Here is a 72089-nt window from a genome sequence, read left to right as displayed (position 1 = left end):
GAAAATTTAGAAAATAAACATAAATCTTTTAAAATAATGAACACATATATTGTCATGGATGTCAATGGAAGTCAATAATTAGAAATAAAATAATATGTTGTGGGGGACTGAGTGCTAGATAACTATACATACATCACTATAGTGTAAAGTTCTACCATTATACACATACAGACAGGTGACAAATTAAAGGAAAACCCAACATAAAGTAACTTAGTAAGGTGTTGGGCCACCACAAGCCACCAGAACAGCTTCAGCCTTATAGATTCTACAACGTGTTTGAAAGTAGTTGTGTGTATCTCATTCTGGAGAAGAGTGTCTGCTAAATGCCAGTAATGTAATGTAATGCAAAGTAATTGAAATGCATATTTGACCAAAGTTGGATTGACCAGTGATCTTTTTAATCAACAGTGGAAGGAATAAAACGTCTTCCTTCTTCTTGTAGTTTGATACCTTGAGCTTCAAAACAGGAAAAAATATCTGCAAAAATCTAAATTCTTTTTAATTTAGATTTTTGCAGGTATTTTGTCCTGTTAATGTGTCAGTGTCAATGACTGAAACGTTGCGTTGTTGATTCAGTAAATTCTTGGGAGCTTTTCATTTCGGTGTGCAAATATTTTTTCTCCTTTTTGAAGATTACCTTTTTGATCACGCACCTGAACCCAGCTTGGTCTGGACGTGCACACTATCTTTCCCCTGAGAGCCGGAGCTTCTCTTTCATGGAGATCATTCCCCAGGCCTCTGCAGCAGGAAACCTGATCTGCCCAGCTCACCTGCTGCCTGTGTAACTGGAGCTGGGCCTCACTCAATATTTCAGATGGACGGGCAGCTGTGAGGCCTGTGATTGGCTGTGGACGTGGAGCAGCAGGCTGGCTGGGCAATGAGGACCAGGCCCAGTCCAATGGCTAGCTAGCGTTAGCCGACTCAGCTCCTAGTACTGCGTGCCGCCTACCTCTGCTCACAATTCAGTTCCCTTCACCCACACACTGAGGCGCGCACACACACACTCACACACACACACATACACCCCTCAGAATATGGCCTCTCCTTGTCTCCTGGTCTCCAGCCCCAGAGGAAGATGCCCGTACCATTGTGTGAGATAACTACTAGCCCAGCGTGTGCGTGGAAGCGCACAGAATGCCCCTCACTGCTGGATGAGAGAGAGGGACAGACCCAACCCAATCAGGGGTTAACCCCAGTAATAATGACAATTACAGGTGCCTTATTTGAACTTGCCACAACACTGATAATCCCTTTAGTTAGAATTTAATGGAATTCATGAAGTTTACATTTCAAACATTCAATGTACATTTTATGTTTTGGATATACAATGTACAATATACAGTATTGACTATTGACAAGAGCCGACCAAGAAGAAACAGGAAAGACATAACAGGATACATACATATAGGGAGTGTCTGGATATCAGCCACTAACCAATGCATGTTATCCCTTAGCATGTCATTAGCTATGAGATTCTGGCTAACCAGCCAGATATGCCTACTTTAACATTTGCTAGTTAGAAGGGAAACATCCTTCACAGATTAAATATTTCTTGCTCACTATTTCAGCTGTGATTAAAACAGAATATGAAGCTCCGTATGGTGAACCCCAAAGCCCAGGATAGGGAATACCAGCTGGCACGCTCTCTTCTTTAGAAACGGAGTGCAGGAAGGAAGGGAGATGGAGTTGGGTCATTAATCAGAATAAACAATGCTCTCCTGACCTTTAACCCCCATGACCCCATTATTGCTCAGACGGGACTGCTTGAGTCCCTTCTGCGCACAGCTCGGGTTCGGCAGAGAGGAGAGGAAAGAGTTAAGCGAGGAGAAGAGAGGAGAGACCGTGATGGATGTTGTTTGAGAGGGAGTGGACACCGGGCGCATACCCCTGATGATATGCTTGTCCAGACCCTGTTCTGCAAAATCCATCATATGTGCATTTTCGGATGCTATTTTTTCCAGAAGAATGTTTCTCGTGAGGACTGGAAGGACCCTTTGGCACTGAGCGGATCGATATGTACTGAAAAGCTTATTGCATTCAGATAAACATTAGTGCACTGAAAAAATATGATGCTGCATCTGACTAAACGTTTTACAGTACGACACAGGCCACTTAGCTGAAACATTATTTGAAATGAATGCATTTTTTACCACAATTGTTTTTAAGAATGAAAGTTATGTCGTTGGATTGCCAACTTGTTCTAATAATAATAATAATCATAATAATCATAATAATCATAATAATCATAATAATCATAATAATAAAAATAATAATAATAATAATAATAATAATAATAATAGCTGGACAATTCCAGCAGAAATTATGAAGTGTGGTTTATACATTATGCAAACATTATTCTTACATAAGTATTCAGTATTACTATTTTGGAAGAAGACAACGTATTTCAGGTTTCGTATGCTAGGTAGTTGATATGGTGTTCTAGGCAGTTGCTAGGGTGTTGTAGGTGGTTGCTATGGAGTTCTAGACAGTTGCTAGGGTGTTAATAGGTGGTTGCTACAGCAGTTGCTACAAATTAATTTGAATCAACTGTAGTAAATTAAGTTGAACCAACCCCAATAAAATAAATTGAACCAACCCCAGTAAATTGATTTGAATCAACTCTAGTAAATTAAGTTGAACCAACCCCAATAAAATAAATTGAACAAACTCTAGTAAATTACATAGAAAATGAAGTTAATGGTTCAACTAAAATTTCTTTGAGTTGGTTCAACTTAATCTTTTGAGTTGGTTCAACTAAATTTTTAGAGTTGGTTCTACTTAATTTTTTGTTTTATTTTGAGTTGGCTCAACTAAATTTTTTTGAGTTGGTTCAACTTAATTTTTTGAGTTGGCTCAACTTAATTTTTTGAGTTGGCTCAACTTAATTTTTTGTTTTATTTTGTGTTGGCTCAACTTAATTTTTTTTGTGTTGGTTCAACTTAATTTTTTGAGTTGGTTCAACTTAATTTTTTTTGTGTTGGTTCAACTTAATTTTTTGAGTTGGTTCAACTTAATTTTTTGTTTTATTTTGAGTTGGTTCAACTTAATTTTTTTGAGTTGGCTCAACTTAATTTTTTGTTTCATTTTGAGTTGGCTCAATTTAACTTTTTGTTTTATTTTGAGTTGGCTCAACTTAATTTTTTTGAGTTGGTTCAACTTAATTTTTTGAGTTGGTTCAACTTAATTTTTTGTTTCATTTTGAGTTGGCTCAACTAAATTTTTTTGAGTTGGCTCAACTTAATTTTTTTGAGTTGGTTCAACTTAATTTTTTGAGTTGGCTCAACTTAATTTTTTGAGTTGGCTCAACTTAATTTTTTGTTTTATTTTGTGTTGGCTCAACTTAATTTTTTTTTGTGTTGGTTCAACTTAATTTTTTGAGTTGGTTCAACTTAATTTTTTTTGTGTTGGTTCAACTTAATTTTTTGAGTTGGTTCAACTTAATTTTTTGTTTTATTTTGAGTTGGTTCAACTTAATTTTTTTGAGTTGGCTCAACTTAATTTTTTGTTTCATTTTGAGTTGGCTCAATTTAACTTTTTGTTTTATTTTGAGTTGGCTCAACTTAATTTTTTTGAGTTGGTTCAACTTAATTTTTTTGAGTTGGTTCAACTTAATTTTTTGAGTTGGCTCAACTTAATTTTTTGAGTTGGTTCAACTTAATTTTTTGTTTCATTTTGAGTTGGCTCAACTTAATTTTTTTGAGTTGGTTCAACTTAATTTTTTGAGTTGGCTCAACTTAATTTTTTGAGTTGGTTCAACTTAATTTTTTGAGTTGGTTCAACTTAATTTTTTGTTTCATTTTGAGTTGGCTCAACTAAATTTTTTTGAGTTGGCTCAACTTAATTTTTTGAGTTGGTTCAACTTAATTTTTTGAGTTGGTTCAACTTAATTTTTTGTTTCATTTTGAGTTGGCTCAACTAAATTTTTTTGAGTTGGCTCAACTTAATTTTTTGAGTTGGTTCAACTTGATTTTTTGAGTTGGTTCTACTTAATTTTTTGTTTTATTTTGAGTTGGCTCAACTTAATTTTTTGGAGTTGGTTCAACTTAATTTTTTTGAGTTGGTTCAGCTTAATTTTTTGAGTTGGCTCAACTTAATTTTTTGTTTTATTTTGAGTTGGCTTAACTTAATTGTTTATGTGGTGGTTCAACTTAATTTTTTTGAGTTGGTTCAACTTAATTTTTTTTGTGTTGGTTCAACTTAATTTTTTGAGTTGGTTCAACTTAATTTTTTTGGAGTTGGCTCAACTAAATTTTTTGTTTTATTCTGAGTTGTTTCAACTTAATTTTTTTGAGTTGGTTCAACTTAATTTTTTGAGTTGGTTCAACTTAATTTTTTTTTTGTTGAGTTGGCTCAACCTAATTTTTTTGAGTTGCTTCGGCTTAATTTATTTGAGTTGGTTCAAATTAATTTATTTGAGTTGTTTCAACTTAATTTATTTGAGTGGGTTCAACTTAATTTTCTTGGGTTAGTTAAACTTAATTTACTTGGGTTGGTTCAACTTATTTTCAACCATTTCTGTAGACATGGCTTTACATGGCGACACAAACACCAATTTATCTTCGCTGTTTGCAGCTAATGTCATCACCAGCTGAAGCAGCTGTGTTCTATCACAAGATGAACAGTCATATAGGCAAGTTTTTTTGCTTTCACTTAGAGAACAGCAACCAAATTGATTCCCGGTATGAAAGATAACAGCTATGAGGAAAGACTTAAGAGGCTTAATTTCTTCAAGTTTAGCAGAAGGAGACTTAGGGGTGATTTAATTGTTGATCCCCTTCATGAATTTAAAAGCCTCAAAGTGAACTACAAGAGATTCTTCAGGTTGAGTTCTGTTGGGAGAACGAGGGGACATAAATGGAAATGAGCAAAAGGTAAATTCCATACAGACACTAGGAAAAAAAATTCCACGCAGAGAGCAATCAATGTGTGGAATAGCCTGCCAGGACACGTAGTAGAGGCAGAAACTCTGGGGATTTTCAAGACTAGGCTTGATATGGTGTTACATGCTATCTAGTCAGTTGGTCATCAGAGCACTAGGTACAAGTTAGTCAGGAAATTGGTGAGCATTGTTGAGCTGAATGGCCTGTTCTTGTCATTATGTTATGTTATGTCAAAGGCGCATTTTAGAAGCATTAAAAATGCATTTCCACCCAGACAGAAATACCTATCTTCTGTAAACATTGATAAGCTGGAAAACCTATAAGTTCAGATTTGATACAATATCATAATTGGATTGCATTTCTTCCATAGTAGACTTGAATTTTCCCTTTATTTTCCATTGAAACGGAGTAAGTTTGTGACAGTGACAGTTATTTTCGATGGTATTTTTTTTAAATAGGGGTTATTTTCAATGAGAACATTTTTAATAGGAGTCATGTATTTTGAATAAATAACAATCTACTTATCCAGTTCAAGCTGTCAAAATTTCCTTCTGAACCACAAGAATATGAGAACTGCCCGACTATTAAGAGGAGGAGCTCTCGGCCTTTCAAACTGTCAGAGTCTGTTATTTCTGAAATGTCCCCTCGATTGCTCTGAGTGAAGGGTAATGTAAATTGCACTGTCAGTGGAGAAGGAAGAAGTCACAGGGTCAAGAAGGTTTCATTTTTCTTGCTTCTCCGGGAGCAGTGTCCATGGCAGAGTTCCTCACGGGACAACGGTGGCATTTGGAGGGGTGGGATGCGGCTGATTCAGTCACCGGTGGCTCCTCGACTATTTTCTGACCTTGATGGAGGGAGCATTCAGCTGAAGAAAAACCAAAAACTGTCCACACTGGTTGGGGCTCCCCCAGAGTATCCACCAGCAACTTTGCTGGTACCTACCCACCTATCGTACTATTTTGGAAGTTGTACATCATTGTCTATAACTCTACAGTTTTTCAGGGCATCTTGAGGTTTGAGTAAAAAGAATTGCCTTTGCCAATCGCAAAACCAAAGAGTGTCTTATTGCTTCATTTATCATAGTGCTTCATGTTAGTTTTGTTTAAACCCTTCAGCACATGCAGAAATTCCTAATTTAGCACTGTTTGTATAAACATTGCCAAGCTGTAATAAAGTATATGTGTGACTAGATCTACACTTCAGATACATGTTTCAAATAATATATTTTCAGGTTTTCATCATAACTTTCATGTTAAAGTACAGAAGCAGAACTACAAAATGAGGTATCTCTTCATGACACTTAGTAGATATTTCTGGAGATATGACTGTTTGAATGTTGTGTACTACATCAATGATGAATGTGTTTGAACATACAAAGGTTTTATTGGAGTCTCCATTTATGGTGAATCAAAGATATTTCTTACTGTCGGACTCTGGAGCACTAACTAGTCCCAATATTTAATAAAATTCACATAGTTATGCAACAATTTAAATTTAGAAATTTAGGTGAATGGTATATTTGATCAGGAGTGCAATTCTGGTATTAACTCAATTTTACCTGGATAGTGATTTTGTTCCTTTTTTCGCCTCACCTGTGAAATGGTCAAATGCGAGACATGTATCTCAAGCTCGTGTTGGGTCACATTTATTTTTCAACATTTAGACTGATTACATCCATGTGACCATCCTGAACCTTAGCATATGTTAGCAAGGGCATACCTCCCATCTTAATCGTGGGGGGACACTGATGCACCTACCCCCATTCCCAGTCAAAGCCAATGTTACATTATAGGGTTGAAATTAAGTGTTCAGACTGCTCTGTTTCAAATTCACTTGCACAAGAAGGGAGATCAAGGCCACAGAAAGCCCAGGAGAGCAAAACAAGGTTAGAGCAGGTTGCATTCAGTAGAGTTCCAGAGAAAATTTGTTAAGACATTTCCAGCTAGGTAGCAAAATAAAAAAATAAATAAAAAAAACCTATCAAGTTATATGAATAAAAGCCTTCCAAAAACCTGGGTAGTAAAAATATAAAATATTTGTATATGATATAACATAACTCCCATTACAATACCCCAAGAAATATGATTCAAGACTGAGGAGAGTATCCATTAAACAATAATTTCTTAGCGGAAAGATAATAATGTATGATTTGCAATGCACCAGCAGTGGGTGGAAAACACTGTATGGGTTAACAGAGAGAATCTATTACTGTTCAATACTAGAATTGCATGATGATAAAGTTAGGGTTAGGTTTAGGGTTAGGCTTACAGATAGGGTTAGGGTTAGGGTTACAGTTAGGGATAGGGTTAACGTTAGAGTGACAGTTAGGGTTAGGGTTTGGGTTACATCTAGGGTTTGAGCTAGGGTTATGGTTATAGTTACAGCTAGCTTAAGGGTTAGGGTTACAGCTAGGGTTAGGGTTATCATTAGTTTTACAGCTAGGGTTAGGATTAGGGATACAGCTTGGGTTAGGGTTAGGGTAACAGCTAGGCTTAGGGTTAGAGTTAGGGTTACAGCTAGGATTAGGGTTAGGGTTACAGGAAGGGTTAGTGTTAGGGTTAGGGTTAGAGCTAGGGTTAGGGTTACAGGAAGGGTTAGGGTTAGAGTAAGGGCTAAGGGTAGGGTTACAGTCAGGGTTAGTGTTTGGTTAGGGTTACAGCTAGGGTTAGGGTTAGGATTTCAGGAAGGGTTAGGGTTTCAGCTAGGGTTAGGGTTACTGTTAGGTTTAGGGTTACAGCGAAGGTTAGGGTTAGGGTTACAGCTAGGGTTAGGGTTAGGGTTACAGATAGTGTTATAAATTACAGGTTTTTTCATAATTGTATCCTTCAGTCTACAACAGGCATAAGCAATTCCATTCCTGGGGAGTGAGTGTGTATGCACATTTTAGTCTTCATCAGTTACCCTAGCTCAATTAGCTAATTAACCCATTGTACCAACGGCATATATAGGGACACAAAAGCCATTTTCTCTTCTCATTCATAAGCTTGTTAAGAAGGTAGCACGGTGACATCAAAAATGCTAATTTTGTTCCTGAATACAGCAGTAATAACCAGTTAAACATAGTTATGCAAATAAATATGATTCTACTTCATATGTTTCCAGTAGAAAGTATGGCTATTATCCCTTTTGGTCCATGCAGGTTGAATAATCATCACCTCAAAGTCACATCAGTGATGTCACTGTGTTGGTTTTAGTGCCCCCCGCAATACAAAATCGTCCAATCAGCTTGCCCTCTGTCTCTTTTTGTCTTATCGCACATTTCTGCTCCGCTGCATCTGAATGTCAGCCTGCCCGGTCACTGACAGGACTTTGGGAGCGCTTGACCCGCATGGAGAGCAAGGGATAATATCCACACTTTAAAATGTACTGACAGACTTCTACACGCAGAACCATAATTACGTTCATGGCTTCCGAATCACCTTCATCTACTGTTTTTTCAAAATTAAAATGTACTAATTCTTTAAACACTCGAGAATCTCAACTTCTAGAGGGAATGTATTAATCAGACTTTACACAACTGTAAGAAACATATTGATTCTACCTGTCAAGCAGATAAATCAAAAAGGAATTTGCTAGCTTCTCAACTTTGGTTTTATTTTTCTTGCAACAATCTGCTGAAAGTACATTTTTAAAATGAAGAAAGTGCAGATTCACAAGCTTGTTTAAAAACACTGTTCTCTAAAGTATTATAAAATATTATTAGCCTGCCTTTGTCCTATGTTTAGATGATTTTGAAACATAGGCAAATTTAATGACAGAAAACCAATTTCCCCATGTCTCAACTTATATTTTCAGAATACTGGAATTACAAAAAGGAAATTCATTTATTGTACATAGTATACTGATGAAACGTCTTGCTTGTTTCTTTTTTTCAAATTTTAAGATTTCTTAAGGGTGAAGTTGACTTAGCAATTCACTTTACTGCTCCTGTTGTACTAAGAAAGATGAACAATACTACACTTTGTAAAGTCAGTGTAGGTGATCTCACAAGCGTGCATTATAAAGTATATTCAGTATTTCTAAATGTCTGTACACCCGCATGTGTTTACTGTGAATCAGAGAACGGCGCCCCATCAGAGGGCTGGTTTTAACTGATGTTTTCTGCATAGAATATGAGGACAGAAAATCTGAAGGATAAATAGGTTCCCTCTGAGCCCCTCTTTACAGCTTTGACCCCAGTAGCACCATCCAGCCTAGCCCTTTTTACAAGGCATCCATTACCATTCCTGAACAATGCCACTTTCGCCTCTCAGTTTTGAACTGCAGCTGTACCGAAGGCTAAAAGAAGCACTATAATAATCCCTTTAGGGGCAGAAGACAGAAGCACCTCATTCTTTGCCATTCAAGTTGAAAAGATTTTTTTCCCCAAACACCTACAATCACTTAGTGCCCTCACCAATTTGAGTGTCATACCACTGCCTGGAAAACCTGTTCTGCAATCCTCCTTCTCCCACAAGCAGAACTATTTCATTTCTTTAGTTTTTCTGAAATTGTCTTGTTGTGTTCTCCAACGTCATCTCATTCTGGCACTTCCACGTACAAGCAGGCACTCGTGCGCTAAGGGCTTCTAGCCAATCCGCAGAGAGCATCATCTTTCCAAACGAGCCACGTACGCTAGCGATTGGACACTACTCTCCTCTTTCATCTGAGCAAGTCATTAATTTCCTCTGTATCTCACTCTCCTCCGCTCCCCTTTCCCCTCCCTTTAACCTGCTCTCTGTCACTTTCCATTGCCTTGGCTACCCCTTTATTGCCAGCAGGATAACATGATCCACCCCAAGGAAGCACCAAAGGACACATCCAGCTTTCATGCTTTTTCATATTTCATATTTTATGCTTTTCCAGATTTCCCCCGTTTCCAATATCTTCTGAAAATTTCCCACATGGGACCTGGTGAGCAATGCCCTTTCTCTGACACACTTTGTGATGTCTGTCTATAAATAGTCAAATGAACAGGGAAGCAGAGCCTCTCCTAGGATCTAGAGCCTGGTTAACTGGAAGGATCAGAATGCCCAAGTTGACTGAGGTGTCATGGTTCAGTCTGTGGATTCATACGAATGTGGTAACGACTTCCTTACACATGGTGCTATTGGGGCAGGAAAAAACGAGTGTGAGGATTCAAAATATTTCTTGCTGTCCTACAGTGGTCTTTACAATGCATGTGTGTGTGTGTGCATGTATGTGTGTGTGTAACAATGATAATCACATATTCAATGGAAGTGTGTGTGTGTGTGTGTGTGTGTAGCAATGATAATGAAGTATTCAGTGGAAGACAAAGGGGGAAGGATGCAATGACCATCCCAGCCCTGGCCTCCTGTCCACGTTTCTTTTTTTTATCTTTTTTTTAACTTCCCTCCATCTGTCCTGGGTGAAACTGACGTCTGCCAGATGAGCTACCCACTCCGTACCCCTCACCCTCTCCTCCCTGACCCCGCCTCCCTCCCTCCTCCACTCCTCCCCCCCGTGGCCTCCCAGGTGCCTGTGACAATGAGTGGGGGTGGGGGGAGGCTTTGTCTGCCACACGTGTCGCCTGCAGGAGGTGTCCGTCTTCGCCCTTCTTTTGTCGACGTGCCTTTGTGAGGGTAGCCCCCCAGATGGCATACCATTCTCTGGGGGTGGGAGGGGCCCTCTTTTGTCCCAAACAGATTAGAGGGAACCCCCCACCCCCCCCATACTCTCTCTGCACAGGCTGCTCAATTGCAGAAAAAGAGTTAGAGATCCCTCAAATAGAAAACCAGCAGGCAAGTTGGGCCAAAACATATATGCGTAGATGGATAATAGCTGGAGGATGTTGCTGACAGCCATTTGAAGCCAAGGGTGTTGTATGAGTCACATTGTACGTGTACATTCTCTAATATTATCTGTTTTTCTTTTCTTTCATTTTCTCAGTTTGCTTTAGTTTTTCTTTGTAAGCAAACATGGCTTATATTTCTGCTATTTAAAGGGCCGGTGCTGAAGCATAACCGAAAGTTGACAAAGTAAAACACTGTTTGAATCGCTGTTTTTTTTTAATCCCCTGGCTTATTTTGTATGTAAAGACTCAGTCTCTTTACTTCCATGTTATATAACGCATCGCAAAGGGACCAAATAAGGATATAGAACACCTTAAACCCTTTTGAAAAGATGTGTATGTGTCATGAATATATGGGCAACCATCAAAAAATGTGCTGTTATTTGTGAGATTGTAACTGTAGAATTCATAGTGCTGTCAGTGGCAGCAATGATTGTTCAATAAACATGTCACCAATTTACAATTAGCTTATTTAAATATCGTAGCTAGCCAACAAGTCTTAGTGCCACTGGTGCTCTAGAGAAACATTGCTGCTTTTACAACCTTGTGTTGCCGATCAATTAAATCAAGCATTTTTGAGCCGGTTTCTCAAAAGCTGTTATTTTGTCCTGACAAAGACCCAGTCCAGGTGGAAATGTTGATCTTTGTGTGGTGAATAACCTATTTTTTGCGGGAGCAGTAATTATTGTATGTGGATTTTATTCCCCATTTTTATGTGTTACCTCTGTCTTGTACCAGCATTATTTGGATGTGCTTGTATTTTCTTTTTCTTTTTAAATACTCCACTAAAGCCCCAGACTACTCCTGTCTGCCTTTCATTGTGGTGGATTTACTGTAATTGCAATAATTAATAGTAGTGATGTAGTTCTCATTAACTGACCAGTTGCCTATATGGAAATGGTATACTGAATTAGCATTTTAGCATGCTTTATACTGTGTTCTTATTGAAAAGAGGAAATAACATTACTTATACTACATCTAGAGGAACTATATTCCAGGTAGGTTTGTCATATATAACGTGATGCATCAATACTTGAAATCAACACAAAATATGATAATATATTATTAATACAATATAAAACAAATGTCACAGAAAAAAAATCTACCCTTAAGCTATCTACCATTAAGCTAGACTTAATAAGACTACTGACAAAGATATGAATGCGTTTCTGAGCCTTTGAAATGTTTCATGCCAGATGTGATGGGAATGTTTTGTAACATTTTGAAGGCATATTAATTTCACTATTACTTAATTAGGTGGAGGGTAGAAAAATGGTTAGAGAACTGGTCTTGTAATTATAAGCTATAGGCTTAATTCCCACATGGGGCAGTCCTGTAGTCCCCTTGAGCAAGGAACTTAACCTACATTGCCACAGTAAAATATGCATCTGTATAAAGGAACTGTGTGTAAAGAAACTTGCTCTGGATAAAAGTGTCTGCTAAATGTAAAATATAGCTTTCTGTTTGGTTGGGTATAGATGTTTCTGTAATCTCCTACGTTTAATTAATTCATGCTCAGTGTTAGGGATGGTCAGGAATTTAGTGAATAAAATATTCAGATATGAGCTTAAATCCCCAGTCCAAAACCAAGATGTTAATTAATAAGGGGGAAAAAGCACCCCCCCCCCCCCAAAAAACAAAAACAAAAAAGACTGAACTGCCAAATGGCTTCACACAACAAATGAATCACCGAGGAAACACAAATATGACTGGTTCCACAAATACTGTGTGCCAACTTTCTATAATTAAAGAACAAATCTGTATTCCCACAAGTCAGTAAGTAATCTCAGACAATTCAGTCAATTTTCTTCTCATAAAGCAAAAGACTGCTTTAGGCAGTCACATATAAGATGCATGATGATATAAGCCAGGAGATTACTAATATGTAGCAGTATTTATATCTCTCTGCTGCATGCATGTCATATTTATGATACTCTGATGAAGCGTTCTTCCTGAATAACAAAGACACTGGACATGATTCATTCCACATTTTGACTGTGAAATAAAAGCAAGTGGTTGTTTTTTTGACTTTTGAAGCAAATTGAGCTCATTTTGGTGGTCGCTGAATTTGGCAACCTTTGATAAAGAAGAAAAAAAGTCAAGCATTTGCATTTAATTGTGATCTAGATAATGGACAATGGATTTATGGATTCTAGACAATGGACAATAGACAATAACACTAGATGACACCCGATGTCTAATGTATTATTTTAAATGGTATTAGCATTTGAATCTGAAAGTTGGTCAAGTCATACCTGTCAAAATATTACACTTTCATGTTACATAAATGAGTAGAATTGAACTTCGCAGAATTCAAATTCTGCATTTTTGATTAAAAAAAATTAGTTGATCCGTTTTTGACACCTATTCAATTCATTAATTGAATTGCACACAATTCCAAAATGTAAAAAAACTGACCCCAGCCCCGATGTAAAGCTGGCCTCCCCTCCTCCCCTCCCTCGGAGGTAAATACCAAGCCGCAGCACCCTGAGGACCTCTGGGTGTAGTCACTGGTGCAGGCAGTTACCCAAGCTGAGCCTGCTCAGCCTTTGTTCAGCTTTGTGTGTGTGTGTGTGCATGCGTGCCTGTGTGTGTCTGTATATGTGTATATATGTGTGTGTCTCTGTGTGTGCGTGTGTGTGTACGTGTATGTGCGTGTGTACGTGTGTGTATGTGTGTGTGTCTGTATGTGTGTGTATATGTGTGTGTGTCTGTGTGTGCGTGTGTGTGCGTGCGTGTGCGTGTATGTGTGTGTATGTGTGTGTGTCTGTGTGTGTGTACGTGTCTGTATATGTGTGTATATGTGTGTGTGCGTGCGTGTGTACGTGTATGTGCCTGTGTGTCTGTATATGTGTATATATGTGTGTGTGTCTGTGTGTATGTGCGTGTGTACGTGTCTGTATATGTGTGTGTCTGTGTGTGCGTGCGTGTGTACGTGTATGTGCCTGTGTGTCTGTATATGTGTATACATGTGTGTGTGTCTGTGTGTATGTGCGTGTGTACATGTCTGTATATGTGTGTATATGTGTGTGTGTCTGTGTGTATGTGCGTGTGTACGTGTCTGTATATGTGTGTATATGTGTGTGTCTGTGTGTGCGTGCGTGTGTGTGTATGCGTGTAAGTGTCTGTATATGTGTGTGTATGTGTGTGTGTCTGTGTGTATGTGCGTGTGTGCGTGTCTGTATGTGTGTGTATGTGTGTGTGTCTGTGTGTATGTGCGTGTGTACGTGTATGTGCCTGTGTGTATATGTGTGTGTGTATGCGTGTAAGTGTGTGTACGTGTCTGTATGTGTGTGTATATGTGTGTGTGGTAGCATTCGCATTACAACAAAAACTGCCCTCTGTATCATTGTGGCCCATTCCTGTTTTCTTCTACAGAAAGACTTGGCTTAAGCTGCTCACAGCCACACCAGAACTGTTGTTTTCGCGGTGTTTATGAAACCATTGTGCCTGCAGTGGCAGTTCTATTTGAGGCACATGCTGTTTTGTTATTTTATTTGGCTCTATTTAAGTCATGAATCATGATTCACACGCAGATGGAAGAACATGAAAATGGGAAATGTTTTTTAAAATTTTTTTTATGTACTGTCCAGTGTACAAAGAGTGTTTGTCAAGAGATATTTTGGCAAATCTGGATCATTCCCAATAACTGTATGTGTGTGTGTAAATAACACAGGAAAGTGAGTTATAATTCTTCCCTGTTTTGCTTTTAATTCATTTTATTTCAGAATGCTTTTTTATGGTTTCCAGTTGTAAATTATAAGAATAAGTGCCATTATTTATCTCTGCTCCATTCTACTTTGAATGTTTGGCTTGCATGTGAATGAAGCAGAATGGACTGAGGAAGGAGAGAGAGATAGTGAAGGAACACAGGAGAGAGGGAAGTGGGCTAGCAGGGGGGGCGGGGAGCAGGGGGAGGGGGAGGGGGGGGGGGTGTGGAGAGAGAGCGAGCAGGGGGGAGGAAAGGGGCGTTGCCTCGCTCTCCTAATTCCCCGTTGGCTGCGTTACGGGCTCCGGGTGATGAGATCAGCGGGATGGGCTTTCAGCGCGGGGAAGCTCTCGGGTTGCTCCCGCCCGCCGACAGACCCGCGATCTCAGTCCCCTCTCAGCGCGCACGGCGACCGCTCGTCCTCCCGCGCACGCCTGCCCTCGGACCGAAACTAACTTCGGAACCCCCCCTCACCCACCCCCCCCCCACCGCGTAACTGACGTCGCGGCTGAGGCAGCGGGAACGCAGAGAGAAGGGGGAGTGCTGGGAGTTCCGGAATCCTCCAGGTAGTTCACTTAGGATCCTCTGGTCTTCCGCAGAAGGGGAAGTTCTATTTTTTTCCTCCTCAGTGACACCACTGCTATTTTTGTGTTTTGATTTTTTTTGTATTATTTCTTTTTCTTCTTCTGCCTAACTGCACAAGCGAGGCGCTCAAGGAAACTGGGTAACCGTGTGAGAGTCATTTGCCGGGGTGCTGCCGGACACCGCTCTCCTGACTGGAAGCGCTACACGTCCCCCGGAGACAGAGAGGGAGAGAGAGAGACGGAGTGAGAGAGGAAGAGTTGGTGTATGTGTGTGTGTGTGTGTGTGTGTGCTACGTGTGTGAGTATTCCTCTCGCCCTTTGTGCTCTGGCTGTTCAGGAGAGCCCTCTCTTCTAATCTGACCACCGTAGCGGCAGGGCACATTACCCACGGACACCTCCAGACTTCTCCTCACTCGCCCCCCTCTCTCTTTAACCCCCCTTTTCCTCAGACCCTGGGACCCACACTCTGGGATCATCTGGGTGCCCAGTAAAAGGATACTCTACTTTTCAAGAAAAAAACAAACATTTCTTTTTTCTCCCACATTAGACTCCTCTCCCTGCTTTTGAAGGATGCACTTTTTTCTTCCCCCCCCAGTCTTTTGGAAAGTAATGGCGACGCGAACTTGACCTGGGCTTTGATGGTAAGACATCCTTTCTTTTCTTTGTCACTCCAGAGCGTGTCTCTGTCAGTGGGTGGGATGTGGGTAAGCATGTTTACGGGCATCGGTAGCGAGCGCCCTGCTCACGCCGCGCGCTAGGGCTCCGCGCCGGGTGATTCCGGTCATTCGCCGACCCCGCAGTTACTCACAGGCAATTACCGGCAATGACAGCTTTGTTCAGAAGGTCAGTGAAGTCCGCTGGGGCAGCATGAGCACTGTTTGGCCGCGGCTCTCGTCCAAGACCGCTCTGTCCCTGCCAAGCGGCCAAGGAAGTGCACTTGGAAGAGCCCTATCGATCGAACTTAAGAGCAAAGTCACCGTCGGCCCCCTGGTGTTATTCTACTCAGGTTAACTTCCCCTTTGAAAGTAGTCTTCTTCTGGCTGTGTTGTTTTCAGGTGACTAACCAGGTTGTGAAATCTTAAGTCATTGAAGGAATGTGTGTGTGTGTGTGTCCGTGCGTACGCACGTGTGTGTGTATGTGTGTGTGTGTCTATGCGCGTGTACGTGTGTGTGCGTGTGCGTATGCGTGTTAGCTTTAGCATGAGTTGTCTGTTCTGTCCTCAGCAAGCTGCATGTCTGCTTGCCTGAGTGTTCATAAGCTCCCACAACATGGACAGTCAACGGTTAAATCTTGTATCCGCAAATCCTCTTGTGTTAATTAGCATAAGTATAAACAATAAAGTAATGATGGGAATTAAAAGGTACTGAGGGATAGAGTGCTAATCAGCATGTCAAAAAGGCTGTCCATTGGCATTCGCTCCCTTTGTCTTTGAGGAAAGCATGAATGGACTCTATCAATCACAAAGCTTAAAATGCTCTGTGGCACAGACACGGAAAGTTAAACGTCAAATGATACGTCTTATGCTGATGATGAGAAATAGAGAGAGAGAGAGAGAGGGGGGAGAGGGAGAGAGAGAGGGAAAGGGAAACTCCCCTGTCAGGTTCTCCCGTAAGATTTATTTAGGGAGAAAGCAGCAAATGAAGCTTTTTACTAATAGCAGACTGGAGAGTAAATGTTCTTCCTGATTCCTGACACTCACAAAAATGTAACAGGACCTTAGAATCCATTTAGAATGACTATGCGATGAGTTAACATGGTTTCTGGGGGCAACAGATGATTAGCAGTTGTCTCTGCCTTTGTTGTTCTCATTGGTGCACAGTGTCACATCCAAGCATATTTTACTAGTTCAAACTTGCCTGAAATAAAAGCTTTTGAAATATTTAATAGGTTATACATACAATGCTCTCAGCGTACAAAATGTGTTTTAGCAGTAGCCGCTGCAAAAAGCCAGTAAGCTGCTTTGAAACGTTTACTCAAAAATCAATGCAACTTGTGCAGACTGTGTTGTTTGTGGATCCCATTTAATAGCAGAGGCTTTGGCCAGGATAGTGCCGAGTCATGATGGAGACCCTGCCATTGTCTCTGTTCGTAAGGGCTGGACGCTACAGTGAAATGGTGGAAATAGCAGTGGGGCACAGTGCTATACGGCTCGAGTCTGGTCTCTGCCATGATAGGCTAGACTAGTGGTTGAGACTAGGGCACTTAAACAGCTTTTACTTGTCGAAAAGTGGCCGTCTTCCTTATTAAAACGGGCTCTCAGCCAGCTCTCTACCTGTAGCGAGTGCGGAGATATAGCCCTGAACTACTGAGCATGCTCCAGGTACCAGCTTTACTAAAGACTACAATGGGCGGGTGCTTACAGTCAATGGGCGGGTGTTAGACAATGCCGGTCACAGGTCGCACTCCTACTGAATACAAACAGAGGGGCTGGGCCTTGCTACTTGGCCTGAGGAGAGGGTCACACTACGGACAAAAAGCAGTTTGTCAAGTCTCTGTGTTATTCTTTTTAAAACACATGCTTCCAGTGCCTGGGTAGCCAGCACACCAAAGCCTATAGCTAAATAGCCCAACGTTTACTATAGCCACAAGTGCTTATGTATGAATGGGAATTTAATTTACTGAAATCACCATACCATGCTGTTCTTTATAGAACTAAATTTCCCTTGCATGTAGACTTTCAGTTTCTGGGGGAGATTATGAAGTATTTATCAAATGTAATTAATAATAGAACATGACTTTAGCTAGATCGATTTGTACAATCAACCCACAGCAAAAGATGCAAGTATGCACTTTAAATATAGCTTATTACTGCCAGTAATAAATATATAGTTTATTACTGTCAGCAATATGTCAATGTTAGCCTACATGTGGCTATTTAATATGTGTATTGTTGTTGGTATAATGGTAATAATATGATGCTGGAACATAGCAATAGCATGCTATTGTCATATGTTGCCGTTGCCTAGCATATTGCAGCAGTAGTAAAACGCAACTAGCAGTATGCTAACATTAGCTACCTTGAGCCTGTCTGAAAAAACATGGAAAGGAAACATGGTGTAGCTCTCTAGCGAGCAATATAGTTTAACAATAGTACACATTTTAGTTATTGTTCTTTTAAGCAGTGTCAATTTGTCTGATGTTTGGTTTGGCTGACATTTTTTTGGTGACCAGCGGTTTCACCACGGTCTCTGGTCTACCCCGCTAACGTGCTCCTGTATCTGTACTATGGATACCACCCATGTTCCCCACCTCATCCAAGGACAGTGGAGCCTCATCAAAAAAGGGCTACAGAGAGCATAGAAAAGCAAGTAATTCCACTATACTAGCAGGCTTGCAAGCTAATACCGTTTAGAGCTGGAACAGCAACCACCCCAAATCTCTCTTTAACGCAAGTTATTTGGTCAATGCCCCTGTTGCCTACGTCGCCTTCAAATGACCCACCCATTGTAGCTCTTCAAAAATGAGGAAGGGTAAATATGTACGTCATTATGACGTATACCACTACTAAAGTTTTCACCTTTCCCTGCAGATATCTCTGTACAGAGGTTGCTTTGGGCACCCACACAGAGAATGAATCAGCTACACTTTGATCTGTTTAAGAGCTAAATGTTGTTGTGGTGGGATTTCCCTTTAATCTAAATGGATTATATAAATATCTGAGTTTTATAATTCAGTAAATACATAATTGCCAACATACAGTATAATTAAGAAATAAGCTACTTAAATCATCTTCAGCAATTATGTCTACAAATCAGATAAATTAGTATTAGATTAACTTAAATGGAATTCATGTTGTTTTCCAGTTATGTCCATGAGCTGTATTTTCACAAAAACATTTTTCAGTATGAAAGATAAGAATCATCTTTATATTAATGGCTTTGCATAATGATATTTGCACGTATTAGTATGCCTATTCTGCAGGAAGACCTTCAAATTACCTCATTGTCAAGGGGTTCATTTGTTTTAGAGTAGCTGTCGCTCTATGCAGGCAAATGAGCTTCACACAGTGCATCCCGCCTGTGACTGTGACACACACACCATCTGGAGGCACTGGCGAATGTCTGTAGGACAGAATCACTCCTATTTAAATTCTTCGTAAATACTCTGCATTCGATAATAAAGTACTCCATTTCTAAGAATGTTTCGCAGATCAGTGAAAACACAATATCTATGGACTGCACAGTATTGCAGCCGCATAATTCTTTTCAGCAAATAAATGAGCTAATGCAATATTGTGTGACCAACGCAATATCTTGGAGTATCGCTTTTAATGCTGAGGTAAAGGACGCGTGAAACGGGTGTTCATCAGCACGGCAAATAAAAGAAAGGGTGTTTGGCTGAGGAAAAACATTGCCCGCTCGAGTCTTAGCTAAGGCACATTTGAACACCTCATAGAACCCAACAGAATCGTCTCCAACAGTTTCAGTGTCAGCAGCAGGACTTCAAACGATATAGAAACAATCATACAGTTGGTGTCATACAGGAAATAAAAATGTCGGTTGAGCTGCAGCCAGAACCTGTTTGTTAAATCCATCTAAAGACACTCCAAGAAACAATGCAAAGATGAGTATGACGGGGAGCTGCTTGGATTGATCTGCGTTTTGTGGCCTTCACACCTGAATAGGTGGAGGTGCTTTGCTCTGTCACGGTTCACAGGAGCCATTATGACCCAGGTGATGAGACAAACACGAAGGCAGAGATCAGGGGGAAAACTATAAGTCTTTACAGGGACTTAAAGTAAGCGCTACAAAAACAATAAACCAGGCTACACAAGGGGATATAAGGTGAGCCTGAACTAGAGAGGGTGGCCTAGCCACTAGGAACACCATACCAGAAACACAATGAGAAAAACTGAGGCAAATCAGGCACTTAAATACACAGTGGAACACCTGAAGACAATGACCTAAATAAGCAGACGTGTGTGGAATGTGGGGAACCCAATTATCTAATTACAACAACAATTAGTAGATACAGGACACGATACACAGGGGGAATCGAAGGGAGAAAGGGTAAGAACAAAAACAGGGAATTCAGAGGGCTGGAGCCAGAGCTGAGGCAAACTCGGAGTATAAAACTACAGGCTCTGATGGCCTGCCATGCTTAAGTATAGCAGACATGCTTCTTAGAGCCAAGTTTGAGATTGGCATATCGGTTGATAAAGGTCACTGTTTCTGTCATGATTCATAATGAAAACCAAATACATTCAGTTTTTAGCTGCCAAGAATCTAACACACATCCTTAGCGTTACAACCCCTATTTCCTACTACTGTAAACTACTGCATTGCGTCTTTTTAGTTTAAAAAAAAAGTTTTTACCTCAATCTTGGGGTAACATTTAACTCTCTATACTTTTGGTTAGATTGCTAGTGAATGGTATGTCCCAGAAATTCAACTGTGATGTGCAACCATGGCCAAGGGATGTAGGTTCTTTGAATTTACAAAATAATTAATCTAGTAATATGTTCAGAATTGAGCCAAATACGAAAACCGTCAGTTATTTCCCCGCTATCCAGTTTTACTGTCCCATGTTTACATGTCATCATTCTATCCATTTGAATTATTACACTTATTTTTCATAATGAGCCATTCAAATATTGATTCTGAGGAGGCGGTGCCTTTTGGCATTTGTCTACTTGGACCAGCCTCTATTGACAGTCAGAAAAAGGCCACATGCTTATTTAGAGATGCAAGGAGCTGTAAACATCTGTGTAAGCACACATATGAACCGAGCAAATTAGCTTCATTATACTTTATGCGCGTTACAATTTAGCCATTTGGCAGAAGCGTTAATCCGAAGTGCGTTTAACACGGTAAGCAATCACCAGTGGAGCTCGAGAGAGGGATACAGTCAAAAGAGTGTGACCTTCGTCTACCTACCTATTAAAGATGCTATACAGGATGCTAACATAATGTTCTATCTAGATTGCAGTAACATTTACATAGGAACAAATACATAGACCAAAAAGCAGCAAACTGACCTTGACTATACAGTATTTATAGTAGCTATATACCCAGTGCAGTGAAATTTACCGCTTGATATGAAAAGTCTTGCAATTGTAATGAAATCTGCCACAAGCTGTAATATGGTGTTATCGCTGGGTGATATAGGTTTTATGGTGTACGGTTCAAGGAACGGGTCACCAGAAATATTCAAGAAGCAGTTACCAGTGCTGTACATAGGGACGTGACATAAAAAAGTTCATTAAAATGTGTGATGTCTTCACATCTTCACATCGCTGATGACCGTAAAATCTTGCGATATTGCCTTTTCGCCTTGAGTCGGCTGCGTGGGGACAGCGACGGCATTATAGAATACACGCTGCGACTGTTTGTTTTTTGTAAAAACCCAGTAAACTACCCACTGGAGTGGAAGCGTGTAAGGACCTGCGATTCTGAAGTGGCTTCTGAAGGAATGACTCAGCAAATGGACCAGGCTCTCGAATGTTCTTCCCCCTGCTTAGTAAAAAAAGAACAGAACCAGCTGGGACAGAGGACACAAAGCCTATGGCTAACGCTAATGTGTCCGCTGGGCTGGCTCTTGAATACCTCTTTTCCTCTGTGAAGCTGGAACCAGGCTGGCTCAGTTGATTAGAGTTCTGAGTGGTCCTCCATTCTGTTTCCGATTAAGCCATATCCTCCATGACCCAGCAATATATTTTTGTCCCCTCTGAGGGACGATGAGTTTCTGGTCTCAAGAACCATATAATCTACTATACCGAAACCTAAACTACAAGGGACGTTCAATAAAAAACAAAACAAATAATGATATTTTGGAAAATATTTTCGCAGGAACATGTTTTTGTCATTCAAGATGCTTGTATGACGTCAAAAAATATTGGAAATAATGAGATTTCTTTTTCTGCCGGGGTCTCATGAGGATATGAGAGGACACCACATTGTTCAGTGGAGAGGCTCTCTAACACTGGCCCACTTATCGCTTTTAGGGGCCCGCCTGCCAGCTCCGTAACTACAGGGCTTCCGTCAATGCAACACCGAGCCGCTAAATAAAGGACCAGCTCGATGTCGATGGATTTTTTCTCCCCCTGAAACTAAAGGCAAACAGACTCAAGGCGATTCTAGCTCTGCCATTGTTAGCTGTGTAGCACGACTTATTCATACGGAAGAAATGCCTGTCTGTTGTACTGAACCCCCACAATGCACCTCTTTGAAAATGTGCGTGGCGTGCTACGGTGTCTCCTGCCAGTAATGCAATGGGAAAGCATTTGTGCTGTGCCAGCTCCGCTAAGTTTGGCCTCAGCTTGTGCTTGTTCCACTTGTTCCAACGCTGCAACAGAGAAAAGGGATGTAGCAGTTGCTGTCCTCGTGCTCACACACAAAACATGAACTCATTCACACAGACAAGCTCTCGCTCTCAGTCTGTCATTCACACACAAACTTGCTTTTATAATGGTGCGCACACACACACACACACACACACACGCACACGCACATGCACACTTACACACACTCACACACACACACGCACACACATACACACTCACACATATGAACACAAACACACTCCCACACACACACCATAAGAGGACAGAAAGCAGTCCTGCAAAGTTGATTAGAGACTAGGTGGCTGACTTGACCTCAGAATTGGCCTTGCAGGGATTCATTTCCTAGTCTACTCATCGTTGTCTTGTTTGTTATCAGATTCAGTGGTAGAGTAATTGCCTACGCTCTCTTACATTGTCTTCGTACTGTACAATTGCCCACTATTGATTTGTTTTTTCCTCTTCCACAGAGTTAAACGTCTCATTATTTTTGTCACAGTGACTTCCTCTCTGTTAACCAAATGATTTGTGTGAAACCGGAGCTAAATAGACACGTCATTCATTAGAAGCACGAGCATTAGGAGGCGATTTGGAGGGGGTGTGGAAAGGGGGAGGGGGTGGGGGGGGGGGGCATCTGTATGTAGATTCACTCAATGCATGTCCATTGTCCTTGAGGGGTATTGCGATTGGAGGGGGGGGGTATTCATTACAAAACCAAAGACCCCCTGCTGCACCACCCCCTTTCACATTCATGGGCAGCTTTAAGAGAAGTCAGCGGGACAAAGAGAGCTCACTCTCTCCTCAGTCTTCCATTTCATCCCCCGTTCACTGTGGGCGAGTGGTGGGAGGGAGCGTTGGTGTTGGGTCAGCGATGGGGAATGATCCCTTGGATGCTGGACTGTAGCACACATCATGTGTTCTGGAGCAAACCTAAGTAGCAGTATTTAAACAACTGGCTTTTATTCAATTTTTTTGTGGTCTTTGTTATTAATTAATTAATTTTCTTTCTTCCATTTTTAGCCATTTGATATCATTAATGAACAGGGTTTTTATCCCTGAATGCACGCATGGTGCAGAGAATTTGAAAGTCTGAAATCCTTCCTCTGGATCAGTGTCTCCCGTTTAGCTTTCAGCTACACATTCAGCCACATCCAGAGCAGTGAAATGGTGTTTAAATTCACAAGTCACTCGATTAATGGTTAGGCCTATAAAAAATAATGTGCAGTTTGTTTTTCACTCAAGACCGTTCAGTCTCATTTCCTTTCTCTGTAATCACAGCCCTGCCTGTGATCTATACCAGCGTCAAGAGATTTTTCATGAGATTTTGTGTTCCTTTTATTTTGAAATGTAAAACAGGAAACATTCCCCTTACAGCTCCTTGATCTTTGTTATCCGTCACTGAATTATTAATACTTTTGTTGTTAGACAAAAAAAATTAAAACCCGGTTTCTTCATGTAAAAAGAATACAAGCCATCTAAATGTTTAGCCATAATGAAGTGGGTTTTTTTTTTTTTTTTTTTAACGTAATACAGATGTGAATAAATTTGAGCAAGATTGCACACACTCTCCACATTTTTCTTCCCAATTTGGAATTTCTGATAATAACCGTAGGCCCACCCCAGTCTTGCAACATCCTCTGTGAGTTTGTGAAGGCGCGCAGTTTAGGCTGGTACAGACAGACAACTGGATTGGCCTGTGGAGATAAGATCATGTGGTAATGTGTGGAATATCTTTGCCAGTGTTACATTATCTTGCTGGACTCCTGACCATAGTTGGTGTTGGCGTGATCAGGCACAGATTTTTGGGCCGCGGCTCACAACACTGCACTGGTTGTGCCAGCCAGGCGCTCACGCGGTTGCTGTTATAAAGTTAAAACCCTAAATGCTTAGCCACTTAGGCTGTGCTTATTTTACCCTGTGTACGATAGTGACCCTGAGTCCCTGAGGTGTGTGGAAGCAGAGTCCACATTCAACAAAAAAAAGAAATGGGAATGTGACAGGAAGAGGTCAGCTGCTGCACTGGGAATGTGTCACATCTGGGATGTGACTTAAGGATGGCAGAATTCCCAAGTGGGAGCCGCACCTTGGGAACAGACCCTGAGCTGCCACAGAGCTCTGGTCTTCAGGGTTAATTAAACCTGATGTGAGATATGGAGCCGGTAGGGACAAGAGGGACACTTGCCGTTTTTGGATTAGAGTGGCCATATTTTTATGCTGAAAACAACGGTTTGTTTTCATGAACTTCACAAGATTAATACATTTAGATTCATGGCTGTAAAAATTATATTAGTATAACTACTTAATTTTACCAGACAATTCCTTTCTACATTCTTAACGGGACGTCCCTTGCACCAATATCTGAGGATATCTATGGATACGAATATGATCCTTCTGGATTATGGTGGCTGTATTTCTTCATTTCCACCTGTGAGAAAACTCAAGTTTGTGTGGAAGTCTTGCTCAGTGACAGGGCCCGTCACATGACATGACGCACGGTGACCGTAACCGGCTGTCATTGAGCCAGGGCTGCGTTTGTGCCGGCCGTTATTCTGTCGCTCTGCGCTCACCCCTCGGCCCGCTCAGGGGCCTCAGTCAGAACGGCGGGAGGAAGGCCGACCGCTTGGCGGAAGATGACGTCGTTTCTGACTCCGCGTCTGGGCCGGTTCAGACCGGCTCGCTGTCCGCGGCCGCCGCCGCCGCCGTCGGGAGCAGTCGCGCGACACGGCGCTCGCTATCTCGGGCCCGGAGCCAGAGCGCGCCGGCGCGTGATAGAGGGGGCCGTAAGCCGACACCCCCGGACGTCAATGGCTCCTCTGTTTCCCCCGGTCTCCCGGATACCCTATCGCCTCCGCCGCGGGCAGAGGCTCGCCGACCCGCGGGCGTATCGGGTGTGCGAGACGCCGGCGCCAGGCTCCGGTTCGCCGGTCCCGACCGGCCCACGGCACACGGTTGCGTGTGTGGAACCGAAAGGCTCCATACTGCCCGCCGCTTACTGCCTGCGCTGAATATGAATCTGTGTGGCTTTGAGTCGGTGCAGTTGCACACTGTTTCGTTTTAGCAATGAATGTAGATCAAGTTACTGGAACTTAGAATAGACTGTAAAATGTGTTGGGATTATATGTGTTTATGTATATATTACATTACATTACAGGCATTTAGCAGACGCTGTTATCCAGACTGACTTACACAACTTTTACGTAGAATTTACATTTACAACTGCATCCATTTATACAGCTGAATATATACTGAAGCAATTCCGGTTAAGTACCTTGCTCAAGGGTACAATGGCAGTGTCCTACCAGGGAATCAAACCTGCGACTGTTAGGTTACAAGACCAGTTCCTTATCCATTACAGTACACTGCTGCCCATATATTTATGTACGCACAGACACTCATATAAACAAACACGTATATACAAGCTATAATTTACTAGACATTTGTTAACAGCTGTTGGTTTCTTTTCCTGTCCTGCTGTATCTGGTCTCTGACCTCATCGTGACCTCATCACCACTATGAGCCTATAAGACGCAGGCAGTGCGTCGTCACCCTTCAGCTTCCTGGCAGAGTGGCCTTTTCCTGAGAACAGGGAAGAGGGCTTTTTGATTCCTGGAAGAAGTCAAGAACTACGTACTTGAACAGGAACAGCTGGCTTGCGTTACAGGAATACTCGTGACTTCACCAACGTATACCACATACATATTTTAAGTCCTATTGAGCTGACTCTGATTTGTAGTTTTATTCTTCCCAAATCAGAAACAATTTCATATTGAAGTTCTGTTGTTTTCTCACTCTGACAGCAAGCAGAAACTGAGGAGCTGGTGTTTGATGCCATTCTTGCTCATGGGAGTGAAAATAATGTATTACACGATTGAGTTTCCTGACTGTTTTTCCTCCTTCGCCTATTGAATGGATGCTCATAAAAATTGCATCAACTACGAGAGTGGCACATCCAGAAAGTTCCGCCCTCTCCCTTTTATAGAACAAAGTAGGACAGCGCATTCGCCTCGTCCCCTCTGAGAAGGTTTATGCAACCCCGTCTCTGGCTCTGCTACACCCAGTGGCCGGGTATGTGTGTGTGGGAGTGTGTGTGTGGAGTGTGTGTGTATGTGTCTGCATGTGTATTTGTGTGTGTTTGTGTGCTAGCGTGCGTGTGTATGTGGGAGTGTGTGTGTTTGTGTGTGTGTGTCTGTATGAGTGCGTGTGTGTGTTTGTGTGTGTGCGCGAGTGTGAGTATGTTTGCGTCTGTGTGTATGTGCGTGTTTGTGTGAGTGTGTGTGTCTGTGTGAGTGTGTGTGCGTCTGTATGAGTGTGTCTGTGTGTCTGTGTGAGTGTGTGAGTTGAGTTTGCAGTGCCAGGATGCTGTATGGCCTTGGGAGTGGGAGTGGGGGGTGTGTGTAGGGGGTGGGACTGAGAAGGTGAAGACGTCTATATCCTAAATGAGTCAGAGGAAGAGCTCTGCCCCAGAATCCCTCTCATTGTCTGGCCTCTGTGAGAGCCCTGCACAGTCCAAACAGGCAGCAGGATAAAGTGGAGCGCACTTTAAGGGGTCACCCCCACCCTTTTTAGCATTAGCCCTCCCTTCGGCTCTACAGTTAGGAAGTTAGTAGCTGCAGCAGGTAATTTGTCTGAGAGTGTTCTCTGCCCGTCTCTCTCCCCCTCAGGCGTGTGGATCCTGGGAAGGCGACGCCAGCGTTGGTGCGGGCCAGGGACTCCATCTCCCCTACCGGGCGCAGCGACAAAATCTGCTTTCATGAGGTAGCAGCGGGGGCCGGATCACAAGCGAAGCCCGCACTACAGCACCCCCCCCCCCCCTCACCCCTTCCCCCTTCCCCTCTCCCACCCTCCCGCCCCGTCCGCCAATTAGCGGCGCGATGGGTCAGAAGATCTCGGCGGGCATCAAGTCGGTGGACGTGCGGGGCGAGCCGGCCTTCCGGCCCGTGCGGCGGGAGCTGCGGGGGCCGGACTTCTCCAAGCCGGCCCGGCTGGACCTCCTGCTGGACATGCCGCCGGCGCCGCGGGACCAGCAGCTGCGGCACGCCTGGAACGCCGAGGACCGCTCGCTCAACATCTTCGTCAAGGAGGACGACGGGCTGACCTTCCACCGCCACCCGGTGGCGCAGAGCACGGACTGCGCGCGCGGGCGCGTGGGCTACACCCGCGGCCTGCACGCCTGGCGCGTCCGCTGGCCGCTGCGCCAGCGCGGCACGCACGCCGTGGTGGGCGTGGCCACGGCCGAGGCGCCCCTCCACTCCGTGGGCTACACCTCGCTGGTGGGCAGCACCCCGGATTCCTGGGGCTGGGACCTGGGGCGCAACAGGCTCTACCACGACAGCAAGAACCAGCCCCCGTCGGCCGCCCCCTCCTACCCGGCCTTCCTGGAGCCCGACGAGGCCTTCGTGCTGCCCGACGCCCTGGTGGTGGTGCTGGACATGGACGAGGGCACGCTCAGCTTCATGGTGGACGGCCAGTACCTGGGCGTGGCCTTCCGGGGCCTGAAGGGGAAGAAGCTGTACCCCATCGTCAGCGCCGTGTGGGGCCACTGCGAGATCACCATGCAGTACATCAACGGCCTCGATCGTGAGTTGAGCGCCTCTCTCCCACGTCCGTGGCTCGCGTCAACGGTCAAATTATCAGTCTGTTTGGTTTTATTTCCCAGGCCTTGAAGAAGTGCCAGTGTGGGTCAGCCTTTTGTTCACCTCCAGCACTGATTGGTCGATTGAATTTATTTGATAAATATAAAAACATAATACATCACACAGTGTATATATACGGCATATATTAGCTCTTAGGCTAACACAGCAAAGTCATGAGACCTATTTCCATTTTGGTCCTTCCTTCCATTTCCATTTTCACGTGGGTCAGAATGTCTTGCCGATGTACCTGACAGCTTCCATTAATGCACTGTGCATGATCTTTCACTGAATTTGTATTTTACGTCTCAAATATCTTTAAAAAATCGCAGTACAATGAAAAACCCTGCTCAATGCAATTATTTCTTTTAATCTCTCTCTTAAATTTCCCCGAGGGTCTGGCTGAGTTGATTCAATTAGGTGTCCAATCAGGCGTTTTAGTGCTGTGCTGTACGAAAGCCCGCACCCACGCTGGCAGTGGGCAGATGATGCCGGTGATTTGCTTATTTAAATGGCAACAAATAATTAGCGTTTTTTTTTCACTTGCTCGATTTCCTCCGCTTTAGCGGTGTCATGCTATTGCACAGTCTGTCAATAGTTACTGTAAACTACTGCCCAGCGAGTTCTGGGAGGAGAGGAATTGCCGTATGGTTGTTAAAGCACTTTTGGAAAGCGCGCTGATTCTCTCTGTTTTCGTTAGGCTCAGTACGTGTTGAATTACAGAAGCCCAAGGTGCGTTCTCAGCGCTCACTGATGTTGTAATATACTTTGTTTTTTGTTACAAAATCGGCAATTTGTGTTTTTGGCTGTGATTGGAAGAAGCATCCAAAATAATTGATTGTTGTTCCTCCTTTACTTGCTGACTCACTAACTGCCTGAGCAGCTACAAAAACAATCCTATACCACTAGACGCAACAGAGGGGTAAAAGGTCAGCTGAGCAGACAAAGCTAGCAAGAACTGTGGCTTTTCACCTTTTGGCTTTTATTTTGTTAGTGAGCCAAGCAGCGTGGATTAACAGGCACTCTGTTGTTGTTGTTCTGTGATACACTATCATTATTTTTACTGCATGTTAACTGCATTCATTTTTTTTTAGAATATCCTCTTTCTCTGTCTATATATATATGTGCGTGTGTGTGTGTGTGTGTGCGTGTATATGTGTGTGTGTCAGAGTTATTTTTTAAACTTGGAAATAATGATGCCCTACAATGCAGAAACATGCATCTCCTCATGTACATATGCATCTCCTCATGAATTACATTTTTACAATTACATTTTAGGACTTCTGCCATTTAAAAAAAAACAACATTTTTAAATGACCTGTCTGCAGAAAATGCTTTATGTTTTGTTTTTTTCTTTGGACTCCCTGCTTCAAGAATTTTTAAAGAAAAGTGGCTCTGAAAAGACAGGACTGAGTACGCCAGTACATCTGCAGTTTTTGCATGTAATATGCAAATAATGTCTGAAAGTAATTGGGCCTATCAGTGGAACCCTTGGCACACACATAAAGAAAGCAATACACATAGCAATTTGTCTCCGAGGTTCATGGTGATATTTTAATGCTTATTTTATCTTTAATTATTGCTTTACCGTATAATCCCGCAGCACCCTTTACTGCAGATAAACACTGCTCAGTGGGAACGGCCATAATTCAGTTGACATTCAAACTCTAAAATTCCGAGCCCAGCTGCAGCTTGTATGAACTCCCTCAGACCGGCCTTTAACCCTTTACGGTGTGGATAAACATTACACAAACGAATGTATCATATACATAGCACTTTTCTGAACACTCAAAGTGCTTTACAGTCATGAGAGGGAACTCGCCTCACCCAACACCAATGTGTTAGCACCCAGCTGGGTGATGCGCGGCAACCATTTTGCACCGGAACGCTTACCGCAGGTTAGCTAAGGTGGAGAGAACATTTTTTTAGCCAATTAAATCAGGGGATGATTAGGTGGCAAGTTCTAGAGTGCCAGGTTGGGAATTTAGTCAGAACTATCGGGGAACAGCCTACTCTTTGCGACAAGTGTCATGGGGTCTTTAATGACCACAGTGAGTCAGGATCTTGGTTTAATGTTTCATCCGAAAGACATTCTCGGAACGAATATAAATTACTGAGAGCCACAACATAGTGGAGAAGGCCAGGAACCCTTCCCTATTTGCCTACAACCATTCAGACAGTTCAAAAACAAGACACGGTTTTGGTGCCTTGTGAGGACACTGGGGGTTAAGAATGCAGAGTGATGTTTCTTGGAATTAAATGTAGATGCATTGCTTCTTTGTTTCTACATCATTGGGGGGGGGGGGGGTGTATGGGGAAAGCTTCCCTGTTTATACTTCCTGGAATGAGGATTTTAAGAGGCCGATATACGTTAAGGAGGGGCCATTTTGTTTTTAGAGCTGCTGACGTGGGGCCTGGTTTGGCACGTTTCTGCTGATTCACGCAGATGAAGGGAGCGGAGTTCTCAGCCCTGAGTGAAGCACGGAAAAGCCCGGAAAAGGCTGGACACCTCATCAATAACGCAGGCCTGTCCTGTCACACACGCATGATTTCATCTTTTCACGCAGGACTCTGCCTTTTCACAAGCGCCCGGAGTAACACTGAGATCCTCCTCCCTCCTCTGTCACCCCCCCCCCAAACCCCCCCACCCCCCCACTCCTGCACCCAATGCCCTCAGTGTGCCCTCTCACCCCATCATCCCTGTGAACTGGCACAATCTGCGTTCAGTGCTAATTGATTTTGATGTCTTGAAACCCGGGTCATTTGAATTAAGACACGCTGCTTGAAGGTGCAGAGAACACCCTGCGATTGGACGAGGCCTGTGTTCACCGCCGTGGTAACAGAATGGTAATGACGTGTAACAGACTGAGGCTTCTGATATTACGGGGATGAAAGAAGTACTGAAGAGAAGTACTGTTGTAAGTCTTCAAAGAAATACGTTTTTCATCTCTTCTCATTTCAGAATGAAGAGATTTGTAAAACGCGGCAGCATTTCACAAGCGTCATTATAAATGGATAAAAATGTAATTTACTCACAATCTTTGAAAAACTGCATTTGATCTCACTCCATTCCAGTGATGTTCACAAACCTTGGAGGAGATTTTATTTGCACTGTATCTGAAACCAAGCGGCAGACTTGCTGGGTCATGCTTGTGTGGGAATGGAACGGGAGTGCAGTGTGTGTGTGTGTGTGTGTGTGTGTGTGTGTGTGAGAGAGAGAGAGAGTGAGAGAGTCACTCTTTTTTATTTTTATTTTTTATAACTAATTCATAATATAGCATTCATTGTATATAGTTGTATCTTGTAACCACTGCTTTGGCAACACAAGTGCCTAAATTTGTCATGCCAATAAAGCACTTTGAAATTTGAAATTTTACAGAGAAAGAGAGAGACAGTGAGAAAGAGAGAGAGAGAGAGAGAGCGAGAGAGAGAGAGACAGTGAGGAAGAGAGAGAGAGACAGTGAGAAAGAGAGAGAGAGAGAGAGAGAGAGAGAGCCCACAGCATTCCCAGATTAGAATCTTGGCTTGGCGGAGGGTTCAGAGGTTTCCCTCTCAGCGGAGCGCGTTTGAAAGCCGCCATTGTGTGGCAGCGCTAAGTGGAGGGAGCGCGGGCTGCACCTCAGACTGGACGTGGGAGGAATGATCTGTGCTCCTGGCGCTCCACGCACGCCCGTCTGAATTTGCGTCCCGGACGCTGTTTACAGTCTGCAGCCGCTCGGACTAGGTCCAGATCACCGGCTTTGTTTTTCGCCGTCTCCTCTTCGCCCCCCCCCCGGAACATTCTACGCGAGACGCAGAGCCCGGGGCGGTGGGCGGGGGTAGTGGGGGGGGGGGGGGGGTGTGGACGCGAACGCAATGTTCACGGCTGCGGGCCAAGAACAGTGGAATCTGGAGGGTGTCCAGTCAGGCGCGTGGACGGGTGCAGGGGGGGGGGGGATTGGGTGAACCGGCCTCGGACGCTCGTTCTGCTTATTTTTTTTCTCTCGTCGGACGTCACTCGTCGTACGCCGTGCGCACATGCTGTCGGGCCTGTCTAAATGTGCCGGAGACATCTGCCCTTCACCTGCTTCGGTCCTTCAAATGCGTCAGCAAACGAGCTGCTGCAGACAACAGCAAACCCATGAGGCCTCTTCCTCCCCCTCTGGCTCTTGAAGGTTAATCGTACAGTACGGGTGTTCCTCACTACCTTTAGTCGACAGTCAGTCCCGAGGCCTACTAGAAGCATCGAGAGGCTTTACTCTGAGAGATGTCCTCGGTTCACAGTGTCTACCCCCCCCCCATGTCCCCTCCCCCGAAGTCCTGTCATAACTACTCTTACTAACAGCCTTCAGAGTCCGGTGGGGTGGGGCTGTCTGAGCAGGGCTGTCAGTGTGCGCTACAGCACCTCACCTGCTTGTCCTCGCCCTCAGTGCCATAACCCCATACAGCTCACATAGAAACTCTCAAAAACCCTGTTCATTAAAAGGTTTCGGAAGCTGTTGCAAAAGTTATTCTGTGAGTGGGAATGGTGCCATCTGCTGCAGACCTTCTCCCTCCCTCTCCCTCTCTTCCGTTGCTCCCTCTCTTCCGTTCTCCTTCTCTCTTTGTCTCCCCATGGTTGTCTCCCCATATGTAATGAAGGTTTTCTTCCTTGCTTCTGTCGCACGTGTGGATTAGACAAACAAATTAAGCGTTTAATTAACTAAAGAATACCTGCTCTTTTGTGTTTCGCGGCTTTAACAGGCACACAGCCGTTGATAAGTAGGTGCTAATGTTTGATTTCCTGCTGTTCTCTCGTTGTAAGTGGCTCTGGATGGGAGCATCTGCAAAATGAATTGAATGAAATAAATTTAATGTAGATGTAGACGGCAATCTCTGTTTCTGACCGTCTGTACCCTAGCCTTTCCGAGCTGGTCTGCTTCTTCGCTGGCGTTAAAGCACTGTTCAGAATGTGGCGTTGCTCCTTCTGCGCCAAAACACAGGCCCCGTGTGGACCGAGCGCTATGTGGGTTAGTGGGTTACCTCTGTGAAATTTGGGCCGTCTGTCTCGACTGGGCTCGTTACTACACAAGACAGGAGCGGCAGAGAGACATTGGTCCAGCGACAGGCTGTCTGTGCGTCTCCTCAGAGAGAAGCGAATTCGCAGAGCTGAATTCAAACGGATCAGCGCCTCATCGTGCGAAAACCTTTTCAAATGGATTCGGCGCTCCAAATGAAATGCAGCCACTCCGGATGCGGGTGCCAGATAGCGCCGGTGACTGATCTGCCATCGGGGCCGTCGGTCTGTACCTATCCCAGCCCAGCCCATCCCTCGCCATTTTCCGTCATTAATATTCCGGCCTTGTGGGAAACGCGACTCCTCTTCATCATTACTCCCGGGGAACGGACTCGGCCCGCTGCCTGGCGTTCCGTGGGATAAATGCCGTTCCGGGTTGCCTGCAGTCTCCTGCGCACCGCCCTCAGTTTATCACTTTCCAAAAAGCAACCCTTTCTCCGCCATAGGCTGCCGCATCGCCTTTGCCGCAATGGTCTGCCTTGCTCACAATTTTTCGGGTTTCGGGTTCATTTTATACAGCGCAGTGCTCGAAACGTAATACTCAACCCACAGTAGTGCTTTTCTACTTCGTAGCCTGTTGCCTGTTGCGAGCTACTGTGTAGCACACTCCTTACCGTGTCAAGCCTGAGAGTCTCTGCAGGGAGGAGTCTGGAGGAGCTCAGGGTGATGGAGCAGGTGGCCATTAAGCGCTTTGTTTGGCCCTGTGTCTCCGGTATGGTTCTGATGATGGAGAGGTCCCTTAATAAGAGCGGGTCTGCGTGGGCTACCCCGGGATTAGGAGCTGTCTGGGGTGGGGGGTGGGGGGGGGGGCGGGGGTGAAATTCCCGGCACTGCAGAGCTCGTTAGCCGCGGCTAAGAGCCCTACAGATCGCCGCCGGAATCGCCTCTGATTGCGGCCGGGTGCGGGGGCGGAGCGGAACCGCTCGATCTCCGAAAAACTCTCAGCCCCTCTCAGCCCTTCGAGTGCGTTAATTACGAGGAACGCGCGCCCGTATGTAACAGGATTCCGGCGCACTCAGACGCTTTTTGTCTCCGACGGATGGACGCCACGACTCTGAACTTGTCGAAACCGCGCCTCTCCGCGTCCTCCACGACTTCTCTTTCTGGTTCCAAGGAAGAGGTTGCAAAGTTGGGCACAGTTAGAGAGATTCAATGAACCTGAGAAGCAGGAGGAGGGAAGTGGACTAATCTGTGCATCAAGAGGGGCGGAGTGGTCCGACCGGTGCCAATGAGGGCCTGGCTCAACGACCCCGTAATGACATCTAAGACCAGGTCAGATCTTCAGCCCTGCTGCACGTTAGCATTCATTATTACACGGCTTTGCTGAATGCTCGATTTGCTTCCCCCGCGATTCAGGGAACTCTGATTTTGGAGTTGTGTGATATGAATCATGTCAACAAATGTCCTTCAGGTGATGATTACTTAAACAATCTAATGAATTTGTTAAAAATCTAGTGGTGAGCTACTTGCATTCTATGGTATTCTAACACGGCTTTGCTGAATGCTCGATTTGCTTCCCCCCGCGATTCAGGGAACTCTGATTTTGGAGTTGTGTGATATGAATCATGTCAACAAATGTCCTTCATGCGATGACTACTTAAACAATCTAATGAATTTGTTAAAAATCTAGTGGTGAGCTACTTGTATTCTATGGTATTCTATTCAGTGCACACACTCATTAATGTCAGCGGGTGAGGCAGCCCTGTTAATGAATACACACTTATGAATAACCGCAGCTAGTCCACGTGGTGAGAAAATGACCCTCACCAACCCTTCATTATATTTTACTGCTCTATTGACCTGGCCAACAGTGTTTGCACATCGGCTATCTCCTGACAATCAGCTGCTGATGCACATACTCTACTATCAGCTGCTGATGTACATACTCTACTATCAGCTGCTGATGTATATACTCATACTATCAGCTGCTGATGTAAATACTCATAGTTTCAGCTGCTGGTGTACATACTTATACTATCAGCTGCTGATGTATATACTCTACTATCAGCTACTGAATCTTTCTGTTTCTAATGAGCTGGTACATGATGATCATTTTGCCTCCTGAATAATCTATCCAGGGATGACCTTAATCTTTTTACCAGAAGATTTGCTGCTTTAGACCCTTATCACGGTCTCACTGGAATGGTTATAATTCTGGCGAGAGAAGGGATTCACTATTTTGCATAGTTTCTCCTCTTTTCTGAGGTGTTTGTCATGGGCAATGGAGCTTTATCCGAAAGGTTAGGTGGAGTTTTACATAATGGCGCTGGATCGTGAGGCACAAGCTCTTCAGGGACTCTCTGTCCTCTCTCTCAGTGAAAAGAGCGGCTTTCCGCTCGTCCTTAGCACTCGTGCGGGCGGAGATGTCTTGCATCTCCCCCTGCAGTTGCACTGTTTATTAAGGAAAGCGCTGCATTCAGAAGTGACACTGGAAACTGAATAATTCATGAGAGTGATATGGGATGCATTGCTGAGTGGGCTGTATTCAGATAATGCATTCAGTCATTTTATTCTTCGTCTCTGGCAGCTGTTACGACCCTCTGAATTCTGAATATAAGAAGAGTTATGCAAACAAGAGAGTAAACACTCTTTGAGATACATCATAGGGCTTTTAAAATTATGCTAGGAGACATAAAGAACATAAAATAATAGGACCTCCATCTAGGCTCATCATTTACCTGCAGACTACATGTGAGAGTAACCAGTATCGCATCGAGCCTGGACTTGAGTACCCTGAGGTTCTTTACGGCATGACCAGGCAAGCTGTGATGCACATTGCCAACTATCTTTGCAAACAAAATGCATTTGGATGTCTGTGCAGAATTTACCTGCAACCAGTTGGCTTGTTCTACTGATGGAACTGAACCTGAAAAATCACTTGCAGCTCATCTGGTGAATTCCTTTCACAAATGTAAAAACCTTTGATTCATTTTTCCAACCTTGAAGAGATAGACGCGCTGGTTTTCCATCCTCGCCATTTTAATGGCATATGCAATTCAATAAATCAAAGGTGTTTTTGGGATTCCATCAAACAAACCATATGCTTTTTTTTAAAAAGGGAAAGCGAGCTTTGCATTACAAATAAGCTGTTTGCTTGTTTCTAACTTTCTAACATCCAGTTTTAATACAACTAATATAAAATACAACATTCCCAAAGTATAAACAGACAGATTCAGCTAATATGGTTTGCTTGACTTGCTTGTGTATAGCCTTAAAGCAAAGTGTCCACAGAAAACCAGTCACTATAATGCTGGCGTTCAGTTTTTAAAAAGGTTCCCCCCCCCATTTTCTTCCCAGTTTGGAATGTCCAATTATGTCTACGTCAGCACTTAACGCTCCAACTTCTGCTATCACTTTGGGAGACAGAATAAGTTCTCCTGTGAAGAGGGTGGCATGAGCTAGCACTTCTTACTGCAAGTTGGGCTCACAGTGACATGAGCTGAAGGAAGTCACTTCATGTAGAGCCTAACATGCAGATTGTTAAGCTTGCCAATTCACCAGCAGTATAGCTACGCTAATAGGAAAAACACCTAAACAAATAATCTATGTATGTTTTGTAATTTCATACTCGATAATACGTCTCAAAATGAACCAACAACTTGCTCATAGCTTCACAGGTCTGTAATTAACAAAAGGTGAAAATAAAATTGTCTTTAAACCTGTTGACCTTATTTCTTGCAACAGCACAATGCCTAGACTTGTTCTACTCTTTTGTCTTTTTCAAACAGAACACGTTCCATTATTTTCCTCCCACATTAACTATTCCTGTCTTAAATGGTTATTTCTCACATACAACACATTGCACTTTGCTTTATTTTATGCCATTTACCAGGTATAAAACTGCTGTGGACTACTTCGTTTAAGTTCGTTTAGCTTTTCTTCCTCTCACAGTCAAACACACACACACACACACACACACACACAAAGCAGATTAGTTACCCTCAACTGTTCCCAAAATATGTGCAATAATAGGCACAGGCATAGCTTGGGTTATCCCGAATAGTTTCTCACCGTCTGTTTTAGAGCCTTCTCATCCCAGAGTGCACTAAGACTTGTTCATTAAAATTTGTGGTTTCACTTTAACAGAAATTTTCTTTTTCGCACAGAGGAATAATTTATCACAGAGAAATAATGGCTTGAGAAAGCCCCACTTTTAAGTTTTTAGTATTTTATGATGTCTTTTTTTCTATAACCATTTATGGCAGCTTAAAAAGAATGGGGGATTTAAAAAAACAAAAACCATGCCAGGGAGCAGTACAAAGACTCAGCAGAGAGTGCACAGGGTTCATAGCGCTTGTACAGCGATGTGTAGAACAGCAGAAAGGAACATTTTGAGCCTCCGTTTCTAATGAAACGATTCCACGCTCATTTCTCACCGACCAGCCCTTTTCAATACTAATCCCTTCAACAATATTTACGCCCCCAATTACTTTGCGAGCGTTAACAGTTTCCGCGGCAACTTCGCACCAAGGACGGCGGCGCCTGCCAGCAAATCGGGGCACCTGGAAAAAATCCAGAACTGTTTTACCAGCTGAATGTTTGTTCGAATAACGCAACGGCCCGAATTCCCTGCGTGGAAGGGCACCATCGCATCAGTAGCCCCGATGGAACTCGCGGCCAAAACACTGCAGTTTTCTTTTACAGAAACTCTGGCACCGATCTAATTGAACCGAACTTACCGCGAGGAGACACAAAACACCAGATTAGCAGCCGCTCCTGGCTGTGACATAAAGTGACCAGCTGTCGGTGTTTTTCCAGGGTAGATTGGACAGACTTATTTGGTTTCCAGTCCATGTCTGGTACCGCCCACCATCGTTATGCTGGCTGGGCCTGTTCAATGTCATTTAATTATACTGCGGTTCTTCATAACCGTAAATACGTCAACGGCGCCTTACCTGGCATATCCTAAGCACCTGTCTGTTTGCCTTGGAAAATTGGAATTCTGTTTAATTGAAACATTAATCATCTGCAGCTTCATCAAGGGGCCTGGACAGAGGCAGCAGCTTTAATGTGCGAGCGTAGACGCCTGTGCTATATTTTTATGTGTAGTCATGCATTTGCATATATGATTCATCGCATGCAAGTGTGCCTCACTCAGGCAAGTGTGTATTTGTCCGCGTGTGTATGCAAGTATTATACTTTGAGTATGTCACAGTAGAGCCCTATCCTGACGTGTGTGGTTTTGTGATATGTGTACTATGTTATGGTCCTGTCCTGGCATCCCCACTACACTGTATATTGTGCTGTACCAACCTGACCTGGTAGGTGTGAACTGGGATATGTGTATGTTGTAATGTGTGCAGGAACCTGTGTCGCGTGAACCTGATTGGCTGATTTTTGACTAAGGTCCTCAGAGCCCATTGGTTGGCCTCCTGAGAACCTGACAGCTGTGAAGTGCTCTCTCTGTGCATCCAAACTTCTACCTCATCAACACCACGGTGATTAGCACTTCCTCAGAGCGGGATTAAGCTCAGTAACAGAGACCAGGCCTGGAGTGATGTCATCTGTGATGTCATCTCTCTCTGTTTCTGACTGTATAGCTGCGATTTTGACATTGACACTGGTGAGAACCGAGTGGATGGTTTTATCCAGTGTGTAGAGACTCCCGCCAGACCACTATCCCTCTGAGGAGATGCCGTGGGTTTCTCATAGCTTCCAGTGAGAAACAGCCATCTTACACAAATGTTGTTTTTTAAACTTTTTGTTTTGGGTCAAGGATACCAACCTAGACACAAACATGCTTGCACCTTTCTTTGCTGCTGCGGAAAGAGCTAGCTACAGTACCTTTTTGAAGGCTACTGTTGCACAAACAAGGGGTTTTTTTTCTTGCACCCTAGGGACTGTACCAGTAGTGTTTTGTAAGTGAAATAAAATGGCTGGTAATGAGTGTGAAGTGTGTGTGATGGACACGTAGGATAAGAAAAGTTGGCATGTGATTCGTTTCCTGCTCTGTTGAACCTTCCATAGAGAGTGCTGGAGTGAAGCCAGATAAAATTGCATTTCAGTTAAAATGCAGTAACATTGATTTACAGTTGACTGAAGCTCCCTTTAAAGAACACTACCATGGTAGGTGGAGACAACAGATAAACACTGTTAACCATTTTTTCCTCTTTTTTTGCCGGCATCCAAAAGATGCCTCTTTGACTCTGCTATACATCCCCACTATGTGGCTGCAGTTCATTAAGTTCTTTAGTGTTAAGTGTGGATTAGACGTCAGTGGACAGTGCATGCGATGAGAGACAGGTGTATAAACAACCTCCCTCTTCATTGACCTGATCAATAGACACTGCCTCACCCTCTCCTTTAGCATCGCTGTTCTTTCTCTGTCTGCTGTTCAAAAATGAGTTCAGAATAATAATCAATTCGACACTTATTTTGACACGGATACTTATTCTCCTCATTTCAGCAAAATTGGCGCCCAGTTCGACAATAAATAAGCTTTTGAATAAAGTAATAATTTCCCTGAGAAAGTGCATTTCTCCTCATTTCTTTCTAAAGGTTTCCTTTGTAGCTCCTGTAAAATGGCGAATCAGCATCTGTTTGTCAGTACTGAACCTACGCTGTGCTATAAGACGTCATGATGAGTCAAAAAGGTGGTCGGGTTGAAGGAGCTGATTGGTGCAGCAGCAACAGGAAACTGGATCCTAAATCTTCGCCGTCCCTGGGCTGGCCTCGACGCGGAGGTCAGCCGGGTGTACTTCACCGCCCGAAATGCTTCGTTCCTTCTTCAATTTGAAAAGAATGCTGCGCCCCCCCCCCCGCGCCCCCCGGCCCGCCCCGCGTCTGTGCCGCCGTCCATTTAGCGAAGTATTTATAGGCGCCCGGGGAGTCGTTTTCGCGAGGTCGCGGGGAGTTCAAGAGGGAGTTCAGACTGCTGCAGTCTGTCGGCTGAGAAAAATGGATGGATGCATGGGCACCGCTGGCTAGCGGGGGCTAACAGAAAAGTTTTGTGGTCAGCGGTGTGCAGTGACAAGCAGGTGTGGAACTTGTGGAAAGTTGGCCGTCATTAATATTCTCCGCGTATCATTTTACCCCGAGGCGCCAGCCATTTCCAGCACGCTATTGATCCTGTGGTGGGCAGGTCCACTATACCCTGTCACCCGATATAAAATCTATGTCTGCTGCTCTTTTTTCCTCTCCCGTTCTTCGTCCTGTTAATGCAGACAGGTCCGGCTCGAGCCAACAGGGTCTCTAACCTCTCGCTTCCTGTCTCTCCTTTCTCCAGCACTTTGCGTGCAAAGTGCGGAGACGCTTCCCGTTGCCCAGAGTTAAAATGCATGGCGACGGTCTCTCGGGCAGGCTTCGGGTTTTCTAACATTGCTGACAGCGGCAGTGCTCCTCTGCCGAATCTCTTTACAGTGTGACCCTGGGCGGACATCACTTGAAAATATTGAGTTTGCCTTATCCTTGTTCTTTTTATTTTTTAAACCAAAGTTACCAGTCCATGGAGTAATAAACCTAGGCCAGGAGAAGGACCCATAAAGGTATGAAAGAAAAAGGAAGAGAGAGAGGACGAACAATACGGAATACTGTGAGAAAATATACGCCCACGGTGACAATAAACCGAATGATTTGATTTTTGTGGAAGTTAAGCTTTTATCAGGGCTGTTAGCTTTTATTTGCTCTGGACATGTCGTATATATTTGGGCTGTAAAATGAACAGTTTTTGATTTCTTGTGTATAGTAAGGCTATTAAATGATGGCAGATAAAGTAGCTCCACGTATAGTAAAATCATTAGTCCTGATGACTACATGCAGAAGCTGAGGGGTGAGGGGATGCATGTCAGTAATTGTTATTCGGCTAGAAGCGGTATTCCTGGAAAAAAAAACATTTGTTCTTGTGTTAATGATATTGATGTGTTGCTCTGGATTGCAGGTTCTTTGCATTTAGTGCAGTGGGGCACTATGAAGTCCTAGTAGTACTACAAACTTAAAATGTGTGGAGGATGCAGCTTTGTCTGCTGGAGCTGATGTAATGTCGTGTAAATCTCAGTATTGTATATAATGTTTTGAGATGTTTTGGATGGCATGGGGATGTTGAAATGTCTCATACATACATACAAAGGATTCATAAATGCTTTATGGAGTGTGCTTCATTAAGAATATGCAGAATATGAAAGGTTTGCATATGATTGTGTATACCCTTTCAGGAAATGATGTCTATGATGTGAAAACTATGGTGTTTCACATGTATTGACACTGGAGTTGCAGGTGATTGGTTGGCCACTGGGCCATGTGAAAAGGTTCAGAATAACGGTGTAGAGTGAAACCGTGTAGAAGTCTTAATTTTTGCCTTTCTTGGCTTCCATGACAGTTTCTTTTTGTTTCAACAAAATGTTAAACTGAATTCTTAATGTAGTATGCTTGTTAGAATATAATTGCTTTTAAAAAAAATCTGTTGGCATATGACCACACCCGCACATCTGTGTTCAGGTTCTTCCCTCTCAGTGTGGTCCCAGGTGGCTGCGGTCGCCCCAGTGTGTGGTCTTCAGGGCCTCTGCTATGTCTCCACGGCAGTGTCAGGTGACATCAGTGAAGCAGCCCCGCTCCAACTGGCTGACAGTCCTGACAGGCCAAGAGATGATTATCTTTCTCTTCCCCTCTTCCATTCCCTCTTTCCTCCCTCTCTTCTTCTGTCTGTCGCTATCTCTCCTCTGTTTATCACTGTCTCTCTTTTCTCTCCATCACTCTCTCTCCATATCTCTCACCCGAAATTCGAAACTTTTAAATGTCAGTTCTCATTATGTGTTTTTCACTCAGTCCTCTCTTTATCTGTGTCACTCACTCCCCCCTCTCTCTGTCTCTCTCACTCTCTTTCTCCCTCTCTGCAGTGTCCTCTCTCTCTCTCCCTCTCTCGCTCTCTCTCTCTCTATGTCTCTCTGTCTCACCCATCAACCTCACCGCACATCACCGTACAGTGACACACGGAGCTGGGATATGAAATGCATGAATTTATTTCACCTGTTGAACTGTCAAAAGGAAACTGTGCCTTCACTACATTAATAAAACTATAAGAATTCAGTTTCTTCACCCCCCCCCCCCCCCCAACCCCCTCCCTCCCCAAAAAAAACCTTCTTGGATACTATTCTATATCCTTCAGGTGCTTTGTAATTCCTATCAGCTCAAATCTCAAGAATTTCTGTGTCCTTGCCAAAGTATTTTTGGTTACAGAGGGTGACTACATCAGCCTAACTGTTCAGCTGCTGTGAACCAGTAGAAACCTGTGGCAGTATCTCTGCTTAACAAAGAAAGGTCTGATTCCGGCAATGAAGAACACTTGTGTGCTCAGGGACCCATTACATGTGGGATGGCCCCACTCTATAGTGTACGCAGTGGCCATTTTTTCTGTCCTGTCTTGGAAACTGTCTGGGCATGTTCAGTACGATCCTACTGTGAATTGCTACTCCATTTAGAAACGTCTCTTATCTGTTAAATGAGACGCTACACCCAGGGTGTTTGGATTAAAGGAAATAAGTCCTTTAAATCTAAATGACATGTAAATTGCCCATAAATTAAAGCGGGTCCTCTTGGCGCATCGCAACATATGGTACGGGGACAATTTACAGGCAATTAAAAAGAGAGGGGGAGCAAGCTGTCTCTGCTCTGAGAGGGAGGGAGAGAGAGGCTTTGTACAGGCTCAGAGGCACTCAGCAGAGAGGATCTTGGGAATAGACCCAACACATGGGCATGATAAGGGACTTTGGAATCTCATTTTCAGTGTAAGAGGTCAGAGGTCAATTGGTGTAAAACATCCATAAATGGATTCCATTACTGCAAGTCCAAAGGTATAAAAATGTATTTTATGTTGGAATTTACGACCTTGATTTGTTCTGCATCAGCAGTATGAGGCTGGTTATCGGGGCCAAAATACACTCCGTAAAAATGTACATTAACCCTTGAAAGTATTTCCAGTCTTGGACAATTCAAAATGAGTCCTGAACAATTTACCCGAGACCAATCAGAGGCCTTGTGGTGGACTAGCCAATTGGAGGCAATTAGTGCAAATGACAACTCAGCCTCTCTAGGCTATCTCTGCTTTGTAAAAAACGGGATAGACTGTATTATCACAGTCTAATGTGATGATATATAGGTCTGTGAAGGCAGTAGTTAAATAGTACACAGCAAAATGGATTTTGCTTGCCTGGCTGCTTGGTTACTGACAGTTCATGTCAGAGCCTTGGAGAAAGAGAGCACAGGAGAAAAAGAAAAAAGAAAAATCGGTTTAAGACAAAAAAAAGTACTATAACACTTTATGGTGCACTACAGGAATATATTTTTAAAATATATAAATCAGAGTATCATAAATTGGGAAATTATGCTTAGAGTTGTAAGATTTAGCTCAACTGAGGTAAACTCAAAAAAGTGAGAAAACGTAAATAATATTAGTAGTACTGATTACCCATAATTGTTTTACAACCATGTTCCTAAATAATATTTAAAAAACTTCAGCTTACCTTAGCTGAATGCTTGAATGTAACCCCTGCAGAAAATAACCTGAAATTTTTTTTTAGGTTGATGTACACTGTCCAGATATAATCTGAATAAATTAACTTGCATTGTTTTGAATCACAATAAATAAATAAATAAATAAATAAAATGCACTCAGTGACATTGCTGAAAGTCTCCCCATGTACAATAACCCTCATCAGCTAAACAGAAATGTAGTTCTTTCACCCGGCTCAAAACATTAAGGACTCACAATCCCAGGCATACGTGCCATCTGGTGCATTGTCTGCCTCCATTGTTGAGCAGAAATGAGGAAGTGTCATGGCATGTTTAATTTGAAGGCAATCGCTGTCCTTTGAAGTTTTGTTGGCGGTAATGAAATTAATTAAGACCATTCACATTGGGATGGCTGTTTACAAAGTGGCTTGAGGAGAGACTGTAGCACGGTCATGGCGCAGAGAGGAGGGAGTCCTCGGTTTCAGAAGGAGCCCGTTCCTCGGCGACGACCGCCTAGCGACGGCAGCCCGCTCGCTTCGCCCGCCCGCCCGCTCACTCCGTCCGCTCGCTCCGCCCACTCGCTGTGGCGGGAAAGAAGCACGAGGCGAGGCCTGTAGCTCGTGCGTAGCGACGGCTCGGCGGGAACGCGTCCGCCACGGAAAGCGCTAGAATGCTGCCCCTGTCTCATTATCGCCCAGCATGGGTATTACTAGCGTTTCAGCGCACCGGAGCGTACCGCCAGATTAGGCTAATTTAGCATGTGATTCTCGGTAGCCCCAGTGGGAATTATTTCATTTAATTATTGTTATTATTTTTTTTGTAAAAGCGTACTGGAAACGGTATCCTCCGGTCGGACAAACCGGACTGATCGGCAGTCATTTGGCGGAAGAACAGATGAACGAGGAGATGAAAGGATCGGAGGGAAGAGAGGAAAGCGGCGGAGACGGGTTACCGAGCGACCTGCTTTCAAGTTGAAAGGCGGGAAAGATATCTGACGCTCCTGTCTTCTGCTCCTGATTTAACTGCTATTTCCAGCCAATTTGCCGCCATTACAAATTCACTTCCCTCGTCTCTTTCATCCCCTCTTTTAATAACGTAATTCAATTTCAAATTTCTGTTTCGTTTGGCCAAGCACTATTGCCATCAGAGGAAATGGATTATGCATTATGCGGGCTGTGGGGAATTTTAAAAAGGATCAGAGCACACATACAGCATGACACGCACATTTAAGATCTATACACAAGGCTCATTCTCGACCCTCCTTATCATTTCTTGTCCTCACTGTTGGGCGACGCATCTCTAATGGGTGTCACTATTTGTAATGAGCACTGCAGGAAGTACAGGCTCGGTGCAGTTATGAGGTTTTCTTTGATGTAGCTTCCAGCGCAACAAAAGGCATTGCCGTTTTTGAGGCCTCTGTGAAGTTCAGTAATGACTATACAATGGTGCAGAATGTGTGCGTAGTTGGATAGCTACATGTGTGTGATGCGCAGGAGACCGTGTTGAGTCTCCCCCGAACCGTCGCACCTTTCCCATTATATACCTAAGGATCAAAGGAAAAACCCCAAGTCATCAAATAAAGACGCAATCATAACAAAACAGTAACGCTATTGATTCAGCTTGCCTTACCTCTGCAAGCCTATCACACTGGGTTAACCTTTGTATCTGAGACACCAACTTGGTTCCCCGTGACGTTGGCTTTCCAACGACGCCAAACGAGCTTATGCTGTATTATGGAGAACATAAGGTTTACATTATGCTGATCCAACAGGATGTTTTGCAACAAAGCAGTGCCTCGTTATGAGACCCTGCTGACTCCCCGTCAGCACAGTATACAGTTGGTTTCCCTTTGGGGGTCTGATAAGGGGCACACTTCTGAAAACTGCCCTGTAATATTTTTGTATGTCCGCTACAAATGCCGTTTGCCCTGCAGTAAGAAGACTGATAATTTAGGTTTCAGAAAATGTAGTAAATACTTACTTGTTAGGGGTGTTAGCTTTACTCAAAGCTGCTTTCATGTTATCTCTTCCTAACCCGTGCTTCATAACTGCCTGTTCGTAATACAGTACATAAATGTATGGACTGTTATATGTTGTGCCATGTAACATTCGTTAGAAAAATAAACCATCGCCTGTTCTGATCCTACATGCCTGTCTTCCCAAAAGAAATTCTTACTTGGTGAAGTTGATAACTGTTTTGCTAGCAACTGACATGTTTCATTAATTTGTCACAACTAAAAAAAAAAAAAAAAAAAAAAAAAAAAAAATTAAAAATAGGCAGCTATCCAGCCAAGCTTCATGCATTAAATCAGTTGCATGTAGCCTCGCCTCATGTGTATTCTGGTAAATAGCTAAATGGCAGGCAGAAAAGAGTTTTAGAGTGGGCGTGTTCACGTGGACCTGTTTGATGAGGTCACTGACACCTGACTTCACCCCGCTGTGAGGTCATACACACTGATTAAGTACCCTTTTCTGGGTTGTGGAGTGTGTACATTTCAAGGTGTAATTTACCACCCCTCCCTCCGCATCCCCGCCTCTCTGTCCACCTCGCCGTCCCTCAACAACTGCACTGGAGGTTAAGTGCCTGTGGCATTCTCTCTAGACGCATTTGAGAGCTTCTACGGAGTGAAACAGCGTGCGCTGAATATAGCTTCTCCAAAATCACCTCTGAAATGAACAGAGAGCTTCAAGCTATTTTTTCAACAGCTTTTGAAAGAAAAAAACAAACAAATAAAAAAAAAAGAAAGCAGGGAAGCAATTTCACAGCTCTGGCTGATAGCTTCCTGGCTGGAATGTACGGATACACAGCACCTCCCGTGGATGCTTCTGCCCTTGCTGGTCTGAGCTACTGTGCACGATCACACCTCACATTTCTTACGCTTCTCCCTGAAAGTGATTGGCTGAGGATGTAGCATCAGAAAATACAGTCTCCCTCATCAATCAGAATTGCAGTTCTTAGAGATGTCCCGGACTTGGGCTTTCCCTGGTGTGGCTGGACCAAAAGGAATTGTAAGAACAAGCCTCTGATGGTTTGCCCTGTAGGAAGAGAATTAGAGGTGGACATAGTTTTCGCACTCTTTGGTAATATATGCATCCTCAAATAAATACATGCACACATACTAGTACATATTGTATATATCCATAAACACCTGGGTTGACCACCTCTCAAGCACAATGTTAAATACAGTGCTTTACACATGCATGCAGAGATGTACACAAGATCACCCTCACTGTCAGGAAGTATAGCAGCCTGAGCTCGGACAGACGGCTGACTGACAGACAGCTGACGGACAGCGGGTCTCCCAGGCAAACTGATACTCTTCAGCTCAGGCACCTACTGCCTGACAGGACAGCTTGTTGCCCGTGGCAACATGCAGAGTACTAGCTTGAGCCACTCGGATTCCAAAATGTCAGGCTTTTTACCAGGCTATCATCTTACCGGTGTGCATTATTCAGCCACTGAATAAATATGTCGTATTTTGTGTTGTTTGTGCACGACTGGGTCCCCATTTGGCTATTCAATTTCATGGCTTCATTCATCGTGGGGTCTCTGTCTGTCTGCTGGCTTCACGGTGGTCCTGAATTCTGAATTTTGTGGACCACAGTGGCAGACAGAGCATAATGGTCCATGGATGGTTTCAGGCTGTTCTTACAGACGGTTACGGTCTGCTAAGTACAGACCACCTGCATAATTTTGTTTGAGGGCTCAGGGTCACAGTGGTGGTGACATGCAGGTCAAAACTGCTCCATAGCAGCCATCATGAGGGGCATTGCATTTCTAGTGGCTTTTTTCAGTATGTAAATTCTCATGGTTTGAGATTAAGCAGGTGTACAGTATGTCCACTCTCTATGTATGTTCTTCTCAGAAGGTGTCTGGCTGTATGGGATTTGCATTCCCCTGCTTTATTTCATACTGACTTAAAGGAAAGAAAATTGGCTGTGTCACCGGTAGATAGACAGATTACTAAATGGATGAAAAGGAGTAAGCCTATTTGGAAGACAGTTTGTTCTCAAAGGTGCACGTCAGCCTAAGTGTTGCAGCGTCTGGTGCGGATCAGCTGTAATGAGTTCCCCGGTCAAGGTGTCCTCCATTTGCTCATCAGGTGTGTGTCTCCATGATCGTGTGCGCACACCTGCGTGTGTATATCTGTGTGTGTGTGTGTGTGTGTGTAGGTGACTATTCTGTGGTGTCAGTCTTTATGTGTGTGTGTGCGTGTTTTCTCCCATAAACAGTGTTCCCCTGCTTGCGGAGTTCGTAGAGAATGGCCCCTTCTATCTGGGCGCCCGAGAGCCACAGTTAGAACCGCAGGTGGGTCTGGGACAGAGCGCAGCCGAGCTCCTGCAGCCGACGGCAGACGGATTATCTGCGTCTGTTGCCGTGCCAGGAAGTCCAGGAGGCAAGCTGTCGCAAGGGCTCCAAAACCCCCTTCAGAGAAATGGTGGCTTCTGCTTCAGCTCTGTGTACCATGTGCCAGGTACCGTGGTGAACTGTTGAAACAGCACAGCTTCCAGCTTTTTTTGCAGCATGCAAATATTACAGTGCCACGTTGCCCACATTACAGCGTGTTATAAATGTACACTGTGTATAGCTGGTAATGTAGTTACGATTGTAATGGTTAAGGAACTGTAATTTGGTACATAACCTAATTACTTCAGTAAATATCCAGCTAAGTTAACGGCTTGCTTGTAAAACAAATGTTAGCCGTCTACATTTGTATACATAAGAATGTCAGCTGAATGCTAAAATGTAGATGTAATGTCTCCCATTTAAATTCTTACTAGTTTATCTAGCTTATGGACAAATAGGCAAACACGCACTTGCCCGCGCACCTGTACCTTGGCACCGGTGTCACATTTTTAAGTGGTTGGGCAATCCTTGGATTGGTGCAGTTTCTTATTCAATGCTTCGTACCATTAAAGGGCACGTTGGTTGTGGGAATCGTGCAGGTTCTGGACAGTCTACAGCTCTCAGTGCCCAGGACTGTGGCATGTAGGGCTTGGAAGCCTGACATGACACAGAGCAGGAAAACCTTCGCCCATAAATGGACTTCCAGATCAAAGGCAATTTTATATATGGAGAAAATGACTAGAGTTTCACATAATCGTGCCTGTCACAAACTGGCATTTAAAACATTTTTGTCTGCACACATTTCTCTCTTAAATGCCACTGGATCCACTGCATTGTGATGCTTTCCAACATAAATAATTATGTTGCTAACAGTAAACTAACACTGCTGCCCAAGTTATACGTATCACAACTAGTGGTTCTGAGACAAGGCTGTTCAAGCTAGCCAAAGCTAATGTTGGCCAGCGATTAAATTATACGAATTTTAAAGGGAGTGTGCTGTTGGCTACTGCTCTCTGTTTAGTGTCCAGCTCGTCTGCAATACTGCTGGCCTGGTCTACTGCTTTCTGTTTAGTGCCCAGGGCATCTGCAACACTGCTGGCCTGGTCTCCTTTAGTGCCCAGGGCATCTGCAACACTGCTGGCCTGGTCTCCTTTAGTGCCCAGGGCATCTGCAACACTGCTGGCCTGGTCTCCTTTAGTGCCCAGGGCATCTGCAACACTGCTGGCCTGGTCTCCTTTAGTGCCCAGGGCATCTGCAACACTGCTGGCCTGGTCTCCTTTAGTGCCCAGGGCATCTGCAACACTGCTGGCCTGGTCTCCTTTAGTGCCCAGGGCATCTGCAACACTGCTGGCCTGGTCTCCTTTAGTGCCCAGGGCATCTGCTTTCTCAGCCCTTTGGGGTTACAACGTTACCCTCTGATTCACCTGGAGGTTTAAGCTTCTGAGCAGACCGCTAGAGCTGGGGATCAAAATCTGTGCCCCACGAGAAGCTTTGGACCGGGGCTAAATATAGCATCATCATCCTCTGTAAGACTCAGCCCCAGATTGCTGGCCACACAGCTCATGGCAGTCTCCAGTGTGTGGCGCGCCTCACAGGGAAAAATCATTCAGTTCACAGAACAAGGTTGACCAATTCGGCCTCTTGCGCCTGATATTGATACTAATAGGCAGATTGAACACATTGGCATTCAGGGAGTAGTTTGCCTGGCTGGCAAAGCGAGCACAGCTGTCCTCTCTCCCCTCTCTCCCCTCTCGCCCTCGTGTTTGTTTTTTCTGGGACCCAGGCATTACCTTCGACCCCGCCGAGTTCAGAGGTCACCACACCGGCAGGGTATCGTGTGGCAGGAAATTCGGCGGGTTTACAAAGGAAGAAAAGGGTTCCAGATGGCCGGCGGCAGCCCGGCCCTACGCGGGCTGGGACAGACGAGCCAGTGACCTGACGGAGGGGTGGGGGCGGGTGTGTGGGAGGGGGCGCTGGTATTCCTTACGTAAACAGAGCCTCAGCGAGCCGGTGAAAGGTGGCATTGAAGAGAAGCCGTGGCTCCCCGTTCCCCCCGCGGCCCGTCCCCCTCTCGCCCTAACCCCCACCCATCTGGCCCTATATGCGTCTACGCGTGTGCGCAAATGCAGATTCGATTAACAGAGCTTGTGTGCAGTCATTGGCCGCTACCGTCCTAAATATTGTCGGCGCAAGTCATTTCGGTATCTGACTCGATCACAAGCTTAATTTAATCTCCGCGTTTGAAACATTTGGCAGCGCTCTCGGTGCACTGACAGAAAGGGTGATGAGGGACGTGGAGGGAAATGTTAGAGAGACACGTTTCTCTCGCTGTCTTGCTGCCGCGAGTTCTCAGAGGCACAGTCTGAGACCCAAAGATGCTCTCTGTTCAGAGGGCTTCAGAGCCAATGGGCTCAACTGAGTTTGTTTCGTTTTGAGTACGAGGCTCCTGCACACAGCCCATCCCAGCTTCCAGCACACAGCCCATCCCAGCTTCCAGCACACAGCCCATCCCAGCTTCCAGCACACAGCCCATCCCAGCTTCCAGCACACAGCCCATCCCAGCTTCCAGCACACAGCCCATACCAGCTTCCAGCACACAGCCCATCCCAGCTTCCAGCACACAGCCCATCCCAGCTTCCAGCACACAGCCCATCCCAGATTCCAGCACACAGCCCATCCCAGCTTCCAGCACACAGCCCATCCCAGCTTCCAGCACACAGCCCATCCCAGCTTCCAGCACACAGCCCATACCAGCTTCCAGCACACAGCCCATACCAGCTTCCAGCACACAGCCCATCCCAGCTTCCAGCACACAGCCCATACCAGCACGCAGGAGCGATATCCACCCTCACTGCCCGAGTGCCAGTATTGGTGCCGGGGAGCGCTGTTTATGGGCCCCAGATCATTCTGTCAGTTTAACGCCTTGGCCTTTCGCTGGCGGCATCTGTCCTCGCGTAGAAATGCCGCAGTTCCTGTTTGGACGCCCTGTGGCCCGACTCATTTAATTTATATTTTATGCTCTCCCTCAGATGCTTGGGAGCCGATCTCTGTATCGCTCGGTATCTCTGGCCTGCGGAGGGTCAAATTCATCCACCCTCTGCCCCCCCCCTCCCCCCTCCCCTCCCCTCCCTTCCCCTCCCAGTGGAGAGGGGGATTGTGGGAGACGAGCGACGGACGTAAGGCATCTGTCAGCGCGCTTCGGTGCCCCCTCCCCTCCCCTCCCCTCTCTCCCGGTTGCCCCTGCTCTCGCCCGTGTGATTCTTTGCGCTGAGTAGACGACGCCGACGGGAATAAGCCGGATGAGTCCTCTCGCTGAACTCTCCTCCGCAAATCCCAGTCCTTCATTTTTATTTATCCTTCGTTTATCCGGGTGAGTCCCGCTCGGTTACAGACTGCTTTGAGTCCCAGCCGAGCGTTTGAGAAAGCTTCCACCCCTCAGAGCCCTTTCTCGTTGACGATAGTCCTCTGTTCACGGACGGAGTGTAGCACAGTGGGTAAGGAACTGGGCTCGTAGCCGAAAGGTCGCAGGTTCGATTCCCGGGTAAGGACACTGCCGTTGTACCCTTGAGCAAGGCACTTAACCGAAATTGCTTCAGTATATATCCAGCTGTATAAATGGATACAATGTAAAAATGCTATGTAAAACGTTGTGTAAGTCGCTCTGGATAAGAGCGTCTGCTAAATGCCTGTAATGTAATGTAATGTAATTCACATTCTCGTCGCTGCAGTGATTTGCTCTGCATACATAGGGGGGGCGGCGCAGTGAATATTTCCCCTTTGGCGATTGGCTGGTAGCACCTCTCTCCCGGTACGCCACACGTTTCTCAGTTATTCCAAAAAGTGAGGAGGTGCTGAATTATTCAAGCTTCGGCCACTCCAGTTGCAAAAAAAATGCACTGCCCTTATAATGTTTCAGTTTTATAATGCACAGGGGTAGCACTTATCATGCTCTGAGGGTGAGTACAGTACGCAGATACACAGCTGTGATGGGTAGCGATGGGGCTCATGCTAATGCTCTTTTTATTAGCGTGGCAGATGCACAGTTGAGCTGAAACCAGTTGTGCACATTTTGAGGGAGGGCCTGACGCCAGCTTTCCTGGGGTGCTAAGCTGACCGAAACCCTCTGCTCCTTAAAACCCTTGCTCTTGTTTTTTTTTGTTTCATTGTCTCCTGGATTCCAGTTGTCCATTTTATCTTATCTTCCCCCCCGCTGTAACGTACAATAATGCAGGATTGGGTGCGGGGCCCGCAGTGTCGAACCAAAAGAAAGAAACGGAAATATCCCTTTAAAGAACGGATCCATGCTTCCAGACCCACTGGGCGTTTGATATATCAATCCTGGACAGGCACTTAGCTCGCTCCTGCAAGCTAAACACATCCCCAGTAATGCTTGGAATAGGCAATTTACGCTGCATTAAATGTGGCCTGAGACATTTCAGGTATTGCACCCGAGCCGATATATCTCTCGTCAGTGTGTGCGTAGGCAAGCAAACTGCCCGTTTTACGCATCGCAACGCTGGGGTGTGTGCGGTGGAACAGGCCCCCAGAGAGGAAGCTCCAAACGAGCTGACTCCAGCTCTCGCTTGCATGACGATGAAAAAAACAAAAAAAAAAACGTCAGATGGAGTCTGTCTCCGTGGGGTGAGGAGGAGGAGGAGGAGGAGGAGAGGGAGGAGGGAGGCTTTGCTCAAATGGAATTTGCCCTCTGCTCCTGGCGGTCTCCGGGGAAACGGGGGGAAAACAGGAAGCCGTCAGCAGCCGTAGAGATGGGAGGAGGCCTCCCCCGCCCCTTCCCCTAGCCCTCCCGGCGTCGCGCATCCCCGCCGAAAAGACTCGGAGTCAAGGGCGTGCTCCGGCCAGGCGGCCATGTTGGGAGCGCCCGCGTCGAGTACTCGAGTAAAGCTCTGTAATGCGATCAGCAGGTTGTGGTGTCGAATCCCGAAGTGCTGGCATTCCGAATAAGGCGTGGGTATCAGCGTGTCGTTGTTGCGTACCTGCGTCAGGGGTGCGAGCTCTCGGGGGGGCCTGGCGCTTTCTTGCAGGGTACCCTTCTCTGCACGTTCCCGTTCGCCTGCAGGTAATGCTTTTGGTGAAAAAGTTGTGTCTGTGAGGGTCGCACGGGAAGGACCCTGGAGTCTAATCTTTTAGCCACGGCTCAGGTTTGCCTTCTTTTTAAATTTTTTTTAATTTGCTCCAGTATGAACTTGTCTGGCTGCATAAGCAGCCTAACGGCTAACGTGCGCGCGCGTGGAGCATTGGGAGAGCCGGTTACAGCTGGCTAAGCGTTTGTAGTGCAACGGCTGCCTTGGGCCCGCGGCTCCTGTTCTGATTGGCCGAGCCCTGCGTGCCAGAATCCACCGAGGGAGAGGCAGCCAGTGGCCCTTCACGGGCAACAGTAAACACAGATTTACTATAACGGAATTAAAAACGGCAAAGATCATTAAGGACCCTGATCGTTGCATAAATTCTTCTAATGCCCAGAGAATCCCTAAAGTACCGTCAGATTGATGCACTGTTGGACATTAGTTGGACACTATTGGGGGGGGGGGGCCCAATCTGTTAACATCGAAGCTGAGCCTTCTAATCGCAGCGGTGGGAGACGGCGGTAAAGCAGAGCGAACAGGCGCTTAAAACACGCTCCCCGGTGTTCTGCCGATAAGCCTGGCACAGACGAACGTGCCACGACCAGTCTCTTCCTCCTCGCCGTGGAGGATTTTTAAAAACACGTCGTACGGCACATATTCTCTTCGAACTTGGAAACCGTGTTTTATTAGATTTTTGACAGTTAAGTTAACAAGACTCAGCGGTATGCTGCCCAAGCCTGGAAGTAGATATTTCTCACCGTATGTCGCGTGGTTCTCCGGCCAAGTGTCTTTCGCCCAATAAAATCGGGCGCTTGACTTTGCAGCAGGTGCGCGACATTCGCTCTGGATCAAGAAGAAACGATCTTTGAGCTTGGCCGTTGCAGAGAGGCATGTGTGGGTAACAAATCTAGCCCGGCGAGCTAGCGTCCCGTCCGGGGTCGGCATGCCAACGGTCCATTTGCGGTGGGACCGTTTGGCAGCCATTTCGCCTTGTTTTAACGGCTGGTCCTCTTCTCGAACCGCACGCCGGCGGGCCGTCGTAGTGCCAGTTGGCAGATTGCTTTGGGCACCGGGCGCTCGCTAGCTGGGATCATTTGCGTCTCAGAACTTCACTGTGGACTCACAGGCCCTGACTGTGCCCCCGTCTCATTATAGGATGTTATAACGATTATGGCAACAAAAAACGTTGGCCAAAAGAGGACTTAGTCTGTGCTGCTATTTTGTTTTCTGATAGACGTGGACATTTCACTGAAAGGGAACATCTATACCATTTGGTCTTCTATTATTCCTGTTGGCTTTCACCTTAGCTGTAACCTGCTTAACCCATTTTATTTGCTGTCTGCTACTCTACACCAGGCTGGCCAGTGGAGGATGGGCTCCCCCTCTATAGCCGGGTTCCTCTCGAGATTTCTTTCAATTTGGGAGTTTTTTCTTGCTGCTGTTAGAGGGGTTTCTCCCCCTGGGAGTTTTTTTTTTGGAACTTATGTACTTGCTATTTGGAGGTTCAGGCCAGGTGTGTGCTCTGTATGCTCTTTTTTGCCCTGTCTCTTGCCTTGCTACTCTGTAAAGCGTCTTTATGACAGTTCTCTGTAAAAAGCACTATACAAATAAAATTGATTTGAAACTAAATAGAATTGAAGGACAGGAAGAGTCAGGCTGTCATAGGACAATCTTTCCGCTCGCAGGTGTTGTCAGATCTTGGTGGGTGCCATTTTGAAAAGAGTGACTTCATATATAGCCACCTTGAAATAAATTTTGAGTGGTCTGCGTGCTTCTTTCTCCTGCAAGCCAGAGAATAAAACTTGTCTGGATAAGAGAAATCGTGTCCTTGAAGCTCTAATAAATGTTTCTTCTTTCATTTCGATTTTTAATAAGCGACAGGAGAGTTGTCACTCTTAAAACCGTGGCCCTCACATGTAGGAAAATGGCAGCCACACGACAGCCATAACTGAAAAGCGTGCCAACGATGTCTGCAGCGTGCCAAAGCTCTTTATCAAGAGTGGGCTGTATCAGTGATCGCTGAAACAAGGTCCCGGTGGCCACGTTTTAGCTCGACGCAGTAGTTTATCCTATAAATAATTTGTTGGTTCTTTAAAAGCCCTTTCTGTCTCATTAATTTGGAGAAGATGCTGACCCGTTGAAAGAAAACGAGCGCATGCTTCCCCACTTCCTCCCCACCCCTCCTCTTCCTCCCCCTCGGCTTTGGGGAAGCGGCGCCTCCCATGGTTACTATCTGATGACGCGCGCAGTCTTTATCGCGGAGTAATACGAGTTAACGGCTACGGCCGCGGCGGACCTGAGGGGCACGCCCAGCTTCTTATTGATCTTCCCATCATGCAGTGCAGGGAGAAGGTCTGTTACTCATTCACAGTACACTGCCGGAAATATGGGGAGAGATAACCCCGCCTCTCCTGTGAGTGACTTGTCCAGTCATCCAATCATCAACTCCGGGGGTCCTGTTCCTGCCCCACATGACATCATCTGCCTTAAGAGCCACTGTCAGTAAGACTTGAACATCTCCTTCTATATCTCTGTAGCTCCCAATGCTACAACTGTTAAGTTAAGTTGCAGCGTTATACACGCATTGTGATTATTTGTACGGGTCTTCTGGGTTTTGGAATTATAAAGGTTTTAAGAAAACAAAATGTCCCCATTTACTAACATTAATGTAATTCCCATTGCTCAGAATTGCAGACTGACAACTAACCAAGCGGGCAGTTTATTCTGAATTGTGTCTTCTGCCACAGATTTGATAGATATTCAGCTTCCCTGTACTTTTTGTATACAGGAGGTGGGCTTTAACACATGAGTTTCCAGTGCTATATTACAGTACCGTGCTGTACATCCATTGCCACAGTATTGCACTTGCTCACATCCCTTAATTATTTTCCAATTTTGACTTTCATTAAATGAGGAACTGCTGCATTTGATGGCAAACTAGCTTATGAGTGGTCTAGTTTTCAGTTAGTGCTAGCTGCATCCAAAGATAAATGCATAAAATCGGTTACAACCAAAAAGATCAGGCTATAATATTAGAGTGAATAACAGAAGATAAATTGCTATATGTTCCCAGTAAGATTTGGCTTGCTATTATGTCATGTAGTTGTACACACAGAAATGTAATGAGAAAGCTGCTTCTTAATGCAGTAACAAATAACTGAATTTGCTTTATTGGGCTGTTCAGGGTTCTCGTACGGTACGTTTTGCTTAATGAACATTGGTGAGGTTAGATTGATGGCATTGATAAATGGATCGATGGGCTGAGTAACTGAATGTAAAGTTCATTGATCATTCAATCTGAGAGCGTTTCTGTGGCTCGGCTGTTTTTGTGTTTGAAATGGCTCTGCACAGAAGGTCATCTCTGTTTTTTTTTTTTGAGGTCTTCTTTTTTTCCTTTAGCCTTGTGTCCTGTCAGACCGCAGGCTGTTAAGGACATGTTGTACCGTCTCCCCTGTCTCACATTGTTCTGCCACGACGCACACCATTTCTCCAAAGAGGGCAGGTGCCCCTAGCTGCAAACTGCTCCAATACACAATCCGTCCTGTTCAAAAATTTGGGAAAAATCCATTAATCACACTTTTAGAAAGTTCATACATAAAACATGCCTGGGTGGAAAAGATTTCTGTTTGGACTTCTCTATCTCTCTCTCCATCTCCTCCTGGGAGAAGTGCAGGATCCATCCATCCATCTTTTTCCTGTCTCGTCCTGTCAGATGATGGATCGATGCTTCAGTCAAGTCCAAATTATCTGTTCACCTTGCGCGGATGCTGGGTATTTTTTAAAGAGGAAAAAGACAGACGATCTCAATGCCTATTATGCAGACGCTCACCGTACGGACGGATAATACGAGCCGGTTTAAGCCATCCTTGTCCTAGCGCTTTGCCCGCGGTGAAAGCAGGGGGATTTGGGGGGGGGGGGGGGAATTTGACTGTGCAAATGAACAGTATACCTGAGTCCATTCGAGCCTGTCTGAAACGATGAATGATCGATGGGTGAGGCGGGAGAAACGTCGAGTGAGCCTTTCTCATGGGCGGAAGAGCCTACGGTATCTGTCTCTGAAAGTGCTCTGCTTAATGCAAGGAGAATTAACACTGTGGTTAGTCAGTGCGGAAACGCTTCTCTCATCGTCACCGTTCAGGATAAACCAGAGTTACCTGTAAATATTGAACTGCGCTTTCATTCGTTTAGCGGTTCTATAAGCTAACCTAGTGCCCTGTTCGGTGATACTGATGATCAAGGATGAAATATTGAGTCACACAAATGGGGGTGGGGTTTAGGTGGGGGGGGTCTGGGATATGAAGTCTTAAGTCAATTCTTAACAACCACGTAGTGTACAGTGTCTCAGAGTACTCCTGCTCCACAGACTGCACTTTCATGAGGTAATAAAACATTGAAAATACATCAGATATCAAAGCAAACAGGTACCTTTTAACATCAGTGCTCTCTTATATTGATCTGTTATCCTCTGTCCTCTTAGTTTCTGCTTTAAGACTACCTGTTTCGGCGAGGGGTGGAAAATGAATGGGAGTGACTAGGGAGCCTGACAACCAGGAGGAATGGCGATGCAGTTAAAGGTCAGCAAGGACTGCTGATGCTGCAAGCATTCATGCTATGCAAATACAATGGGGCAGGCTCCACAAAATTACTCATTTTATACCAAAGTGAAAAATGGTGTAACACTTTGGGGTTATGCTAATTCGCTCCAATGCCTGGTAATCTGAACCGGTAGCCTAGTCCACCATCTTGTAGTATTAAAATAAACAAGGCAAAAGCTTAAAAAGGCTGCATTGAATGTCTAACTACGTGTCCAACGTTATTCACCGATTGGGCCGTTTAATAGAAAACAGGTGGAATGGGTTTTGGAGGAGAGGTTGGCGTTGTCTGTATTATCAGTAGCCTATTGTGAACACTCAGTCAGTGAATGCTCAAATGTGGAGGGTAACAGATTACAGTGGCTTTGTTTGAGCTTTTGGGTGGAGCCGTCCCCCCTTTCCCTCCCAGGAATTACGTTGATGCCATTGACTAGGCAGGCAGTGTACCGCTTACAACCCCCCCCCCCCCCCCCCCCAAAACTACGTAAAACCAGGAGAGCATGGTAAGGGGACTGCACCTCACCGGCAGGAACTCAGTAAATCCTCAGCAGGTAAAATAAACTCAGGGTCTTAGCAAGATGACTGAAACTGAAATTACAACACTCTCAGGAAATATGGAGAGCAACGTTCACATCTGGTGGTTATGAGGGGATAAATGGCACCTCTGTCTCATACTGCCCACATTGGTATTGATGCTTCAAATCAACAGCGTATGTCTAATGATTGTAACCCAAACCCATTAGCTATTGTAAGTACGATTGTAACAGTACTTTCAACAGAGTTTCTGTTAAATGAACTAGATTAACTGCCATATCTAAACGGTAGTTTGCTTTTAGGGTTTCTCCAATGGTTTCTTGCTTTCTGTGGCTACGTTCAAGGCAAGTCAGGACGATAAAGGCGGCAAATAATGTGCAACATAGAACTGAAAAACTGATACAGGAAAATACTGACGAAAATGATTGACGTTTGCAAAAACATTGTGATCCTTATACAGTGACATGAGCGCAGGCCAGGTGCCTAGCGTCACTGGCAAACAGCCGCCAAAGCACGCCACAGCGGGTCCAAGTCAAGCCTTCTGGTCGCCTGTTCCCCAGGGAAACCGAGCCTCAACAGCGTTGCGCCATCTTCGAAACACCGATTAAAGTATTAATGCTTAAGCTCACTTAAGCCTTAAGTGTGGAAGTATCCTCGAAGATCTGCTTCTCCCTGTACAGGTGTGTGCACGGAATTCATTAAACTTATGACACTTGCCTGTGTTGCATTATTGCTGCAACAACGCAAACCTCAATAGTTCCATATCCAGTTGTGCTATAAAACAACGTTTGGGTCAAACTATGTCATAGCTTTTACTCGACACACTAAAGATGCATAGGCGCTAGTAGGGATGTGGCGCTGGGGCTTTTGTAAAATGAAAATGCAAGTACAAGAGTCTACTTGTGGATGGCAGTGTAGTATAATAGGTGAGGTGGCTAAAGGTCATTGGTTCAATTCCTGGGTAGGACACTGCCGTTGTTCCCGTGAGCAAGGTACATGACCTGCATTGCTTCAGAATATATCCAGCTTTATGAATGGATGTAATGTAAATGCTATGTAAAATGTTGTGTAAGTCACTCTGGATAACAGTGTCTGCTGAATGCCTGTAATGTAAAATAATGTACTTGGGATTCTGTATGAACAGTCATACATGAGTCTTACAGGTCAGGCCAGACAGCGTCAGACTACTGTACTTACTGAGTTGACAAATAATTCATTAGGTCTTGAAAATGATCCATGCTGTAAATTACAGCTTTACATCCTTGACATTAAGAGGGAGATTTATCCAGGCGGTCACACTCCTCTTACTGCCCATAGAACTGACAGATTCAGAATCTGCTAAGGTCACATAATTGGTTAAAATGAGGTCATTCTCATTTTGTGGCCATTGTCTTGATGCACATACTGAGGCTGAGCTGTTATAAATGCAGGTCCACAAAAACAAGAGCGGACAGGATATTAAATATGCACAGGATCCATTATATGTGAGTACTTTGGCTGCAATTGCCAGTTACCTCACTGATTACACCCATTATTTAATGCCTGAAAAAGCAGGTGTAAACTTAATTCAGGTGCATTTAAATAGTAGTTGCTATTGGTGTTAGGAGGGGAAGTCATCAGCATCTTTGGTTACAGCTGCATGAGGACCATTTTTTAAATCACCCAAGGAAAGAGCAATAATAACACATTGTTTTCCAGGCCATACCATCATTGCCTTATGCCTGGGGTACCTAGTCCTGGCGAACCCCTGCAAATGCTGGTTTTCATTCCAATCAATCTTTTAATGAACGAAGCCAAGGTTGCCTAAAAACATGTATTTGAATTTCATGAAGTTGTGCTGAAACAGAATTGAACACAATGGCAAACGATTGAAATTTCTAATTAAAAACAATGAACAGCTTTGTGTATATTTTATAATTCAGGAATTGCAGTTATTCAGCGTGTCCAGTAGCCAGGCATAAAATGGAGCTATGCCAATCTGTACAGTCAGTACCCTACTTGCCCTGTTCCCTTTCACGGCAAGTTTTATCTCATGAGTCACGTCTCTCAGGCGCTGACCTTGGTCCTGAGAGCTGTACTACGTTCCCAACACCAGTAGTGTTGACTTTGTCTGAAATTGACTTCCACGTTTTTTTTTCCTTTTAGCTGGAACAGCTCTACTGTAATTTGCCCAGACAACTGTTACTCTCCTCTACCAAGACCTCTAATCCCCCTCTGAAAGATTGTGTTTGCTCTTGTGCTTCGTGTTAAGTTGCAGTTCACACTCAAAATGCCCCGTGCCACGAATCAAATGAGCAGCTTGCGGCAATGATTGTTTTCATAGACAACGTGTTCATCAAATTTTAATCTCAGTGGTTCCTATCTTAAGCCCCATTATGGGATGTCAAATGAAATGCATTTGTAACCTGTGCTGCAGTCGTTGCAGCACACATGCCTTTGCATACGTATTATAAGTGGGGACTGGGGACAGCCAGATTGGGAACCAAAATTTGATCTGTACTTGTTGTACGTTAAAGGACACTGAAGTTGGAGGTCTGAGTGTTTCCATTTTGAGTAGTATGTGTGTGTGTGTGTGTGTGTGTGTGTGTGTATTTGTGTGCGTGTGCGTGCATGTGTGTGCGTGTGTAAGTAAGACACTGTAACTGAAGATAAAGAGGAAGGCAAGAGAAGTAAAGGTTCAACAGGCCATCTCTACAGTCTAGGTTCAGGATGAAAACGATGGCATGCGATGGCATGCTGTACGGTTCTCTGTGATTAATAAACAGGGTCGGTCTCTGTATCTGTGGCTGGGGATGAGGAGGACAGGGAGAAGGAGGAAGGTGAAGACCATGAGTCAGAGCTAATCTGTCGCCATCCGAACTGCCATCTGAGGTGTGAGACTGTGAGAGACACTGCAAACTGCGCATTACGCAGAGATATTAGATTTGGACAGTCTGCTGGCTGACCGCCCAGTGCGAGAGAGAGCAAGAAAGAGAGAGAGAGAGAGAGAGAGAGAGCAAGAAAGAGAGAGAAGTCTTTGAATGGCCTTTAACTCAGAGGGAGGGGTGGATGGATGAATGTGATTTTCACCCCTGCTAGTAAAGACTTGAGGATAACCCCTAGGGCTCAGACATCAAGGGTTTAGCCAGATAGTCTCCACTGCATAGATGTGTGACAGTGAGTGTGTGTGTGTGTGTGTGTGTGTGTGAGTGAGCATGTGTCAGCTTATGTGTGTGTGCGTGTGCCTATAATCCTACCTGTTTCAAAACAAGAGATGAGATGGATTTTTTCATGGGGTGAGAATGTCTTAAACTTTCTTTAGTTAGTCAGGTGAAAATGATGAAAAGCGACAAGGAAAACACAAAACAGCCAAGCAACAAGTCCTATGGACACATGCAAATCTTTGGAGTCAATCAAAAATTAACTTGCCCCGCCGACAAACACTGTCAACATAAACAACACAAGTCTGATTTTCTCTGTTTCAGGAAGCAGCACAAAACAAAAACAATGCAATGTCATATCACACTGGCCATAGGACAAAGGCATTATCCACATAAGGAGAAAAAAATATGCTTTTTGGACAATAGAGGAAATACTGTTTCTTTCATTAAACAAGAATACTTAATAAGACCGGCGCATCAGTAATACGTTCTACTGCAACTTGTCATCACTGAGACCAACAAAGTATGATCTCCGTCTGTAAGATTTGATCTTCAGGAATGTGATTCTGGTTTTGGCCGGAGTGAGAAGTGTTTCTCACTCCTGTGAAATGGTCGAGCGCAAGACATGTATCTCAGTCTCACGTTGGGTGAGAATTTTTTTTTTTTTTTTTTAAAGAATGAAACTAGTTATTTTCAACTTTTTATGTTTAATAATAACAAAATGTTCTTCCAATCCTGCGAGATGTGGCAAATGGCTGTTGGAAATATATGTACCACATTAACTTGACTTCCTTTAGTGTATCAGTCATCCCTATATGAGGAAATTGTGTTTGATTTATGTTCTGGAATAATAATATTATTCCCCATCTTGCTACTAGCTGAAAGTACTGTTCCATTTATTGCCTGTCATTACTCACTGGTTCACTGTTAGCAAATGCAAGTCATTCAGGATTAAAGTGTAGTTTGGGCTAATCGTTGGCTATAATGCGGCAGTTCCCTGTGTCAGAAGATATTTCCGTATAAAGAGTTTGAGATTTTCGAGGCAGGACCTTGCATACACACCTCCATTGTCTCTCTCCCTGGATCCCCAGGGTTGGGTCTGACGTCTGTTTGAGCGAGTGTTTATTTAAGATGGCCGGCGGGAGCGTGGCGGCTGATCTCACTTTATAGTTGGCCAGAGACAGCGAGTCTCAGCGAGCTCCTGTCTGTTCTGTGGGGCTTCTGTTCCAGCCACGCGGCCGCCATGTTATGTAACGACATTGCGTCACGAAGGTGGTTCTGGTTCATCATGTTCAACATGTTGGGCCTTCAAAGCGCTTCTTGCTTTTGGTTTGACCCAATCAAACAGCCCATGGAAAGCGTGGATCTTAAAGGGATGGTTCTTAAAGGGATTATTTCAGATTTCGAGTATTTGTTTTGGATTGGCCAAACATGCTATCTGTCTTAAACAGGCTCTGGACTGGGCCCAGTGTGGACTTAATTTTGTAAATCTTTATTAACAAGAATGCAGTTAATAACCCTTATGGCCCAGTTAATGGCCCAGAACATGGATTAGACCTTCTTCTGTCTCTCTGTCTCTGCCCCCTGTCTGATATGATTCTTCCATCTCCCTTCCTGACTTATAGGACTAGAGCAGAGTGATAAATCAATAGATCCAGGGCCTTCCCATCACTCAGCAACTGTATTACTGTGTCTTTGCATTGCTGGGCTGAATGGCCTGTTTTCGTCATTGTGTTGCGTTGTGTTGCGCAATGTTGCGTAACGTTGTGTTGTATTGTGTAATGTTGTGTAATGTTGTTTTGTGTTGTGTTGCGTTGTGTTGTGTTAAGACACAGCCATGCTGGGACCAGCCAGGCAGCATTTAACACTGTCTAACACACGGGTGGAAAGCTTTGGATCATGCACTTTTGAACCCTTCCAGTTAAATCTAACTGCATCATGAGGCACCAGCACTATGCTAGCATTAAATTAACTTGCATCCTTTCTTTTCCAGCCCAATTATTTTATATCAGTGTGAACATTGTTTCCAGTTTACTCTTTTTGTTTGAAAGTCCTTCTGATGCATTACTCTGGCCATGTAAGTTTGAAATGGCAGTACAAAAATATTGCTGCTGTTATTTTCTGCCCCATGATATTTAACAGCAACGGCCAACCTTTTTTCTGGCAGCAAGCAGGAAAATGTTGTGTTTATTCATGAGGTGCATCATGCATTATTCCATTTATTCCATCTTATTTAAATTTGATCAGTAGATGATGCATGAGCGTGTGACATCAAATATTCCCATTAGAGTTTTGTTAGTGAACTAGAACAAACAGCAAAAAAGAAAAAAAAAAAAGATTTACCTTCCTGTGCTGATAGGTGCTAGGCTTTTGGCAGTTGAGTTTTGAAATGGGAGTTAGGCTGAGTACACGTGTGTGTGTGTGTGTGTGTGTGTGAGAGAGAGTGTGTGTGGGGAGGGGCTCTGATGGTTAATAGCCTGTTTGATGGTGCTCTGTGGACATACTGTATGTGCATATACATGCTTTTGAGTTCTGTACAAATGTAGTGTAACTTGAGGCAGTATGCATATGCTATTTGCAGCATGCAAATTCCTCTGCCAGGTTTTTTTTTCTTTTTTTTTTTTTAAGGAAACTGAAAAGTTTTTACATTCTAATCAGTGATGGAAACTGATCAGTGTTTCTCTTTCCATTGGCCACCAGGGATTTAGATGAAGCTAATGGAAATTGGCTGTGAGGAGTGTAATTTTCAAGGGAATATTTACGAATGGCGGTGGTAATATACAAGAAAATGGCCGAACCAGTGATTCGAAACCGGACCGCAGGGCCCATCCGAGCGCTAGAACGATTAGCATCCAGGAGCCCCGTAATTCTCTCTCTTTTTCATCCAGGGATTCGAGAGTCATTACAATGCTGATTTATGCATTGGCTCATGAAACTGTGTCTGAAGGACTTGACGGATGTTTCTCATGTTATCTGTTCAGTCTGGTTTAGTAGGCCGCGGGGTTCACATACTGTATTTCTACACTGGTCAAGGCACATCACATAGGTTCTGAAAGTCGTTCAAAGTTGCCACGTTCGAGACGATGGCATTTAAAATTTTTTTATTTTTTTTAGACCTGACAGACACTAGCAGTGGCCTCAGGGCCCTGTACGGTCTCAGATCCTTTATCTGTTCGCTTCCTCAGCCCTCATTTCCCAGCTCCCTCTTTTTCTCCGCGGCTCTCGGTTTCCTTCGTTTTGATTGGTCCCTCCCCGGCGGCTCTCCGGTGTGAGTGACACGCCGTAGGACTCGAGCCCGCGGGAAGGTGCGAGGGGGGCGCCGGATCGATATCGAGGGCGCGATTCGCTTTCCCTCCTCCATCTATCTTTTCATTGGGCGCATTAGAGGGAGTCCGTCGATCTTCCTCTTCCTGCCGAAGCGGACTCAGGCCTGTAGCCCTGTGACTGATGAGCCAATCAAGAGCCTCCGTCTCCTCTTTCACAGCCTGATCCGCACGGCAACAGCACCGTCCTTCCTTCCTCCCTCTCACTGATTAGGCCAAACGGTATATTATACTGGAGTATTACATTACATTACATTACATTACAGGCATTTAGCGGATTCTCTTATCCAGGGCGACTTACACATCTTTTTCATAGCAGTTACACTGCATCCATTTATACAGCTGGATATATACTGAAGCAATGCAGGTTAAGTACCTTGCTCAAGGGTACAACGGCAGTGGCAATCAAACCTGTGACCTTTAGGTTACAAGACCAGGTCCTCACCCATTATACTACACTGCCCAATTTTATTATGTGCCCTGATGTTATCGTTATTGGGTCTGCACTTTGACACAGACAGAGCAAACTGTCTTTGGGAAGAAAAGTTGTTGTATTCGCTGTGGAGCACAGGCAAACTAGGACAGTGCTAATAAATTCCCATTAGTAGGCCAGGCCAGAGGTTCCTGCAGGAGGCTTGGTCAGATGGGACATCAAACTGAGGTCACGGCTCGCTGATCGCTCGAGGTCATGCTGGACTTCCTGAGTAATGGTGTCCTGGCGCATTATTCTGTATCCCAAGGTCATCGTCAGCGCAGTACAAACTCTGAATTTAATATATCTTTCCCAATGAATTCTCAGTTAGCCGTTCTGGAGAAACAGACTTATAAACATTACAAACATTACAAACATTGTCAGTAAATGTTTGAAACTATTTACATTTGTACTTAGAAAGCTAAACGGCTATTATACATTACACGGTGATAGAGATGTAGGACACAGTAGCGGTGCAGAATTTTTCAGTGTCCTCACGTTGCAGGCTTATGCTTCTCTGTTATGACCATGGCTGAAGAGATACAGTTCGGAGCAATAAAGACATCACCTGGGCTGTAACCAGTATCAATCACATCAACCCAGCCAAAGGGTAGTTTCAGGTGAAGGTGGTCACATGAGCCGATTGAAACATGAACTGAGACAGGGAAGTGGTTGAACAGCAAGAGGCACATTACGTTACATTACATTACATTACATTACATTACATTACATTACAGGCATTTAGCAGACGCTCTTATCCAGAGCAACTTACACAACTTTGTAAAATTATAATTTTTACATAGCATTTACATTACATCCATGTATACAGCTGGATGTATACTGAAGCAATGCAGGTTAAATATCTTGCTCAAGGGTACAATGGCAATGAATGTGAATGCATATGCTGCTGCATCTCCGGTGTGTCTATTGCTGCTACACGAAGTGCTCTTGAGATTTCTAGAGATTTGTGTACCGAGATGGTACATTACATGGTCATTAAACCTCACCAAGCTTTAGTTCCCACACTACATCAGGGTAGTGGCCAAGCCTTTTCTTTTTGTGTGGTACCACTGGAAAAATCTTAAGAAAAAAAAAAAAAATTCCTCATCTTCCTCAGTCACAGAGAGGGACCATGTGTGTGTATGAGTTTGAGTGTGTGTATGCGTGTGGATATGTTTGCGTGTGTGTGCGCGTACTGTACCTTTTCAGCGGTCATATTAAAGAACAATGCACAATCCTTTTAGCAAAGCTAAGGTACCATGACTATAAAGGCTGTAAGTACCATTCAGAAAACCTTAGCTTCCGATCCATGTAGCACTGTGATTTCCTCACACTCTCAGAACATTATAGCGTTGTTCAAATAACCCATTTGCGGCTATCATTTACACAGCTTGCATTTGTAAACACCCTGCTGAAGGGAAAACATTTGTGCTAATTGGCACTTCCCTAAGTAAATCTGCCCCACGGTCTGAACTGCCCGAGAAGGAGTCTGGATGTACTGAAAGCGAATGACGCTGTTTCTCTTCTTCTTTGCGGTGGTCTCAGCTGGTTCATTTTCGCTCATGTATCTGAGCTTCAGACACCTTCTCATCAGCCCTCAGTATTTCGATTCCCTTCGATTTGCTGTTGGGAAGGTGTATGCATGTTTAAAAGGGCTAGCATGCACTGCTTCAGTTCTCTTTTACAGAACAGAAACAGTGTAACGGCACCTGTTCAGCCTTTGGTCAAGAGAGGATCTTGACCATCCCAGTTTTCCTTAAAAGATGGTGGTATAATGTTTGGAATCTGTCTTGCATCTTTCATTACATTACATTTATTTAGAAGACGCTTTTTATCCAAAGCGACATACAAAAGTGCATATCATTGGAACAGCTACCAGACCCAGGTCCGATAAGGTAAAATACTCATTTTGTACAGTTATTCATAGCCAAGAACACAAAGTCCAGTTCACATGGTGAAGTGGACTTTCTATCTGAATGTGCGCTTGTGACCAACAGAGCTTGTCTGAGAATGGTGAATAAGTGTAACATGGTCTTTCACTATTGTCCTGAAATGGACCCTCACTAATTTCCGTTCTTCCTTTCTTTCCTCCTCCCCCCCCCCCCCCCCCCTCCTTTTTCGACCGCAGCGGAGCCCCTCCCCCTGATGGACCTGTGTCGGCGAGCCGCGAGGCTGGCGCTGGGCCGAGATCGGCTGCACGAGATCGAGTCGCTGCCGCTGCCCCAGTCGCTGAAGAATTACCTCCAGTACCAGTGACCGCAGGCGGACTCCACGAGGAGGCGGAGAGCAACACTGGAGAAAGGAATCCGATCAATGCAAGCGACGGACAAGGCCAAGGCCAGGGCCAAGGATTCGGTCTCGAAGGATGAATTTGTTTACATTTAGCATCGCACCTCTGTGCTGCGGAGACTGCGGAGAGTTTTATTTCGGTTTTGGTTTGGTTTTTAATTTATTGATCGCTCGTAATGCAGACGGACGGACGGACGGACAGACGGGCACGGATGGAGGTAACGGGAGCAGACGTGGGGATGGGGCAGGAAGTGCCCCGCCCGGTCGCCCTTACGGCCCGTTTCGGGATCGCGTCGGGACAGCACGCTAACCTAGGGATGCCTTTGAATAGGATTATATTTATATTCAGGTCTGTATACCTCAGACTCTCTGAGTTATTCTCTTGCCATCCTAGCCCTAAGGAACTGAGATATATGCCACACACCACAGATATCCAGCCAGTTTTTGTGCTCAGTTTCCTTGGCTAGTAGCCACCCTGCACAGCGCCCTCTAGGGGTGACTCTTGGGCAGACGGTGCCAGCTGGAATGGTACGAGCCTGAAATGCACACAGTAACCATAGCGCCCGTGTCACGTGTGAAACCGCAGCGAGATGTAGTTCTCGAAAGGTTCGACATGGCTACGCGTCTCAGACCTTCTCCACTCCTCGAATTCTTCCTTTTTTGTATTTTACGTAAAAATCAAATTTTTTTTTCCGTTGGCTTTTTTTCTAAATCTTTTCTTTTTAAGATTTGGTCATCCTTGTATCTTTTGGAAATCCCCCTTATTTATGGACTACGGTTTTTTAAAATAATGATGGCAATTTAAAAAAAAGTAACTGTCTACAGTTGTTTTTAAATGTAATCTTCAGGCAAGCACACATTTTAAAGATGTCACCTGAGATTTTTTTCAAAAACATGCTGCTTTTTCCGTATTATTATTATTATTATTATGATTTCTAATACTGTAAATCTATCTTTCCTGCTCAGCTCTTCTGGGTCTGGAAGTCATGCCATGAAAACTAGTGGAATGTATAGACAGTGCTGCCCCTACCGTATTTTAAATGTGAATAAAATCAAGCGAATGACTGAGAATGCTGTGTAAGCCTGTTTTCTGTGGCCTTTGTAATTATATGCTGCGTGATGTCACAGTCAGTACTGCCCCTGTACTAAAAACGGTCCATGTTTCATTTCTTGTACCTTTGCATTTATTCGGTTCCCAACAGACCCGGGTCAAATACATTTTTGTTTTGGATTAAAATACTTTTCTGTGCTCTATTGATCTTGCCTGGTGTAACTGAGCCTGCCAATATGACCAGAAGGTGGGATTTGCAGTTTTTGAGAGTATTTCATTGGTTCCAATACACCAGACAAGATCAGTAAAGCGTAGAAAAGTATTTGAATCCAAAACAAATATGTATTTGACCCAGGTCTGTTCCCATTTGCATTAAAGGCGATAAGACACATTTTAACACACTCTTACTCTATGATATGGGCACATTCGGTTCTCTTCACACAAATATGGAACGGCACACTGATAGCTGGCACGTCTTTGACGGATTAACGATCAGATTTAAGAGGCTTCATTTTTCTTTTTGTACATAATATCTTTGTGGTTGACCCTTAGGCTGTTAGCTCCGGTAAGGCAGAAGCTGGCAGGGAGAAACGAGAGGAAGTTAGAGGGAGATTTTGAATGTGAAGGTGAGGTGTGCGGCGGCTGTTTGGAGGTGTGAAGTATGGGAAATCAATGGCTGACAGAATGATGGCGTCCCTTCGTGCCCCCTTTGGAAATTTGTTTTTGTTTTAGGAGCTAGAGTCTGGAGTCCTGGTTCAAGGGGTCCAAGCACAAAAGTGCCTGGAACTATATTGTAATTGTTCTTTAAAAAAAAAAACTTGTCCATCAGTTAAAAAAAAAATGGCTATGAGATAAACAGAGATTGATAAAAAATGTACCAAATTTAGCATGTTTATTGGGGCCGGTATATAAGTTCAAACCCTGTTAAAGCTAGCTTTAAATTAGCCAGGCTGAAAATAATACAAAAAATAAAAGTGTCATTCATCTCCACACACAAGTACATACACACACACACACACACATATATATACTGTATGTATACACAGTGCCCTCTATAATGTTTGGGACAAAGACATATTTTTTTTGATTTGCCTCTGTTCTCCACAATTTTAGATTTGAAATTAAACAATTCACATGTGATTAAAGTGCAGATTCTCTACTTTTATTAAAGGGTATTATTTTTTTACATAGCCCACCATTTGAGAGCACCATAATGTCTTGAGACATAGTAATATTATGTAAATGAAAGTAACGCTATGTTTAAAACTGTTGCATATCCTTTGGATGCAATGACTGATTGAAGTCTGTGACCCATCACAGACTGGCATCACCAGGTGCTGAGCATCTCCTCTGATGATGCTCTGCCAGGCCTGTACTGCAGCCATCTTCAGATCCTACTTGTTTTGATGTTCAATTTAATTCAGATCAGTATGTTTGGGATCATTGTCTTGCTGCAGGATGGAGGGCCATCCAATTAGTTTGGAGGCATTTGGTTGAACTGCTATCAGCAGGTACATCATCAATGAATACAACTAAGCCAGTACCTGTGGCAGCCACACATGCCCAAATCATAACACCCCACCACCATGTTTCACAGATGAGGGGCATGGGAGGGTGCTTTGAAGCCCTTTTTCCAGAACTCTGCAGACTCTTTTAGGCACTTCTTAGCAAACTAGCCTGGCCATCCTGTTTTTGCAGCAAACTAGTGTTTTCTCAACATCTTGCGGTGTTGAATCTGCACAGTTTGTGAGGTCTTCTGCAGACAGCAGCCACAGGCACGTCCACGCCTGCCTCCTAAAGAGTGGTCCTGATCTGTCAGACCGGAGAATAATCGTCTGACTAATCAAAAACACCCGTGAAGCCATTTGTCCCAAACATTGCGGTGCCCTCAAAAATGAGGGGGGGGGGGGGGGGGGGGGGGCTATGTATAAAAGTGCTGTAATTTCTACGTGGTGAACTGAAACTGTATACAAATACCCTTTAATAAAAGCTGAGAATGTGCAATAACATGTAAATTGTTTGATTGGAGATCTAAATTTTTGGAGAACACAGCCAAATGAAGAAAAAAAAAATACATCTTTGTCCCATACATTATGGAGCTCAATGTATATACAAATAAACATATAAATACACGAGAATATATATATACACACATAACGTACACATGTACACATAAACACATAATCGGGGGACCAACACCATCACCACTATTATATAAAGCAAATGTGGGTCTCATTGTACCAAAGGGTGGAGAATAAAACTGGAAAAAGTATATAAGCTTATAGCCTGACTCAGGGCAAAATAACAGTCCAGCCCATAATAAAGAAATATCCATAAATAAAGAGGAAAATGCTGTAAGTGTGATGAAGCCTTGGGTAGGACAGAGGACCCCTCTACAGGTGAAAGAATGTCTACCTCCTCTGAAATGGACTTATGGTAAGTAAGGTAAGAAATCATTCCATATATTAGGACAATTTATCATTGAAACCCCAGAGGATCTACAGGTATAATAATTTCTAGCATCACTTCCTTCTTGCTCTGTTGCAACCAGGAGCCATTTGCGTTCTAAGCTCTATACCTGAAACCTTGGGCCCCGTGTGGTTTAAGGTGCCTGTAGAGGGGAGGTGTCGGATTATACTGATGTTGAGGGCTTTGCCTGTCCGTCCCACATGAAGCTCATTACCGAGAGGGCATTCAATTAAGGAAACCACGTTTACTGGATCGAGGGAAGGTTTTTGTCAGATGGAGGCTGGCTCGCGTGTTTATTAATTACACAGGGGTATATTTCAGCTGATGTAAATCCTTCACACCCCCTTTCTTGTGACACCAGAATGGCTTTTAGAGTTTTATTCTGCATATTAGTGATAATGAGGCAGACGTTTTTGAGGGCTTTACATTTATCCTGCACTTCCTGTATGTGGGTTTTAAGCAGTGCATTAAGCCCCCTTAATTGCTGGGAGCTTATAATTTGAATTTTTTTTCTTTTCATTTTTACATTTTTAAAAATGTGTTATGGTTTTAGGGAATGGTTTAGGGTTTTCAAATTAAGTTTCAAATTTTTAAAAATAAAATTTCAATGGTTTAAAAATTATTTAAATGTTTTATTTTAGGGTTTTTCTTTTTTAGGGTTAAGGTAGGGATAGGAAGAAGAATTTTTTTTAAATAAAAAAAAATTAATTTAGCTTTTTTTAGGGTTAGGATGAGGCTGACCAGGTGCTATCTTTTTCCTGGACATGTCATTTTTTTGGACCAAAAATATCAGTCCAGGTGGGATTTATAAATTGTCCAGTAGATTTTGCTTGTTCTAAATTCTTTTTAAATAACCCTTGCTCAAGTGTGACTACATAAAATTCCTGTGAAAGCATATTAAACAATGGCACCTAGTGGTAAAATTGTGAGTAGCACCTCCTCACCCAAAAGCCTGTAGAAATGGACAAATTAATCCAACAAGGCCAAAACAAGAAAAGTGCACACATGCAGGGAAATAACTGTTCTAGTGAAGAAAAGCTAGCATGTTCATTGCATGCACTTTTTAAACTGGGGAATTAGCCAGATGGGAATCCATTTTCCCACCCACAGAAAATGGTTGCATTTTGCCAAAATAAAGAATCACTCTGAACCTCAGAGAAGGTGTAATACTTTTCTTCAAAGTACTGGAATGCCATGGGGTGATTTATCATCACAAGTGATTGAAAAAAGAGACACAAAAGAACACACAACACAATCAGAAGATCTGACACAGACCTGAATCAGCTCCATCAGAGGACCTATGAGATCTGACACATTAGACCTGAAACAGCTCCATCAGAGGACCTATGAGATCTGACACAGTAGACCTGAAACAGCTCCATCAGAGGACCTATGAGATCTGACGCATTAGACCTGAAACAGCTCCATCAGAGGAC

The 72089-nt window shown here is 44.2% G+C and overlaps 1 protein-coding gene across 1 annotated transcript; it reads left to right on the top strand.

The window, feature by feature from the left end:
- Positions 1-27097: 27097 nt before the first annotated feature.
- LOC118208791 (SPRY domain-containing SOCS box protein 4-like) lies at positions 27098-68204 on the top strand. Its single transcript, XM_035383673.1, has 2 exons — positions 27098-27821; positions 66973-68204. Exons 1-2 carry the CDS (start codon positions 27116-27118, stop codon positions 67098-67100), a joined length of 834 nt encoding a protein of 277 aa, XP_035239564.1. The 5' UTR covers positions 27098-27115; the 3' UTR covers positions 67101-68204.
- Positions 68205-72089: the final 3885 nt, after the last annotated feature.

This window comes from Anguilla anguilla, chromosome 12, assembly GCF_013347855.1.
Source record: "Anguilla anguilla isolate fAngAng1 chromosome 12, fAngAng1.pri, whole genome shotgun sequence".
Classification (NCBI taxonomy): domain Eukaryota; kingdom Metazoa; phylum Chordata; class Actinopteri; order Anguilliformes; family Anguillidae; genus Anguilla; species Anguilla anguilla.
The sequence above is the reverse complement of the archived record's forward strand: the minus strand, read 5'-3'. Positions and strand labels throughout refer to the sequence as shown.

Excerpts from the sequence above, each read along its gene's own strand:
- LOC118208791 (XM_035383673.1), top strand. The coding sequence starts at position 27,116 with ATGGGTCAGAAGATCTCGGCGGGCATCAAGTCGGTGGACGTGCGGGGC. Across the intron at positions 27,822-66,972 it reads GTACATCAACGGCCTCGATC|CGGAGCCCCTCCCCCTGATG; the intron begins GTGAGTTGAGCG and ends TTTCGACCGCAG.